The sequence below is a fragment of the Rhinichthys klamathensis genome, unplaced genomic scaffold, assembly GCF_029890125.1.
Source record: "Rhinichthys klamathensis goyatoka isolate OS25496 unplaced genomic scaffold, OSU_Roscu_1.1 h1tg000064l_1, whole genome shotgun sequence".
NCBI lineage: Eukaryota > Metazoa > Chordata > Actinopteri > Cypriniformes > Leuciscidae > Rhinichthys > Rhinichthys klamathensis.
Genome location: NW_026606607.1, coordinates 1,884,667 through 1,945,614, shown reverse-complemented (window position 1 = coordinate 1,945,614; position 60,948 = coordinate 1,884,667). Strand labels below are relative to the sequence as shown.

General features: G+C 39.1%; 4 protein-coding genes across 7 annotated transcripts in view; 1 reads left to right on the top strand and 3 right to left on the bottom strand.

The window, feature by feature from the left end:
* Window positions 1-373: 373 nt before the first annotated feature.
* On the bottom strand, window positions 374-18,873 carry prtfdc1a (phosphoribosyl transferase domain containing 1a). Its single transcript, XM_056249789.1, has 10 exons — window positions 18,846-18,873; window positions 18,668-18,768; window positions 18,396-18,502; window positions 17,517-17,700; window positions 11,659-11,724; window positions 9,162-9,179; window positions 7,939-8,021; window positions 7,061-7,107; window positions 6,861-6,937; window positions 374-887 (listed from the first exon to the last, which is right to left on the bottom strand). Exons 1-10 carry the CDS (start codon window positions 18,871-18,873, stop codon window positions 840-842), a joined length of 759 nt encoding a protein of 252 aa, XP_056105764.1. The 3' UTR covers window positions 374-839.
* Window positions 18,874-19,934: 1,061 nt separating this feature from the next.
* On the bottom strand, window positions 19,935-25,182 carry enkur (enkurin, TRPC channel interacting protein). Its single transcript, XM_056249845.1, has 5 exons — window positions 24,912-25,182; window positions 24,039-24,184; window positions 23,648-23,880; window positions 21,553-21,699; window positions 19,935-20,260 (listed from the first exon to the last, which is right to left on the bottom strand). Exons 1-5 carry the CDS (start codon window positions 24,989-24,991, stop codon window positions 20,087-20,089), a joined length of 780 nt encoding a protein of 259 aa, XP_056105820.1. The 5' UTR covers window positions 24,992-25,182; the 3' UTR covers window positions 19,935-20,086.
* Window positions 25,183-25,380: 198 nt separating this feature from the next.
* On the top strand, window positions 25,381-31,955 carry LOC130084423 (threonine synthase-like 1). The gene is made up of 2 exons (XM_056249843.1): window positions 25,381-25,439; window positions 29,524-31,955. The coding sequence occupies exon 2, from the start codon at window positions 29,546-29,548 to the stop codon at window positions 31,724-31,726; it is 2,181 nt and encodes a 726-aa protein (XP_056105818.1). The 5' UTR covers window positions 25,381-25,439; window positions 29,524-29,545; the 3' UTR covers window positions 31,727-31,955.
* A 3,001-nt stretch (window positions 31,956-34,956) lies between these two features.
* dpp6a (dipeptidyl-peptidase 6a) overlaps window positions 34,957-60,948 on the bottom strand; it is a 480,936-nt gene continuing 454,944 nt past the window's right edge. For all 4 annotated transcript variants that reach the window (XM_056249831.1, XM_056249832.1, XM_056249829.1 and 1 more), the window contains 10 exons: window positions 59,621-59,668; window positions 52,599-52,697; window positions 52,426-52,495; window positions 47,356-47,550; window positions 47,071-47,125; window positions 46,005-46,104; window positions 42,787-42,845; window positions 42,631-42,703; window positions 42,475-42,548; window positions 34,957-36,351 (listed from right to left, as the gene is read on the bottom strand). In XM_056249831.1, coding sequence (XP_056105806.1) covers window positions 36,202-36,351; window positions 42,475-42,548; window positions 42,631-42,703; window positions 42,787-42,845; window positions 46,005-46,104; window positions 47,071-47,125; window positions 47,356-47,550; window positions 52,426-52,495; window positions 52,599-52,697; window positions 59,621-59,668 — 923 coding nt within the window. In that variant the 3' untranslated portion in view covers window positions 34,957-36,201. The remainder of the gene's footprint in view (window positions 36,352-42,474; window positions 42,549-42,630; window positions 42,704-42,786; window positions 42,846-46,004; window positions 46,105-47,070; window positions 47,126-47,355; window positions 47,551-52,425; window positions 52,496-52,598; window positions 52,698-59,620; window positions 59,669-60,948) is intronic.

Genomic DNA, 60,948 nt, shown 5'->3' with positions numbered 1-60,948 from the left:
ATGTCCGAATATATAAAAACAGTCGGTAAAAAAGTACTCGGACGACCTACTACTTCCACGAGATTCTAAAGTGTCCATTCGATGAATGGACGTGAAGCGACGCAACTCTGGTAGGTCACATGAGAGTAACATGTCAGATGTAGTACGTCCACATTTCATTCATACTACCCATATTCATACTATATAGAATGTACTTTTTTAATGGTCGCAAAGTAAATTCAAATGTAGCACTAACTCTGACAGTATGCGATTTCAGACGCAGCACATATCTTTGTAATGTCTCACACACAAGAAATATACAACTTTTCATATGTTATTGTATGTCCTCTATAGTAGACATCAGGACTCTTCTACAGAGGCAAGACAATCAAGGCATTTTATTTCAGTAATATCATCTGTAACATATTTGAATTTTCACAATGCAAAAATAAAATTGCTATTCATTTTATATAGCTGTAACCTACTGTCCAATTTTGGGATTGGATAAAGCTCCTGCCTCCCTACAACCCTAGGAAAAGCGTAGAATGTCCTCAGTGGCATAGATGGTCTCACAAACAAATGTCTTCTAAAAAGAACAAAATGGGCAGCTGGGCTCTTAAACTGATACAGCATGCAAAATGGAATAGAGTAAGTCTGTTTTCCACATCATATCACGTTAGTATTGCGATGTGACTTTACTCAATTCATGCAAAACACATTATATAATACTTCAAACATAATTCAAAATGTCAGTGACAGATATCAGATCTCTGATTTGAGAACACAGTAATCTTGTGTCAGAATGAGTTTTTCATCCGTTATGGTAATATAAATGTCCATTCCTCTCGAAGGGAGTTTTGTCACACTTTATATTTCTGTTTCCCCGTCTCACTGATGACACAGATGTGCTGTGAAGGGGAAGACATTGCTTACGTGAGTCAAGAGATAAATAAAGCAGAAAATAGAGCTGTAAAAGTAACACAGCAAAAAGTTTGCTTCTGCTTTCTGCAGTGTGACAGATAGATGTTTTCCATCACATTTACAGCTTCAGGAGGGGCTTGAACACATGACGTGTGAGGCTGATTAGAGTTTTCTAGGAAAGATGAATGCTGTGCTGCATGCCAGATTTCATTTGGATGTTCACCAAGTCCTGCTCAACACTCAGTGATGACATTCATGCTGCAGGTTCAGAGATTCATCTCTTATATAACGCTCTATGATGAGCTTTGAGCTGGGGAGGCCTTTTTATGCAGCTTTAAAGAGTTAGCTCACCCAGAACTGAAAATCCTGTCATTAATTACTCACCCTCATGTCGTTCCAAACTCGTAAGACTTTCGTAAGTCTTCAGAACACAAATGATGATATTTTTGATTAAATCTGAGAGCTTTCAATCCCTCAATAGGCACCAACACAACTACCACTTTGACGCTTCAAAAAGTTCATAAAGAGATCATAAAAGTAATCTATATGAATTGAGAGGTTTAGTCCAAAGTTTCTGAAGAGATTTGTTCACTTTATATGATGAACAGATTGAATTTTGGCTTTTGTTTACTCAAATGAATGAAAGAATTTTCATTTTGGGGTGAACCACATCCATTTAACAACATCAAGAGGCCGTTCAAGAAGAACACGTTTTTCCATTTTGTGATCGCTTTAAATTATGAACAGATTTAATTGCTTTTGTTCACTTATGATCAGCAAACATGAACAGAAGCTCAACCGAACCTGCTTGACGCGTGAGAACAAGCCTCTTGCGGAACCTCAAACGTGCTGCGTAACACGAGAACGATCCTCATTGGTTCTTGTGGAAGCTCAAACGTGCTGCGTAACACGAGAACGATCCTCATTGGTTCTTGTGGAAGCTCAAACGTGCTGCGTAACACGAGAACGATCCTCATTGGTTCTTGTGGAAGCTCAAATTTGCTGCGTAACACGAGAATGATCCTCATTGGTTCTTGTGGAAGCTCAAACGTGCTGCGTAAAACGAGAATGATCCTCATTGGTTCTTGTGGAAGCTCAAACATGATGCGTAACACGAGAATGATCCTCATTGGTTCTTGTGGAAGCTCAAACGTGATGCGTAACACGAGAATGATCCTCATTGGTTCTTGTGGAAGCTCAAACGTGATGCGTAACACGAGAATGATCCTCATTGGTTCTTGTGGAAGCTCAAACGTGATGCGTAACACGAGAATGATCCTCATTGGTTCTTGTGGAAGCTCAAACGTGCTGCGTAACACGAGAATGATCCTCATTGGTTCTTGTGGAAGCTCAAACGTGATGCGTAACACGAGAATGATCCTCATTGGTTCTTGTGGAAGCTCAAACGTGCTGCGTAACACGAGAATGATCCTCAGTGGTTCTTGTGGAAGCTCAAACGTGATGCGTAACACGAGAATGATCCTCATTGGTTCTTGTGGAAGCTCAAACGTGCTGCGTAACACGAGAATGATCCTCAGTGGTTCTTGTGGAAGCTCAAACGTGATGCGTAACACGAGAATGATCCTCAGTGGTTCTTGTGGAAGCTCAAACGTGCTGCGTAACACGAGAATGATCCTCATTGGTTCTTGTGGAAGCTCAAACGTGATGCGTAACACGAGAATGATCCTCATTGGTTCTTGTGGAAGCTCAAACGTGCTGCGTAACAAGAGAATGATCCTCATTGGTTCTTGTGGAAGCTCAAATTTGCTGCGTAACACGAGAATGATCCTCATTGGTTCTTGTGGAAGCTCAAATTTGCTGCGTAACACGAGAATGATCCTCATTGGTTCTTGTGGAAGCTCAAACATGATGCGTAACACAAGAAGGATCCTCATTGGTTCTTGTGGAAGCTCAAACATGATGCGTAACACAAGAAGGATCCTCATTGGTTCTTGTGGAAGCTCAAACATGATGCGTAACACGAGAATGATCCTCATTGGTTCTTGTGGAAGCTCAAACATGATGCGTAACACAAGAAGGATCCTCATTGGTTCTTGTGGAAGCTCAAACATGATGCGTAACACGAGAATGATCCTCATTGGTTCTTGTGGAAGCTCAAACGTGCTGCGTAACACGAGAATGATCCTCATTGGTTCTTGTGGAAGCTCAAACGTGATGCGTAACACAAGAATGATCCTCAGTGGTTCTTGTGGAAGCTCAAACGTGCTGCGTAACAAGAGAATGATCCTCATTGGTTCTTGTGGAAGCTCAAACGTGCTGCGTAACACGAGAATGATCCTCATTGGTTCTTGTGGAAGCTCAAACGTGATGCGTAACACGAGAATGATCCTCAGTGTTTCTTGTGGAAGCTCAAACGTGATGCGTAACACGAGAATGATCCTCATTGGTTCTTGTGGAAGCTGAAACGTGATGCGTAACAAGAGAATGATCCTCATTGGTTCTTGTGGAAGCTCAACCGTGATGCGTAACACGAGAACGATCCTCATTGGTTCTTGTGGAAGCTCAAATTTGCTGCGTAACACGAGAATGATCCTTATTGGTTCTTGTGGAAGCTCAAACGTGATGTGTAACACAATAAGGATCCTCATTGGTTCTTGTGGAAGCTCAAACGTGCTGCGTAACACGAGAATGATCCTCATGGGTTCTTGTGGAAGCTCAAACATGATGCGTAACACAAGAAGGATCCTCATTGGTTCTTGTGGAAGCTCAAACGTGCTGCGTAACACGAGAATGATCCTCATTGGTTCTTGTGGAAGCTCAAACGTGATGCGTAACACAAGAATGATCCTCAGTGGTTCTTGTGGAAGCTCAAACGTGCTGCGTAACAAGAGAATGATCCTCATTGGTTCTTGTGGAAGCTCAAACGTGCTGCGTAACACGAGAATGATCCTCATTGGTTCTTGTGGAAGCTCAAACGTGATGCGTAACACGAGAATGATCCTCAGTGTTTCTTGTGGAAGCTCAAACGTGATGCGTAACACGAGAATGATCCTCATTGGTTCTTGTGGAAGCTCAAACGTGATGCGTAACAAGAGAATGATCCTCATTGGTTCTTGTGGAAGCTCAACCGTGATGCGTAACACGAGAACGATCCTCATTGGTTCTTGTGGAGGCTCAAATTTGCTGCGTAACACGAGAATGATCCTTATTGGTTCTTGTGGAAGCTCAAACGTGATGCGTAACACAAGAAGGATCCTCATTGGTTCTTGTGGAAGCTCAAACGTGCTGCGTAACACGAGAATGATCCTCAGTGTTTCTTGTGGAAGCTCAAACGTGATGCGTAACACGAGAATGATCCTCATTGGTTCTTGTGGAAGCTCAAACGTGATGCGTAACAAGAGAATGATCCTCATTGGTTCTTGTGGAAGCTCAACCGTGATGCGTAACACGAGAACGATCCTCATTGGTTCTTGTGGAAGCTCAAATTTGCTGCGTAACACGAGAATGATCCTTATTGGTTCTTGTGGAAGCTCAAACGTGATGCGTAACACAAGAAGGATCCTCATTGGTTCTTGTGGAAGCTCAAACGTGCAGCGTAACACGAGAATGATCCTCATTGGTTCTTGTGGAAGCTCAAACGTGATGCGTAACACGAGAATGATCCTCATTGGTTCTTGTGGAAGCTCAAACGTGCTGCGTAACACAAGAATGATCCTCATTGGTTCTTGTGGAAGCTCAAACATGATGCGTAACATGAGAATGATCCTCATTGGTTCTTGTGGAAGCTCAAACATGATGCGTAACATGAGAATGATCCTCATTGGTTCTTGTGGAAGCTCAAACATGATGCGTAACATGAGAATGATCCTCATTGGTTCTTGTGGAAGCTCAAACGTGATTCGTAACACAAGAAGAATCCTCATTGGTTCTTGTGGAAGCTCAAACGTACTGCGTAACAAGATAATGATCCTCATTGGTTCTTGTGGAAGCTCAAAAGTGCTACGTAACACAAGAATGATCCTCATTGGTTCTTGTGGAAGCTCAAACGTGCTGCGTAACACGAGAATGATCCTCATTGGTTCTTGTGGATGCTCAAACGTGATGCGTAACACGAGAATGATCCTCATTGGTTCTTGTGGAAGCTCAAACGTGATGCGTAACACAAGAAGAATCCTCATGGGTTCTTGTGGAAGCTCAAACGTGCTGCGTAACACAAGAATGATCCTCATTGGTTCTTGTGGAAGCTCAAACGTGCTGCGTAACACGAGAATGATCCTCATTGGTTCTTGTGGAAGCTCAAACGTGATGCGTAACACGAGAATGATCCTCATTGGTTCTTGTGGAAGCTCAAACGTGATGCGTAACACGAGAATGATCCTCATTGGTTCTTGTGGAAGCTCAAACGTGATGCGTAACACAAGAAGAATCCTCATTGGTTCTTGTGGAAGCTCAAACGTGCTGCGTAACACAAGAATGATCCTCATTGGTTCTTGTGGAAGCTCAAACGTGATGCGTAACACGAGAATGATCCTCACTGGTTCTTGTGGAAGCTCAAACGTGCTGCGTAACACAAGAATGATCCTCATTGGTTCTTGTGGAAGCTCAAACGTGCTGCGTAACACAAGAATGATCCTCATTGGTTCTTGTGGAAGCTCAAACGTGATGCGTAACAAGAGAATGATCCTCATTGGTTCTTGTGGAAGCTCAAACGTGATGCGTAACACGAGAACGATCCTCATTGGTTCTTGTGGAAGCTCAAACGTGCTGCGTAACACAAGAATGATCCTCATTGGTTCTTGTGGAAGCTCAAACGTGTTGCGTAACACAAGAAGAATCCTCATTGGTTCTTGTGGAAGCTCAAACGTGCTGCGTAACACGAGAATGATCCTCATTGGTTCTTGTGGAAGCTCAAACGTGATGCGTAACACAAGAAGAATCCTCATTGGTTCTTGTGGAAGCTCAAACGTGCTGCGTAACACGAGAACGATCCTCATTGGTTCTTGTGGAAGCTCAAACGTGCTGCGTAACACCAGAATGATCCTCATTGGTTCTTGTGGAAGCTCAAACGTGCTGCGTAACACCAGAATGATCCTCATTGGTTCTTGTGGAAGCTCAAACGTGATGCGTAACAAGAGAATGATCCTCATTGGTTCTTGTGGAAGCTCAAACGTGCTGCGTAACACCAGAATGATCCTCATTGGTTCTTGTGGAAGCTCAAACGTGCTGCGTAACACGAGAACGATCCTCATTGGTTCTTGTGGAAGCTCAAACGTGCTGCGTAACACCAGAATGATCCTCATTGGTTCTTGTGGAAGCTCAAACGTGCTGCGTAACACAAGAATGATCCTCATTGGTTCTTGTGGAAGCTCAAACGTGCTGCGTAACACGAGAACGATCCTCATTGGTTCTTGTGGAAGCTCAAACGTGATGCGTAAAATGAGAATGATCCTCATTGGTTCTTGTGGAAGCTCAAATGGTTCTTGTGGAAGCTCAAACGTGATGCGTAACACGAGAATGATCCTCAATGGTTCTTGCATGTCTATTGATGAATGTTTAAATGTGAATAAAAGCCTAAATTCAATCTGTTCATCATATGAAGTGATCAAGTCTTTTCAGAAAATTTGGACTAAACCGCTCAATTCATATGGATTAGTTTTATGATCTCTTAAAGAATTTTTTGAAGCGTCAAAGTGTCAGTCGCATAGCTGTCTATGGAGGGACAGAAAGCTCTCAGATTTCATAAAAAAAATCTTCATTTGTGTTCCAAAGATGAATGAAAGTCTTACAGGATTGGAACGGCATGAGATGACATGAAATTAATGACAGAATTTTCATTTTCCTGTTGCTCTAGAGATAAGTTGACTGGATCAAAAAAATTGGGCACCACCATAACATGCCTAATATTCGTACTTTTTAGTACTTTGGTTTCAAAGTCAAAGCCTCTCATCGATTCATCTTCAAAAGGTCATGGAATTTAACAAAAATGGACGTAATCTTACATTGAGGTCCCTGAAGTACTCATTGTAGTCCAGAGCGTAACCCACCACAAAACGATTGGGAATGACAAATCCAACATCTGCAGAGAAACACAAGTAATCAGTTCTCACGAATCACAGCCGTGTTCAGATGATCATATTGTGATTCATTAAGGCCCATTTCCGCAGGGCAGAAGTATGTTTGAGCACCCTTGAGCACTCACAGTCAGGGAGCTCTGCCGCCCCGTGAGGAACCCTCTTCACCAGCAGCCTGAGGGAAGAGACACAGGAACACATTAACACCCTTAACCTCCATTAGATCAAAACTATGAAAATGTCAGGCCTGCCCCTCTTCTTCAGCTTGATTTGATCTCAGGCCACGCATCCTCTTACATTAGCTATGTTTCCATCAGTGGTGTTTTAAAACGAGGCACATTTATGTCCCTGTTACACTTAATTTTTCTGGTTCAATAAACATTACATTAAAAAAGAGACCAAATACAATCTTTTTTTTTGTATTTTTACACACTTGTACACACATGGTCACAGATGTACCTTTAATTTCCCCAAGCTGAATGCTCACTAAAACCCCCACACAGTCATCATGTTTTCAGCTCATTTCAAGTTTAATTTTGGCGTGACATAAAGCGGTGATATCTAAGTGGCTGATTTATTTACTTATTTTTTAATTAGTCTTCCCATTAACACCATCATTGTCTGTATTCAGGCCGATTCCAGAATGTGCATGAAATCAAGAGGGATTTATCACACAAACCAATCATATCTAATCATAACTGATCATATCCAATCATCGCACGATGGAGGCATTGCCTCCTTTCACATGACTTTCCCCCATTCCTTCTCAATTACCTCCCACCAAACTCAGCGCACACTTTAGGGGGTCTGTTAAAAGTCAAAGGGCTCAAGGGCACGACTCCACCAATTTCCCAACAAGTGTCGATTTTGTTCTCTTGAACACATGGGATGGAAACTTTACTTTATTTGCAAATGTTTTATTTGATATTCCAATTTTGTGCATATGTTAAATTCACAACTTTAGATGGACACATAGCTATTGCCTTAATGTAGTTCCCCTTCTCACCCTGCAACTTTAACCATTTTGGGCTGGAAAGTCTCCACGTGCTGTAGAAGGGCTCTCATTGTCTTTCCTGTGTCCACTATTGCCTGTGAGGAAATGAGTACATATAAGATTACACTGTAATGGAGATATAGTGCTACATGCCTTGCTGTCTACAGTCATTCGGATTTTGTCTTCCCGTGGAGATTCGCAGGTGCAGATTCCATGTGGATTTGCTCATAAGTGTTTGACTTTGATCTGCTCTACATATAGAGCAATTTTGTCAAGCAAAAAAATATCATTCTTCATTTCTAGCAAACATTACTCCAGTCGTATCACATGATCCTTCAGAAATCATTATAATGTGTTGATTTGCTGCTCAAAAAACATTTCTTATTATTATCAATGTTGAAAACAGTTAAAATCTGATTAATATATATATATTTTTTTTTTACTTTTTTTTAGGATTCTTTGATGAACAGAAAGTTCAAGAGAACAGCATTTATTTGAAATAGAAATCTTTTGTGACATTAGAAAATCTTTACTGTCACCTTTGTTCGATTGAAAGCATCCTTGCTAAATAAAAGTAGCCTATTAATTTCTTTAAAAGGCTTTTTGAAGGGTAGTGTATAGCACACGTATGATAAAAAAAAACGTTAAACTATGTTTATAATACTTTAATTTTCATTAACTGAAATTCTTTTTTTAAGCATTTATCTTTACATTGTCCTCCATCTTTCACTGAGCTCATTGCAATGCATTCTGGGATTGCCTTGCATGCTGCTTTAGAATGTGGGAGCAGAGTTTTGCTGCTTGCTGTTTAGCACAGCCTTCACCCCCGGAGTGCAGCTATGATGCCTGAAATTCTGTCTAGGTAGCACAAGACTTCTAATGAGAGTTTAGTAACATAAAAAAACTTACCCAAAGTTATGGAAATAATGATCAACAGCACTGTTATTCAATGCAGCAGCACATGGAGTGATCTACATGGGTGATTTCCTTGGAAAACGTCTGATGTGAAATCTGATCTGAAAGGAAAATACCTTTCTACTCTATTGTTTTCCAGACAAATCCCAGACTACCCTGCACATGTGCCATGGGAATTGTTCATAACAAACTTTGTTTGCTTCTCTCTTGCATTTCATTTCAGTTAGTTTGTGTGATTTTGTTAATATATATATATATATTTATATATTTATATGTGTCTGCATACTTTGCTAAACCCACGGTGAAAAGCACAATCTTACCTCCACAATCAAGACATTCTGTGTGGCATGTGAGAGGAAAAAGAGAGAGAGAATTTAGAAAATCCAAAAGATTTAAAACAACATCCAAAAACAACAGAAACAACAAGAGAGGATCTGGATGTTATCACGTCAAGTCAAGTCACCTTTATTTATATAGCGCTTTTTATAATACAGATTGTATCAAAGCAGCTTCACAGTGATAACATGAAAATAATACAACAAAGTTTGTTTCTAGAAGAAAATTGTGTCAACGTCCACCTTAAGTAAGGCAGATCAATAATATTGTTGAATATTAAATGTCCCCAACTAATCAAGTCTAAAGCCAAGGCAACAGTGGCAAGGAACCAAAACTCCATCAGTGACAGAATGGAGAAAAAACCTTGGGAGAACCCAGACTCAGTCGGAGGGCCAGTTCTCCTCTGGCCAACGAAGGAACAGTGCATGATTCGGGCAGCATTACAAATCAGATTGGATCGGAACATTTAGAGTATTTATCCATTTCCATCTGGTTGGAAGTCAAAGTAATCACGCCGGTAAATAGTAAATCACCATAGAAAATACCAGCCCGTTCTCATCCTTTGGCGTCATACATGTGACGCTTTGTACATTTCGTCGAAATCTTACGCACATGGCATCCTTTAGCATCAATATGAGACGCAGATCCCAAGGCGTCATAACCGTAACCCTACCCCAGACCAAAACCTACCCATAACAGTGCGTGTTATATTGACGCTAAAGGATGCCATGTGCGTAAGATTTCCACGAAATGTCATATGGCGTCACCTATATGACGCCAAAGGATGAGAATGCGTTGGAAAATACACACTGTGATTGTTTGGTGGAATATTTTAAGTAGATCTGACCCCAAGCACAGCCACCTTATAATATGGCATTCTATTATATTATTAAATTGTCGTGTTTTCATGAGTAAAGATCATATAGAATGATCCATGATCCACCCATGGAATGCCACATTGACAGTTTAATTTAGTCCTATTTTGGGTCATTTTTTGAGTAATCTTTTTTCCTATCATAAGAACTTCACGGATCATGTAATTTCTTAGATGAACGTGCAATACACCACCGTTCAAAAGTTTGGGCTCGGTAAGATTGTTTTATGTTTTTGAAGAAGCCTCTTATTCTCACAAAGGCTGCCTTTATTTGATCAAAGAATGCAATATTGTGAAATATTATTCCAAATGAAAACATCTTTTTTTTTTTTTGAATATATTTAAAAATGTAACTTATTCCTGTGACTCATATTGTCACATGATCCTTCAAAAATCATTCTAATATGCTGATTTGCTGCTCAAGAAACATTTCTTATTGTCAATGTTGAAGACATTTGTGCTGCTTGATATTTTTGCGGAAACCATGCTATTTTGTTTCAGGATTATTTGATGAACAGAACCTTCAAAAGAACAGCATTCATTTGATATAGTTATCTTACTGACCCCAAACTTTTAATTGATAGTGTAAATGCATTCTAGACAAGCTAATGACAGATGACAGATTACTGCTAATGAATATAATCAATAGCAGTCATCTGCTCACTATAGAGCTGCCTGAAATCTCTATATCGGACACATCTGTAATAATAAAGCAACTCTGGATGCTGTACCATGACTATAGAGGGGAGTGAACAAAAGAACTGCAAACCTGACGATTATTCTTGTGGATTTGTCATAAGAAGTGACCCATTTGCCTTGAGAACAGCTTCAGTCCTGCTTTGGAGGGCTGGGCGATATTGCACCATTCATCAAGGATACAGCCTCTGGCTCTTTGCATGATAGAGGTGGGAATCTATTTGCAGTTTTGTGCACCAGAATGTCTCAATAATGGATCATGTGGAGGACTGATGAGGCCAAGAAAGGCACTTGATGCTTGTAAAAACATGTTTTTGAGTTTTTGAACAGTTGGACCAGTTTTATGGTGTCATGATTGTGCTAGAAATATGTGTTCGGCACAGGATGGAACTGCTCTCATATTTGTGGTCAAATTATGATTACCACAGTATACAGAGCATATATCCGATCTAAAGATCCAGTCGGATTCTCGTTCTAGATCTAGATTCACTGGATAGATCCTGTCAAGTCTCATATCAAACAATACCTAAAAATACAATTAAAACATGATTACAAAAGGATCTTGAATTTTAGCAGCCATTACTCCAGTCTTCAGTGTCACATGATCCTTCAGAAAACTGATTCATATTTTTGGCAACCATGATACTTTTTTTTTCAACAAACAAGTCCTGGTAGTTCAGAAATTTCTGAGTCGTATAAGGTCTCAGAACTCTGTATATAACGATGAGGTTTGTTGTTGAAAACCTCTGACAAATGAACACAAGCCTTAGAAGCTTTATGTACTTTCTCACTAAACTCGCTAAACCTAAATAGTCCTACTATATGAGAAATAGTGTCTCAGTCACTAATATGCTAATAAAGCCCATGTTCACGCATTCTTATGACTAATAATAAGCAAACATGCGCAATACCTTTCCTTTCAGCATGGAGAGGTCGTCTGGTCCAATAATGTGCAGATCTTCAGTGGACTGGTCATTCTGTAAAAGAAACAGAGACAGACGTTAAAAGCCCCCTTCTGTGGCCCTGTCAGCACATATGATCTTACAGTCTCCATAGACATGTCCCGACAGAAGCGGCTTTTGTCTGCTGAGACAATTGGGTTGCGTCCTCTTCTCAGGGTCAAGTTGAACCTTTGTGAAGGGGTGAAGTGGCTCTTCTGTGCTTGAGAAGAACGTTCTGGCTTGGTCATGTCCAGACAGGAAGCGGGACCACAGGATGATGGACTGGAGGCTCCTTAGGGGCCCATGAGTTACAGCAAAACACAGACTGTGAAGACCCACCCAACCATGACAGAACAACTTGGCCTTTACTGTATCCTTAGATTGGATTTTTTCTGTGTATTTCAATAACAGATAAACATATATTGTGATAAAATACTGGTAGTACTAAAAGACATATTTGATTACTGTAGTAGTACATTTGGATTTCTCTATCATGGTAGAAAAAAATTTCATTGTGTGGACATTTTTGTCAGTCCAATCAAATAATGAGTCAAGAAGTTGAAGTTAAAATGTCTGACACACACATACTCACACTCTCTCTCTCTCTCTCTCTCTCTCATACACACACACACAGCTAGCTATCTAAATGGGGGCATTCCATAGAGGTAATGGTTTTAATACTGTCCAAACTGTATATTCTCTCCTGTTACACTAACCCTACCCCTAAACCTACCCATCACACAAAACTTTATGCATTTTTATAAAAACTTTAATTACTTTATTTTTATACCAGATTTACAAATGAGGACGTCCCTAAAGGAAGCTTTTTGGAAATTTTGGTCACTTCTGGGTACAAATTTGTCCCCAAAAAATATAGCTAAGTAGACACACACACACACAGAGGGAGAGAAAGAAATCAAGAATTGGTCCCATCTCTGTGGTATAGGTCTAATGTACAGTTTGGCAAATGTAGTAATATCGTACATTGTTGTACATCATCCAGGTATTCAGGCAACTGCATTCGTCCAATGTCATCACACTATACAGTATTGCATACAGCAGAAATAGTAGAGTAGCATGGAAATATGCTATTCTGAGCACATGCACATAATATGAGCACATGTTATTCAGAAAGATATTATCTTTCTGAATAACATGTGCGCAGCATTAGAGCGCCCTCTGCTGACTACAGCTGATGACGGCCACTTTAACTCGGTTACAAAGCATTTAGACAAATGATTGGCAGAGATTATTTGAACTAGAAGGCTACACTAAGTGCAAACAGCAGTGTAAGTAATAGTTAGATGGTATTTGCACTAAGTGTAAATAGTGTTAGATGCTATATACTTAGCTAGTGCAAATAGTGGCAAATACTAACAAATACTTTGCACGTCAGTGTATTGTAGTACACTGTAAAACAGTATCTAACAACAGTTTATATGCTTATATTGATTAAAATCATAAAAGTTGGCTTATTAGGACCAAACTTGTTTCTGTCCCTATAAGGCTCTCCCCTACATCTACCCATAGCCATATTGACCCTGCTAATCAGTAAAGGTGTACTTTAAGGTCCAGGAAAGGATGGTTGTATATGATAATACTTTGAAAGGCTATGTGATCGACTGTATGCATAGTATTCGCATATTCTTCGGACTTAATAATATGAGCTGCACATGTCGCGTCCAATAAACGCTAGAACACCACATACAATTTCTCTTTATTTTCACTTTTCGAATATTTCCTCCATTTTTTTAAATGCACGCTTCTCTTTTACTTTTTTTTTAAATAAACGCCTGATTTGAACTCCTATCGGTCACTAAGTCACTATCCTTAATCGCCATGCCACGGTTACTGTGACTAGCCAGTTCCCTTTCGAAGCAACTCGAGCTGCGTCAACGATGCTTCGGGAAAGCCCCTGCGTGATTGCGTCTGAAGCACGTATGTCAACCGGTCCAATGGCGAGAGTAAACGTCATGGGCGGATGACGTCACATCCGGTCTGACCGGCGTTAGCTTCTGTGCCTCAGCAAGCAGCTGTGCCTCTATGTTGAAACTGTCTGTTATATTTATTGTTGTATTGTCTGTTCACTCAGTATTTCATGGCGAAACAAATGCAATCATTCAAATTGTGTGCTTCTCCCTGCCCGCGTTATTTAACGGGTGGGGATACACATGATTTGTGTGTTATGTGTTTGGGAGCGGAGCATGCTATGTCAGCCTTCGAGGGGGCTGACTGTAAGCATTGTGAGAGGCTTCTGCTTCGCACGCTCCGCTCTCACCTGTCACTTTTCGAGGAAAGTGGCCAGGCTTGCGATCCTCAGGGATCCGGACCCGCTGCTGCTGAGACAGCACGGAGAAGGCATTCTTGGGGATCACAAATGGATCTCTCAGCGGGGTTAGAGACGGGCTCCGTCCTTTCTCTTCCTTTACCCAAGGGATCCAGCGCTCTCTCACCGGTGTTGGAAGCCCGCCCAGCGGCTTCTTTCGCCCGGGGTGAGAGCTCAATGCTTCAGTGCTCTAGTTCCGAGGAATTAGAAGTGCTGAGCATTGAAAGTGAAATAAGGGGTAAGACTGTACACATATCGCATGGATTAGGACTACTTCTGGTAGCACCACGCTGGCCGAGCCGATTCTGGTTAACGGACCTGATCTCTCTCCTCGACGGCTTTCCCTGGGAGATTCCGATCAGGAGAGACCTTCTATCTCAGGCGGAGGGCACAATCCTTCACCCCCATCCAGAAATATGGAACTTGTGGGTTTGGCCTCTGAGGGGGCCCAACTCATAGACGCTGGTCTCTCAACCGAGGTTGTGGAGACCATGCTTCACTCTAGAGCTTCAGCCACAAGGAAATGATATGCCCTGAAATGGAAGGTTTTCGTTTCTTGGTGCTTAAAGTTTACGTGGTGGCCATTGCGGCTTACCACATCCCTGTGGGTAATGCATCTCTGGGGAGAGACCCTCTGATTATTTGTTTCCTCCGTGGAACTTTTAGGCTGAGGCCTGCAACCAGTGGCGTAACGAGCCAACACCGGGCCCTTATGCAGGATTATCAAGGCGGGCCCCCTACTACAACACGTGATGACGCAATGTCCACGAGTAGGCTTTTGCATGCAATACGCAAGGAACTGTTTACACCTGGCCACTTCATGCTTTTTCTGTGATCGTATAGCTATCCGATCGTGAAAAGACCAGGTGTAAATTCCCTTCGAAACGCATTCGAGACGGATTTGAATCCGGTCGCTCAAACCACTTCAGGGGGTGGTCTGGGCCGCATTCCAGACGACACTGGACAAGTGTAAATGCATCTGGTTGTTGAAACCACATATGTCAATTTTACTCCTTTAAAAATGCTAAAAAAATAAACGTGTGAGAGCGTGTTATAGGCTATATGTCATAGTCAGATATGACGACGCTTCTGCAACAACACGCATCACCGCAGATGAGCATCTATCAAGCCAATGCACAAACTATCGCAAATCAAAGTGAAAGTAAGTCGCAGACGCTCGCTTAACACACAATCATCTTCATTAAAAGTAAAGAAACGAAATGATCTTACCAGTACTGTTGCCGCTCTCTCTAATTAAGGTCTTCGATTTAGAAATTTTAGCTGATGATCAATAAAATGCAGCTTATCTGTTGCTTTCGGTGACGTGAACTCTATTAAATCTGCATATAGCGCGGAAATTGAAGATCGGATTTATATCTGTTTTGCAAAAACACATTTATGTGACCAGCTGTAAATGGAATCGTTTTGATAAATCAGTAGCTATCCGATCTGAGAAAACGCATGAAGTGGCGCGCGCGTGTAAACAGCCGACCCGGGGATTCCCCAGTCCCAGCTCAAAATAAATTACACCAAAATCCATGATTGTTCGTTTCACACATGTATTTAATGATCTGTAAAATATGTTGTTGTCATTATTTATTTAAAACAAAATCGTGATAAAGTCAAATGAGATCAAACTAAAAGTAGTAATAATGCGATAGGGGGCCCCGGCTGTCAATCAATATCTTCCAGTCAAGCGGGCCCCTGATTGGTCCGGGCCCGTAAGCAACCGCGTACCCTGCTTACCGATAGTTACGCCACTGCCTGCAACTCATACACGGGTTCCGACTTGGGACCTTGCTATAGTCCTAGAAGGCCTATCTGTGGCTCCCTTCGAGCCCCTGGAATCAGTTTCAGAAAAGTTTCTGACTTTTAAGACCATTTTTCTTCTGGCTATTTCGTCCCTAAAGAGAGTCGGAGACCTTCAGGCCCTTTCGGTTTGTCCCACCTGCCTTGAATTCGCACCTGGGATGGTCTAGGCATTTCTGTACCCTAAGCAGGGCTACGTCCCTAAAGTGCCGATCAATATTCCAAGGCCTATCGTGTTGCAAGCTTTCTGTCCTCCTCCTTTTACTACTCAGGACCAGGAAAAGCTGAATCTTCTATGTCCAGTGCGAGCACTTGACACATATGTCCACAAAGCTGCCTCGTGAAGAAAATCAGATCAGCTGTTTGTCTGCTTTGGGTCACCTAAGAAAGGTCTTCCAGCATCTAATCAGACAATCAGCAAATGGATAGTTGAGGCTATTTCTCTTGCTTATGAGTCTTCTGGCCAACCGTCACCCTTGGTGGTCAGAGCTCATTCTACTAGGAGTATGGCGGCCTCCAAAGCCTTACTCTCAGGGGTTTCTCTACAGGCGGTGTGTGATGCGGTGGGCTGGTCTTCCCCGCTCACATTTTTGAGGTTTTATAGCCTGGACCTGGAAGCTGCTCCAGGGTCTCTGGTGCTTATGACTTAAGGCCCGTTCACATCAAGCACGATAACTATAAAGATAACGATAAAGATAACTATATATGCGTCCACACCAACGACTGATAACGGTCTTTTTATTCTAAGCACGCGCGCGCCCGCGCTGCGGTTTCAAAGTAGACCTTTAAATAAGAATGGATTCTGATTGGCTGTCAGTGTTTTATCGTTCGACAGCTGGAAAAAAATCGTTCTGAAAGTGATCCCAACGATATCGTTCCTCATATCTTTATCGTTATAGTTGTGGTGTGAACTCTGTTATTCTTTAATATGGAGAACGATTTTTAGAATTATATCTTTATCGTTATCTTTATAGTTATCGTGCTTGGTGTGAACGGGCCTTTAGTGCCACAGTTTCCCATACAGGTATTTGTAAGTCTGGTGTTTGGCTATCGTCGTTCCCAAAGCGTTGTCGACGCAGCGTGAGTTCCCTCGAAAAGGAACGTCTCAGGTTACGACTGTAACCCTAGTTCCCTGAGAAGGCGATCGACTTGCTTCGGCTATATCGAAGCTGACGCCGGTCAGACCGGATGTGCTTTTATCCTTTCCTGGTCATGACGTCATCCACCCATGACGTTCACTCTCGCCATTGGACTAGTTGACATACGAGCTTCAGACGCAATCACGCAGGGGCGTTCCCAAAGCGCCGTCGACGCAGCGTCTCGTTCCCTTCTCAGGGAACTAGGGTTACAGTCGTAACCTGAGATGTTTTTTTTGTTACCGGATTCAACCAGTCAATGGTGGGCGGAGATAGTTTAAATAGCCTTTGCTAACAAGATGGGCTATTTGCTACTAATTTTTTAATAATTTTGCAGTGTAGGCCTATTATTTTTTTACAGTTTGGTAAGTTTGGTCATTTCTGGGTGTAAACATAAATTGATGTGGATTTAAGGGGTGTGTAAACTATGGTTTTTATCAGTAAAAAAAGTAAGGTAAACCAGGTAAGATGTGTTATAAAAGGTATGCACTGAAAAACATGATAGAGCACTCTGCTATAGTTTTAGCTATATGCATAAGATTTCTGCTTCTCCTCACCAGATAGCTCTTAAAGCGGATGAACTCTACTCTGGTGGTCAGTCTTCTGTTGGCGCTGCGACTCTGAGCTTTGATTGACTCCACCAGGTCAGAACAGAACTTGTATCCTCCCTTCAGAACACACAGAACCATCATGTCATGATGTCCGATGTCTTCAAGGATGTCCCTGGCCAGACACTCAATCCTACAAATCACATTAGATCACAATGTTAGGAACTGTGTATGTGAAGGTCATGTGATTCCATAAATTAGATTTAATGGTCACATGAAGTTAATGTGCAAAGTTGTAGATCAACCCAAATTACTTTGGAATGTGATTGTGGAGCAGAAAGCACAAGGCTAAACAATGATAAAAATTAATAGTTGAATGCAGAAACAGTATATTGCATGTTTTTACATAGATTCATACTCATTTACTCCAATCAAGAGGAAAACACAGATATTTAACAGCATTTAGCAATATTGTTTTTGGTTTTCAATACAAAATGCCAGACATAAATAAGTAACAAAAATTTATTAGTAGATAGAAGTAGTTTTAAATTACAATATCTCATTAATATCCAACTTGTTTCTCAAACATTTTGCTTAAGTTTTCAGCTCCTCAGATTTTTCTCCTGAGAAAAAGATCCTAGTGATTTCAGTTTCACAGATCTATACTAGAGTTTCAGAAAATGTCTCCACAAAGTCTCAAACTGAGCTCAGATTTGCCAAGATCTATTTGCAAAGTCAGAAATCTCAATATGAACTCAAATTTCTCATACAATTTGACCAAATGATCTGATTTGATCTAAAGTTGTGTAGTTTATCACTTAATGCACAGTGAACTAACATGGATTTTCACATTTTCACAGTTATGATATGTGTCAGCAGTGTGTTTACCTGTTCATAATGACTCCATGAGGGATGTACACACACTCCAGATCACCCTGGTAATGCTCAGGATAATTAAACAGCTCCAAACTGTAACCTGACCACCCGTCTTTAATCTATATCAACAGTCAATGAATAGGATATAAAACAGAATGGTAAGGTTTACTGTAAGTAGAAATTAAAAAAGAAGAAAGAAAACATACTATGCAAAATGAACAAGTTGTCTTGTCATTTCAGTTGCAATTGTAATAAATAAAATTCAATATGTCAGGAATATTTACCACAACGCCTGGTTCTTTTCTCTGGACATCTGCCATGTTCGTGGTGTGTAAGAGTGCATTAAACTGAAGCTTCCTGAGAGAGGACGAGATGTTTGTGCACACTGCACACACCCACTTTACATCACTAAACACAGTGGGATGCGTTTTACATGTTTTCATTATCAATATATGGCGATACTTTCCTTTTTGATAGACATGGATATCATAGTTTAGTTAAAAATATTTCTAATGGCTTTTATGAATGGAGATGTGTTCTTTCACATGAGTCACATAATTAGATGTTTTAACTCGTCATGTTGAACATAAAAGGAGAACTATAGCCTACATCAGCACAACAAAATCTCATTCACGAGCCTACTTTCTCCTCTGGACACAGATAATCTTAACAAAACTGTCAGCGAGTGTTATATTGTTTGTTTGTACTGAAAAGAATTTACCATAACATTGTAACAAAACAACATGACTATACCACACGAGGAGTGGTATTTTCTCGAATATCAGAAAATAACACTCCTATAGCCTCCTGTATTCATTTTATACAACAGTACAGTTTAAGTCGATTATATGAATTGAACATTTTTAGACACAACGTTGTCAATTTTGAATTTTTTTGCTCTATTTTGGCAACAAAAAATAGTTCCAAACAGCAGAATTGTTGCGTCTCCCAGCAACACACAGCGGTGTTTCGTTCTTGAATGATATGATTCACCGTTTTTGAGCGAATCAGGTGAGTCAATGATTCAATTAGCCTACCCAATCATAAATTCAATGTACACTTGACTCTTTCATGAACTTTCGTGAACTTGAAGTTGAATGAATATTCTATGATTCGTTTATTACGACTTGCCGCCACCTAGTGGCAGTTTTAGTTTCATAATAGCTAGTCTTATTTTCTTTCCCCCCAGAATTTCATATTTATATATTCAAAATGCTATATTAAGGATTCATTTTGTAAAATTATTTAGGCAATTGTAATTGCTGTGTAAATGAATTTTGATAAATGGTAAGATGGATTTTTTTTCTACTGATTTCATGTAATTGGTACAACAGCCCTATAGCGTTAAATAGTGTAACTAATCAAATGATGATCAACAATATGTACGGTAACTTTACTTTTTATAAATAATTATAAGAGGGATGCCCTTTTTTCGCTTCAGCACCTCCAAAATTTATGTGCACGGCCCTGATGTACAGTATGTTAAGAAAGTAAACAGAGATCATTTTCATTTCGCGTCAACTTTAAAGGGATGAAATTACTCAGAGACCATTCAGGTTATCTAAAATTATCTTTATTGCACTCAGATCTGTTGCTGTAGAACTTTACAGAAGCCTTTTAAACTAATCTTGAAGGACCAGAAGAGGATGAGTAGAGTTTCAAATGTTGTTTTTGCATATTTGCTGAAATGGCTAACATCCCGCTCAGTTATTAGCAATGTAGATGGTTTTGTGTCGTTCCACCAGGTCAATATCTCTCTCCAGCTGGTTCATCTCCTGCTCCAGACGCTCCTTCCTGTATTTTTTGGGTGCTGTGTCTGTGACAACAGAGAGGCCCTGGTACTGATGATGAAGGTCGTCCCAGTTCTTCTTCAGAGCCTGCCAAAAGTCATCAATTCATCAGACATATCTTGTAATATAAAAACCATTGTATAATTATTAAACACTACCGTTCAGCGATCAAGTAAAATGTTTTAAAGAAATTTCACACTTTCACTTTCATTCAGCAAGAACACATTGATCAAAAATGACAGCAAAACATTTATAATGTTACAAAAAAAATGGGTAACACTTTACCCTTTACCCATAAATTATGCCTTGTAATGCACCTTATAATATGGTCACATGAATGATTGTAACCACAGTTATAATACATGATACTATTCATTGTTACACCTTTAGAAAGTACAATGCATTAAAACAAATAATAAACGACCAACTGCAGATGTAACAAGGAATGTGCAAATATGTAATGTATTTTAACTTTGGTTACAACTATTTCAGAAAATGCATTATAACATACATTATGAATACCTTTATAAAGGATCTGTAAAGGCTTTAAGTAAATTGTTATCAAAAATAAGTTTTCAAAATAAATGCTGTTCTTCTGAACATTCCATTTTGATAAAAAGTATCACGGTTTCCACAAAATTATTAAGCAGCACATCTGTTCAACATTGAAAAAAAAAAAGAAATTTTAATTGAGCACCAAATCAGCGTATTATAATGATTTCTGAAGGGTCATGTGACAATGAAGACTGGAGTAATAATGTTGACAATTAATTAAATAAATAACATTTTAAAATATGGTAAAATATAAAGTCAATCAAAATGTTTTGTGCGTATTTTTGATCAAATAATTGCAGCCTTGGTGAGGAAAAGAGACTTCTTTCAAAAACATTTTAAATATCTTACCGACCCCAAACTTTTGAACGGTAGTGTACTGTACATGCAGTCTCTATGATCTCATATTAAGCGAGAGACTAACATGGAATATTTGTACTTTAAAGTATTCATTACACTTCAGGACGATTTAAGTAATCTGCAGAAGATTAAACATGATGTAAAATCTTAAAAAGACGGTGACCAGTCATAAAAAATATATGTTTTCCCTTATAAAATCATTTACATTTGTGCTTAAAATCTTAATATTTAAAAAAAGGTCATGTTCATTTTGTTTACATTTACCCATAAAGCAGATGCTTTTATCCAACACACAACTTACAAACTGAGGGACAACTACAGTACAAACACAAGCAATTGCTCACCAGGAGATTAATGCTGCTAGTTCAGCAAGTTCTCGAGGAAGATGACGTATGTTCCTTCCATCAGAACACAGGCTATAAACAGTTAGAGATTGTTTCATTCGGAGTACATTTGTATTTGTTTACCTGTAGGATATAGTGTCGTTCTTCACCAGAGAGCTGTTTCATGGCTCCTTCTCTCATCCGCTCCTTGACATAGTTGTCGTATTCCTCTTGTGCTTTCCTGACTTCCTGTCTGCGCTGAAGCAGGTACTCTGGAGTTTGGCCATAGTCCTGAGAACATGCATAAAAAAACAGGCCTGAGGCTTTTCTTACTGTTTTTGCAGTATGCAGTGCTGGGTAGATTACTTACAAATTGTAGTCGATTACTGATTTCGAATTATGACTTTTTTTAAATTAAGAGAGAAAAGATATTGATATAAAAATACAAAAAGAAAGAAAATATATTCCATTCTTTGTTATCAACAACATGAAGTGCATTAAAGAGATAGTTCACCCAAAAATGAAAATTCTGTCAGTAATTACTCACACTGATGTTGTTCCAAGCCCGTAAGACTTTCATTCATCTTCGGAACACAAATTAAGATATTTTTGATTAAATCTGAGAGCTGTCTCACTCCTCCATAGGCTTCTATGTTATTGAAACTTGCCGGCCCAGAAAAGTTAGTAAAAACAATGTTTAAAATAGTCCGAGTGACTACAGTGGCTCAACCATACGTCTATCAAGCGACGAGAATACTTTTTGTGCGCAAAAACCCCCCCCCAAAAACTTTATTCAACTATTCATTTTCTTCTCTGTGGGCCTCTGAGTGAGTTCACGTAGTGTAACAGCGCAGCGCTTCTGTGTTGTACATCACACGCATCACACACATGACCAGCATCGGCCAATAGCTTGTTTTCATATGACGTCACACCACTGCGTTGCCATGGCGCGAAATGCAAATGGAGGGCAGGAAGTGATTTGCTGTATTTAGAAAGCACTATAACAAACTCAAAGTGCCTATGTTTTGCGTCGTTTATGGTTACTTAAATCGATCAAACCACGAGGAGTTTTTATCGTGTACCAAAAGTTGTTGTTCATAAGAGGGGAAAATGCAAGAAATTGACCGAAAAACTCCGGAAAAACGGCTTGCAAACCTACGTCTGCGGTCGGGAGGAGCCGAATGGGAAAATGCCTGTGTGTGCAGAGATCACTTCGTCAAAGGTGAGTTAATACAACTTAAGTGGCTATGTTTGTGTAACGTGTAACGTTTCCGAACTTTGTAAAGTCAAAGTATGTGTGTAAGACGAGGTAGTTGCTGATATCTACCGCCTCGATGGCAGGAAAATCTTTCAATTCAGTTGAAAAATCGCTCCTCTTCATAATGTAAGGATCACGTCCAACATATGTTTGATTTTTTGTTTATATCTTTCTCTTGTAATAGCGTGTAAAGTAGTACAGTACGGACTTTCCTCCATCTCGTCCATTGCGCTCTTCACTCCCTGCCCTCCATCTGAATTCCGCGCGTCATCATAATCACGTGACTGAAACCCAGCAATAGTGAGCCTACGTTCTGACGTACAACCCAGAAGCGCTGTGCATATTACGGCAGGGTTTGTGATGGAACTGCAGGGGGTCTGTGAGTTTAATGAAGAGCTAATAATTAAATCATTAAAATGAAAATAAATCATTTAAAAATAATAAAAATTATAATAAAAAATGTGTCTGAAAGACAACAGGCTTCCAAAGACATAGCAATACACAGTAAAATTAGATTTGCAAAGTTGCAATGTAAAAAAAAAAAAAAACACTTCTAAAAAGTGAAATGATTTGTGATGAAATCCAGTACTTTGTGGCCTCTCAATTGTCCATGTAATTATAGTGGCTGGTCTGTGTGTGCAATTTCACAAAACTAGAAGTCTTTCTGAATGTATGTAGGCCTAAGTGATATGCTTTTTTAGAAAGGAAAATGTAAAACATTAAAAAAGAAGAATTAGTGAGCATCAATACATAATGAATGATTTACTAAAATATGTAGGCTAATCAATAAAAAGTTACATGTAGTCTGATTACGAGTATTTTAAAAGTCATTTTTGGAATCTGATATGTAATCCAGATTGAATGTAATCAGTTGCTACCCAGCACCGGCAGTGTGTATACTGTGCACAGTATGTTTTGTATGCATGATGAAATACAAGAGCAACTGAAACATGAAACTCACTTTCACATCACTCTCCTCACCTTCTTCTTTATGAATTTCGGGATGAGACCAGAGTTCTCCAGCGGCTGTTTGTCCCCCTTCTTGGTGTCAGCATACACTGGCTGCACTTTCTTTGGGAGTGCCATGATGTTCTCAACGGCGTTGGTCTTAATAAAGTTCTTGTTGGAGTAGAGACCCATGAGCGGCTTCTCTGTTCTTGCAGGTACTGGTGGTTTACCATGTAGCTCATCATCTTCATATTTAAATGGTTTCTCTGAAATAGTAAATAAATGATCCAAGCAAAGCTTTAGTGGTCTACACATGAAACTGGCATTTTATGATTGTAGTTAAAAGATATCTATCTGTATTTAAAAACAGACATAATATAACGAATGCTCAAAATGTCTTAAACAGCAAACGAAGGACATGTACTCTCAGGGAGTTTTGGTTCCTTGGAGTGTTTCTGTAGATAGTTTGTTGCCAACGGTACGTCCACTTTTGCTGGTCCCATTGTTTTATTGGGGGATTTGTTCACCTCTTTCTCCAGCTTCACCTGCTCTCTGAACTTTGACATGTACCTGGAAATTATATTAATGATATTAATGGATGAATCTCACAAAAAAAAAAATGTCTAGGTCTTTCAACCCGAAATCAATAGGAAATATAATATAATAATCAAACTTTAAATACATTTTTAAAATATATTTCACATGTTGACATCAATTTCAATTAAGTAAGTTATAGTTTTCCCATTAATTCTTTCTACACTAGCCTAATTCTATACACTGCAAAAATCATATGATCAACAAGTTATGACAACATGTTTTTACATTGCTTTTAACTCACAAAGTAAGTTAAGCAATCTTCTTTTTTTATAATTTATACAAGGTTCAACTTTTTTTAAATCAGTTTAAATAACTTAAACATCCAAGTTGATTGTACTTAAAAATGGAAGGCAGCTACTTTTTTTTTTTTTTTTTTTTTTTTTTTTACAGTGTATTGACAACCGTTCTTACAGGATTCACATTACATAACGTTAACTTAACTTACTCATTAAAAGAATTAATGCAAGAACAAGTAACTTTACAAATACTTTACCATTTAAATAGATCAGTTTTAATACGCTTCCCATTATGAGACCTGGTGGGAATTGTACTTAATTGTAACAATGTGAGAAAATGGTGTTACAATGTAAATAAATAAACAATTTTTTAAAATCAAAAGAGAAATAGAAAAAAGATAGAACACTTAGCTATAATATTAGCTTATTGTGGTATTAATTTGATCTTAAAGCTGAAACTCTACCTGGGCGCTTTCATGGCTTTTTCTTCCTCTCTGGGAATAAGGTTATAGATGCTCTCTGCAGGATAGATGATGTTGCTCATGATGTCTGATAATAGAGACAAAAATGAGAGGAAAAAGAAGGTCCCGCTGCACACTGTTTTATGAGCATAAAATGGCTGGTGTTATTTAACAAACGTCTCTATGACAACCACTGCCAAGCAACATTAAACAGTTTCCCCTTGTTTTATTTTCTCCCGCATTAGTCACAAAAGATTCTTATAGTTTCAGTTGTTTAAACGTCCAAGTTTAACAAACCTTACTAAAAAACATGTACATGCAAAAGATTTGTTTTAGTATTATGATTTGAAAAAGACGGTACTATTGAGAGCTGATTGAGAGCGTGTGACGAAGGCCATGTAGGGCTCAGAGCGTAAACGGAAAATGTCCTTTTGCTGTTGCCGTACTGACGTGATTTGTTTACATGTCCCACGCTATGCGCGCACGTGAAAGTGAGATTGGGCTGTTAGTCAGATAAACGTTGTGCTTTAGGTAAATCTTACTTTTTGTACTCTACATATTGCCTTAATATTTGTGTACATCTATTATACGTAATCATGTACTCCTATCAGAAAACATTAACTGCAAACCGAATATTCTGCGGATAGACAGACTGTCAGATAGACATAATAATAAGGACAGTTTGTTATTTTTTTTTCTCTCTGCATTTTAAGGTAACTTACATGTCATATTTTAAAATATATTCCAGATAAGTGCCATACATCGTCTTAATTAAAGTTATGTAATCGCTTGAAGTTGATAAAAACTAAATCCTTTTTTCCCCATGTTGCACTCGTTTCATGTTCATGTCCAGCCAAATAATGAAAACATAAAAAAAATTATTATTTGATTGCTAAAAGCTAAATGTTATGTGGACTTATGACTAAATAGATTTAAATTGCACACCACATCAGTGCTTGAAGTCGGCAGGAAAAAAATCATCCTATCTATTTTCTAAATGCATGTTTCTTATTCCATCCATGCATATATATATATTTTTTTTGACCTTTTAATATATTTTGATTATGCAGTGAAACGCCAGACTCTCTGGTGATGTACCTACTGCACGCCAGACTTCTCCAATCATTTAGTCTGATTAAACCACCCCCGCAAGCCCACATTTCAAAATTCAGCGAGTGGAACCAAGTCCCTGCCCTACTTTTATTCCTTTTCAATAATTTGTTACACTAAGATATCACAATGCAGAAGAAAACATATGTCGATACTTGCGTTTTAAGGCTTTTAAGACTTTTAAGGCCCTGTTCTAAACGGCACACTTCATGTGCATCTGCAGACTTTCACCCGACAGACAAAGCAGCGTTATGTCATGAAATTGTGGAACTGGAGAAAGACAGCGAAGGCTTAGGTTTCCATTGGGACAGGCTATGTGTTTATTAAAACAAATCTTTACATAGATTAAACCAACACAATATCCCTCAGTTTCACAGACGAGTCTTAAGATAGTCCCAGACTAAAATGTATGTTTGAGCTGTTTTAAATAAAAGCAACTTGCACTGACATATCTTAAAATATGTCAGTGCCATTGTTTTGTCTCAAGACGCACACCAGTAAGTTTTTTCTAAGACACTTTTATTAAAGCTACTCAAATGCTCTAATTGAACTAAGGCATAATCCTGGCTTAGTCTAAGCCAGACATGGGCAAACTACGGCCCGCGGGCCACATACGGCCCGTTAGGCTTTTTAATCCGGCCCGCCGAACTTGTCCAAATTATAGTAAAAACCTCCTTTTTTCCCCTTTCCCTGCAATGCCCACGTTTCCCCAATAGATGGCGCACTCAAAACACATTGACCGTTGTTGGAGTGGCGCGTATTTCTCTTTATTTCAATTTAATTTTCACTTCGTTTCACGTCACCATTAAGCCCTTCTGTAAAAATGAGCGGACCAAAGAGAAGGAAAGTGGACAGCGAATGCCGAGTGTTTAATAAAGAGTGGACAACAAAATACTTCTTCACTGAAGTCCGATCAACGGCTGTATGTCTGATATGCCAAGAAGCTGTAGCGGTTTTCAAAGAGTACAATATCAGCCGTCACTTTGCCACGAAGCATGCAAACTATGCTAGCAAGCAGTCAACACAAGAACGGGCGGCTACTGCTCAGAGGTTGGCAGCTAATTTACAGAGTCAACAGAACTTTTTTCACCGACAAACTGCAATTCAAGAGTCAAGTACCAAGGCAAGTTATTTGCTGGCATTCAAATTAGCAAAGGCTAGCAAGCCTTTCTCCGAAGGCGAGTTTTTGAAAGAGTGCATGGTAGAGACAGCAGGTCTCTTGTGTCCGGAGAGCAAAGCCAAGTTTGAAAAAATCAGTTTAGCACGCAGGACAGTGACTCGCCGCGTGGAACTGATTGACGAAGATATAGTCAGCGAGTTAAACAAAAAGGCGGAGTCCTTTAAGTTATATTCACTAGCACTGGATGAAAGTAACGACATAAAAGACACTGCTCAGCTCCTAATTTTTATCCGAGGGATTAACGACAGTTTTGAGATAACGGAGGAGCTTTTGAGCATGGAATCACTGAAAGGGAAAACGCGAGGAGAGGACTTATATGAACAGGTGTCTGCTGTCATCGAGAGAATGAAGCTACCTTGGAATAAACTTGCCAATGTCACCACGGATGGATCGCCAAATTTAACTGGAAAAAACATCGGGCTGCTGAAAAGAATCCAGGATAAAGTGAAAGAAGAAAACCCTGACCAGGATGTTATTTTACTTCACTGCATCATTCATCAGGAGTCTCTGTGTAAGTCTGTATTGCAGCTTAATCACGTCGTGGATCCAGTTGTAAAACTTGTTAACTTCATACGAGCAAGGGGACTTAATCATCGTCAGTTCATTACGTTCCTGGAAGAAACTAATGCGGATCACCAGGACCTACTTTACCACTCTCGCGTCCGCTGGTTAAGTTTGGGGAAAGTGTTTCAACGAGTCTGGGAGCTCAAAGACGAGATTCGCTCATTTTTTAATTTAATGGGGAAATCCGAAGAATTCCCCGAGCTGAGCGACACAAACTGGCTTTGTGACTTTGCGTTTGCTGTGGACATATTTTCACACATGAATGAGCTGAACGTGAAGCTACAGGGGAAAGATCAGTTTGCGCACGACATGTACACAAATGTGAAAGCCTTCAAATCCAAGCTGGTTTTATTCTCCAGGCAAATGTCAAACAAATCTTTCGCACATTTCCCCACACTAGCCGTGCAGAAAGAGGCCGCCCGAAATGCGAAGAAATACTGCAAATCACTGGACGATCTGCACAGAGAATTTTGCCGTCGGTTCTGTGATTTTGAAAAAATTGACAAGTCACTTCAACTGGTGTCCTGTCCCCTGTCACAAGACCCCGAATCAGCACCGCAGGAGCTGCAATTGGAACTGATCGATCTTCAGTCTGACTCCGTCTCAAAGGAGAAGTTCAAGTCTCTTAAACTGAATGACTTTTACGCTTCACTTAACGAGACCGCGTTTCCAAACCTCCGGAGGACGGCGCAGAAGATGCTGGTGTTGTTTGGCTCGACCTACGTGTGTGAGCAGACGTTTAGCGTCATGAAAATCAACAAAGCCCATCACAGATCCAAGTTAACTGACCAACACCTCAGATCTGTCCTGAGAATTGCCACAACAAAACTAACTCCAGACTTTGATGCACTGGCAAAAAAGGGAGACCAACAACACTGTTCCCACTGAAATGGTGATTTTTTCTGCTGTGTTATGAAAAAATGCATATGGAAAGTTTGGAAGTGCGTCTTTTAATTAAGAGCAATGCGCATTTACGCACAGCAGCGGTACAGTAGCTTAATTAACACGCCGCACATCGCTCTTAATTTAAATGTAAATTTTCAGCTGCAGGTAGGATATTTAATACAGCCTATGTCTGTGTGCTTGGCAACGATACACGTGTACTGTTTGCGCGTGAAGGCGAGGGCGTCCGTGGAGAGTTTGTAGAGCGCGCGGTCAGGACAATCCATCCATGATTTTGCGGAGTTTAACACAAGTAGATATTATTGAGCTTGAGTATTTCATTGTGTAATAATATGTTTTGAATGTTGAAAGTGATTCCATTTTTCAATAAATGTTGATTACTTTAACTTTGCACCTTCGATTGAAACTTATTAAAAACAGACGCAATCTTGATAAATCACAGTGCGTATGTTATTTTAATCTATTTACATTTCCTCCTCACAGTATCTGCGAAATAGTATGTAAATGCCATATCTTGCATATTCCTTGAGACAAATTTATTAACTGATAAGGGCTATTTTTCACATTTGAAAGACAGTTAATAAATTGGGTTGTAGTGTTCTTACTGTGCTATGAGGTTTGCACACACTACATTTAATGCTTTAGTATATCCGGCCCAAACACTCCCTCCAAATGCACCTGGCCCGGCCCCTCTGTCAAATTTTAAAACCCATTGTGGCCCGCGAGTCAAAAAGTTTGCCCACCCCTGGTCTAAGCCCTGTCTGTGAAACCAGGCCTAAACATTACATTTTGTATTTTAGCAAATGCTCTATAATCTTACAATCATATCTACTGACATGACATATTTCTGCTTCCTAGATTATATGATCTTTTTTCCAAGATGATCCCTGCAAGTTTCGGCCAGCTGTTGGCTAAAGGGATCAAGCTGAGGACCCACCTGCTATTTGCGCCTTCATACTTCGCTACAGCACGGCTATCAAATCAAAACTCTAAACCGCATGCAAGAAACATTCTCCTGATGGGTCCTCCTGGAGCAGGGAAGACCTGCGTAGGGCGGATTGTGGGACACAGACTAGGTATGCCCGTTATTGATATAGATGACGATGTTCTCGAAAGGACGTGGGGAATGAGTGTGGCGGACAAGCTCTCTGAAATCGGTGGTGATGGTTTTATCGAAGAAGAAGGTAAAGCAGTGTGCAGATTTGCAGCCACAGGAAGTGTCATCTCTCTGACCGGCTCCAATCCCCTGCATTCGGACGCCATGCGGCACCTGAAGCGCTCTGGACTGGCCGTGTACCTGGATGTGGACACAGAAGATATCATGCAGAGACTCTCTCGAATGAAGGTGAACAGGATTGTGGGTCAGGATGCTGGTGTTTCTATGAGAGAGATATTACATTACCGGAAGCAGTTTTATGAGAAATGGCTAGATGCGAGAGTCCTTTGTGGAACGGGAGACTCCGTGGAGGACGTGGCTGATAAAGTCCTGAGGACTCTGCTCAGATATGAGGATTCAGAATCAGAGATGTTTGTTTCAACGAGGAGCCAAATGTCAAGTGACCCCAAGTTCTTCAGTGATGTCGTCATAGAGGGTCTTGCACCAGATGGAGGGCTTTACGTACCAAAAAAAGGTTTCCCCAAACTGGGACCTTCAGAATGGTTGAGAATATCCAGCATGCCGTATGCCACGAGAGCTGTGGCCATACTGGAAAACTGTATCCATCCTTTGGACGTGTCCCCTGTAGAATTGAGCACAATGGTGTGTCGTGCTTACGGCCAGAACTTCGCCGATCAGTCGGTTGCGCCACTAAAGCACCTCACTGATCATCAGTATCTTCTAGAACTCTTTCACGGCCCAACTGCCTCTTTTAAAGACCTGGCACTGCAGTTGATGCCTCAGCTGTTTGCCCACTGCCTGCCACAGATGTGCAACTACCTGATTCTAGTGGCCACATCTGGAGATACCGGAAGCGCGGTGCTGAACGGCTTCAGAAATCTTAAAGACAGTGACCGGGAGAGGATCGGCGTGCTTGTGTTTTTCCCGGAGAACGGAGTGAGTGAGATTCAGAAGGTACAGATGACAGGATTTCAAGAGGGCAATGCCAAGTCCATCAGCGTCCTGTCCGATTTTGACTTCTGCCAGAGGAGCATTAAACGAATGTTTGGGGACTCGAGCTTGATCGGACATTTAGCTGTGGAATATGCCACGGTTCTCAGCACCGCAAACTCGATAAACTGGGCCCGACTGCTTCCTCAGGTGGTCTATCACTGCTCGGCGTACATGGACCTGCTTAGAAAGGGCACGCTGACTTTTGGAGACCCCATTGACGTGTGCATCCCTACCGGAAACTTTGGCAATGCCATGTCAGCCCTGTATGCCAAACAAATGGGAATCCCCATACGGAAGGTGATCTGTGCATCCAATCATAACTGCATCATATCCGACTTCGTCGCTAGCGGCAAGTATGATCTCCGCAACCGGAAACTGCAGGTTTCAAACTCCCCTGCTATTGATATCCTGAAGTCTTCCAACCTTGAGAGGTTCATCCATCACGCTTCCGGTGGTGATGGAAGTCTTGTCAGAGATCTGTTTTTGAATCTAGAAAGAGACCGCATCTTTAAAGTGTCGGAGACTTTACGGCAGAAGATAAATCTGGAAGTTCAAGCTGGTTGGTGCTCTGAGGAAGACTGTTTGAGGGCCATACGGGAGGTGCACGCGACAACAGGCTTCATAATGGACACTCACACAGCGGTGGGGAAAGTAGTCGCCGATCGTATACATGACGAAACCTGCCCGCTTGTCATATGCTCCACCGCACACCACGGGAAGTTTGCTCCGGCTGTCTTAAAAGCCCTTCAGTGTCAAGATATCCCACCGGATCCTGTTGAGCAGTTGGATGAACTCTGCAGGATTGGAGGCCGAGAGCAGATGCATGACGCTCTGCTGAAGTGCATGGGAAACAGCGGATATAATCCACATAAAGTATGTCAGGCTGACTATAACACGCTCACAGATGAAGTAGAAACTATGATACAAGACTCATTTCTGAGAGTCCAGTGAGACCTGCAATACCTGGACATGTCCACTTGATGGCAAAGTCTGTCAAGAAACCCCAAACATTATAATTCCATCAAATCTGAACACAAGGTGACAGTAATGTATAATCAAATGCTTAGATATAGCTCAAATGCTTTTCATGTAAGTCCATAATCTAGTCTTAATTGTACTTTATCATAACCTCTCAGATGTTTTATTAATTTAGTGTTGATAACTTTATTTAAAAAGCCTGTTTATACTGATAGTTGCTAAATTTCTGGCAACAGCAAACAGTCTACAGTTACATAATGAAATATTACTTGGTGGAATTAATCTTTTTGAATATTATTAATAAAAATAATTTATTGATCATTGTTTTTTTTTAATCCTATTGCTGTTGTTGCATAAATAAACTGACAAGGCAAACAAAATGTTTTTTCCCTCTTGAAGAGATTTCACTCAACATTCACTCAAGCTCATGTTGTTCCAGACCTCTATGACTTTCTTTATTCTGTCAAACACAAAAAAAGATATTTTGAGATATGTATCAGTTTTTCCCCTCCATGCAGTGGAAGTCAATGGTAACCAAAACAGTTTGCTTTATCAACATTCTTCCCAATACAACCCCATTTCCAGAATAGCTGGGACATTTTGTAAAATGCAATAAAATCAAGATTCTGTGATTTGTTAAATCTCTTGAACCTTTATTTAACTGACAAATGTACAAAGAAAATATGTCCAATGTTTTCACAGACCAACTTGATTTTATTTTGTAAATATAAACAAGTTTTGATTTTGATGGCTGCAACACACTCCACAAAAGTTAGGACAGAGGCATGTTTACCAGTGTGTCACATCACCTTTCCTTTTAAAGGTGAACTAAGTAACTTTTTTTACCTTAACCGAACAGCTTTGGAGTCATTGTAATGTTTATATTACTGATTTCGTGTTGAATGGTGGTCGTCTCGCACCCCCCTGGTGCCTGTGAGCCGCAAAACCACCCTTGCAACTTTGGGCCGGCGGGTGTTAGGAAGTATCGTGTGATATCAGGTCTCCCGAGGTAACGAATTGCTTTACGGCAAAAAAAAACAGATCTGATAAAATTCTGATAAAATGAGCATCAAACAGAAATAACCCGGCGCCGTATACATGTGGTGTTGGGCGCGCGCAGCTCCTAAAGGGGCCATACCTTATTTCCACTCGTTACAGCGTCCATCCTACTGAACAGGTACCGGTGTACAGGAGGAGGGGATCCGGCCGTGAGTGCGAGCCATCTCTGCGTGAGTGCTATTCACGTCAGTACAAGTACTCCACAGCGACTCTAGGGGTCGCTGTTTGACAAAAACGGAATTCCTACTGAGTGCTGCTTTAATTACACTTTTTAATCATTTGGGAGTCAAGTATACTAATTGTTGCAGTTTTGGAAATGGAATATTTGCCCAATCTTGTCTGATATAAGACAACTGCTCATGATGGGTCATACATTTTCAATAAGAGGCAGATCTGGATTGGAGGCAGGCACATCCCTTCTATGGTGCAGAGTGTCTAGAAACCACTCAGTTTTAGCATGTGCAGAATGAGGCATGGCATCGTCTTGCTTCCCAGGAAAGACGTCATCTTGATGGCAGTTTATGTCTCTGCAAAATCCCAATATATGCCTCCATGTCAGTGATGCCTTCAGACAAATGCAAGTCACTCATACCGCTTGCACTGATGCACCCCAATACCAGGACAGATGTTTGCTTTTGCACCTGTCGCTGATGAAAATCTGGTTGGTCCCTTTGGTCTTTGGGACTGAGAACTCAATGTCTGTTTTCCCCAAAAACAAGCTGAAACATGGACTCATCTGACCACAGCACACATTTCCACTGTCTGTTTTAGACCATCTGAGATTTCTCTGGATTCCCTGAATCTTTGCACAATATTACATGGTAGATGGTGAAAGACATACATTCTTTACAATCTTGCATTGAGAAATGTGCTTTTTGAATTGTTTGACAATTCTCTCATGATATTTGGCAGAGCCATGACCCATCTTTGCTTGCAAAGACTGAGAAGCTCCTTTTTCACCCAAACATGACACCCTCACCTATTACCAATTCACCTACTCATTGTGGACTGTTTCAAAAGAGTGAATAAGCGGACAGATCCGGTGATAAAGGTGTTTATATGCAACACTGAATCGATCACAGGCAAAAATGTGGATCTGCTGATTGAGTTTTATTTAAACCGTTTATGACATTTCCCAGATAAAAACAAAACAAACCAACACCTTCCAAGACATTTATTTACATAACCTTAGTGTTCGCTGTCTCAAGGTCATGTGTGTAAATGCACTCGTTCACTTAAATCACAAGAAAGCAGGACATCAACATTGAAGGCTTTCAGTTTATTTTGGTTACTTACATATTCATCCTCTTTTCTCCAAGTGAGGAAAACAAATCATAACAAAGGTGATGATAAAATAGTTTGTATTCTGAGAGGTGCCACAATATGACTGTTCTTGCTGAGTCAGAAACAGCAATCCCATCAAACTCTTGGTCCCATTTGATTTTTTTTTCTCATTGCGCATTTCAGTTCATAGTAACCGTGACCTCCGCCGCTCTGCTCGACACAGGAGAACAAAATACCTTCAAATGCTTTATGTACAAGAAACACTCAGATATTCAGAGACTTAAATGATATTTGAGTAACATTTATACATCAAGCAGACAAGACCGAGATCTCACTCACAAAACTACCGGAAATGAAATGCAAGTTTGAACATTCAAGCCGTCAAAAATACTATGCAGATATTTGACCGTTTTTAAAAAATACCTTTTGAGTTTCAAATAGTTTTTCGACATGCACTGTGAATGCATCAAGATTAAACATGAACATTTCATCCACACAAAATTAAATTCATCCTCAAGAGCTTTAATAGGAAAAAAGTTACAACCAATAACTGTTTATATACAGTACTGTGCAAAACATATAAACGTACCATACGTGAATCAAATAATATAAATGCCGACTGGAGTGAGTTGGCCTCTGCTGTAATGTGAAACATTTGCACAATGCTGTATTTAATGAGTTGAAGGGACAGATATTGTCATCATTTACTCAACCCTCATTGCAAACCTGTATGACCTGCTCCATGAAACGCTGAGGGCTTGTTTCCATTCAAGAAAGAATAGCATGAGCGTTCCGCTAAACATCTCTTGAAAGTAATACAGGTTTGGAACAACGTGAGGGTCGAGTCAATGTCAATCCCTTTAACACAAAAGTGTTTCCTACCCTACTTAATATACTTTCTATGTACAGATTTGTTTTGGCCATGAATCAGCAAATGTTCTACAAAGTGTCTGTAAACCCTCAGAGGGGCTTTAGTTTAATACTGAGGTAATGTTGAAATCATACATTTTAATTTCATGCTCCATTACTCGATTCTTAAAGTGGATGGAAAACCGCTGTTAGCAGGATGCGAGCGAGTTCGTACCGTTGACGGTAAAACAACATCAGCTCACACATGCGCAAGTAAAAATAACAGTGTTCTCCTGATGCTATTACAGGCAATAATAGATTTTGTGATGGCCACGTAATGCGAGCGTTTTAGACACAGGATTTTAGTTAATCAAACGTAAGCCTCGAATGACTGGTGATATTCACAAGGAGGCTCTTCGAACAGGATCGTTCGCCCCCGTAATAAGGCACAGTGACTAAATCAACATAGAGTGCTTTCTCCAGCACTGACAGACCATCACTTCAAGGAAACACACGCTGAGAAGTGGGATCAACAGTCTTGTACAACTGTCACGGTCTGTGAGAATAATGAGAGTCGTTTTCGCTCCCCTTCTGCTTGATGAAGTTTCTGCAATGAATAAAACACCATCTAAATACACACTTGAGGCTACAAGATTTCCAAGACTCGGACACGCTTGAAACACTGAAAACTAGTTTTATCGATATCCAAGTGAATGTTTTTCATGTGCGACTTTACATTGCAACACCAGACATGAGCACAATTGGACATGAGAAGACCTTTCGAACCACAAATGACACGTTCTCCCGACAACAACACCCCTTTTGCCCAAAACACCAAATATCTATTTGAATCAAACACCGAATGACCCCCCCTCAGTCTCGCTGTTTCAACTCCCGCGAGTCCCACAGCTCTCTGGGATTCAAATGCCAAACGTGCTTGGCGGTCAGTTCATATCGCAGCATCTCATCCGTCAACCTGATGGACAGACCAGAGACTCCTAACACCTTCAGAAGCTCATAACTGGCCTGCTGGGGAGAGCGGGACGATGTGGCGCCAGCCAGATGCCACGGTCGAGGGTCGATGATAGTGAGGAGCACCTGAAGGGGAGCGGAGGCAGGGACACGAGGCAGGGCGGTCTCAGACTCGGCATGCTACACTGGGAGGGAACTGAAAACTGGTGGCTTCAAATCTATGGGTTGCATATTATGTGGCAAAAGGAGCTGGCTTTGTGCTTGGACATCATGGAACAGGTGGACTAACCCTCCTCTTCGCTTTCCTCCTCCAGCGCCTCCTCGAACACTTGATCCGGGAGCCGGAAGCACTCCTCGAAGAAGTTGACCAGCGACTGGCTGAGGTGCTGCCGCGTTCCCTCGTTGTGAATGAAGTGTCCTTCGTCTGGGTAGATCTAACAAAGGACACAACGACAAGGGTTTGAGCTCAATATCACAACACTCTGAATACGGCTTTGTATCACACTTGGTGTGAGCACAAGTCAGTTTGACATCAGGGCTTGGTGAAATCAATAGTACACATTTAAAAAAAAAAAAACACATTTCTTTTCATATGAAGGTCTTGGATGAAATGGATGAAAACATATGAAATGTTTTTTGACCTTGCCTTTATGTTTTATTGCGGCTATTTTTTAAGCATGACATAGTCAGAAAACCCCTTTATTAATGGAATAGTTTACTTTACTTTTAATTTAAAACAGTTTAATGGAATAAGTTACTTTAGATCAAATCCATCAGGCTTTTATGGCTCATACAGTATGATGTAGTGAGAATATGGAGCTCATACTCGATGATACATACTAATGTGTTAATGTTAATTGAACAAAAATGCATTACATTTACTTTATAGTTCACTTGTCACACCATACTTAACGTATGGTATTGAAATATGGGGAAATACATACAAAACTAGAACCAATCCAATTTTACTATTACAAAAGAAGGTCATCAGATTAATTAACTAGGCACCTTACAATTCACCAAGTAATTTACAGTTTCATCAATCAAAAATTTTGAAGTTTTATGACTTAGTTGATTTGCACATGGTAAATAAACTTTACCGTGTGCAAATCAAGTAAGTCATAAAACTTCAACATTTTTAGTCAAACATAATAAAACTCCTAAATGCTTGCAATTATTATTTAATCAGCGAGAAAGTAAATATAATCTCAGAAGACTATGTATATTTAACCAACCACAAGTACATTCTACATTAAGAGAACACTGTTTATCAAATAAAGGAGTTAAATTGTGGAATAGTTGCTGTAATGAGTTAAAACAAGCCACGTCTATTTTTCAGTTTAAAAAAATTTACAAGAGATTAACATTGGAAAAATATTCAATAGAATGAAAAAAGAACCTTCTGGTGTGGACAATGGTCCACTAATGTGTTAATGTTAATTTTTATGAACAGATGTTGTCATTAATGAGTTGCATTTATGATTCTAAAGTTAAGGGCAGGCACAATAAGCTTTAGCTTCTGCCTGCACCTGGTCATCTATAGTGTTTATGTTTTGAATGAATTGATTGATTGAATGATCTGCAGGGTTCCTACACATTTTCCGTTTCAAAATTCCATACTTTTCCAGACTCAAATTTCCAAACCTCTCTGTAGATTTTCAGACCATATTTAAAGTGCCCCTATTATGCTTTTTCGGATATTCCCTATCATGCAGCGTGTAATGCAGCTATCTGCTAAGTTATGAAAACGAAAAAGCACACGTTAAAAAAAAAAAGATTGTTTCTCAAAAGAAAGAATCGACTCTGAACCGCCTAAACGAGTCGTCAGGAATTCGAAATCTTACTTCCGTGACGGCTACACGTCACTGGGTAACACATTTGCCTAATGCCCACATTGTGTAGTTCTCCGGCTAAGTCACGTTAATGTTACATCAGTCATTCGGCTAACGTATGCACTATTATTAATAAAGTTCACACGTGCACCTCAATAAATTAGAAATATCAGTTTGTTGATGGACATACATTTGTTAACGCTGATGGTGAGGAATTACAGCTGCAACATCTCATAATTCTTCCAATGTTTCATCATCGGACAAGCGCTCGGATTGATATGGTAAAATCGACGTCATAGTTACTGTCGTTACAGTGTGTAATCACTGAGGACTGAGGAAGCCTCCGGAGCTGAACTTTAGTTATGGTAATGGTGTTTAGCTTCCGACAAGCCCTGGAAGTAGTAGACCAATCACACCAGACTGGACCGTCTGGCCAATCAGAGCAGAGCAGGCTCGTGGAAAGGAGGGATTTGGAAAGAGACTGAATCATCGGACAATTCGTTTGAGAATCATTGAAAAATGTGGTGATGTACAATGTATATTATGAGAAAATGAAAGCGTTTGTTGTAGGAGATCTCCAAAGCAAAATTTGTATTTTCACCCCCAAAAAATGGCTTTAAGACAGTTATTTATATATTTTGCTGTAGTGTCAGTAGGAAATATCAGTTTACATTTCCGAACATTTATTTTGCCATTATAATAATCCAGTGAGATTTTTATATGCATAAGGAGTCTGACAACACCCAGTGTTCTCCACACGGAGATCTGATCTCACCATCATCGAGTCCATCTGGGATTACATGAAGAACTGCGGCAACGTCTCCAAGACTCTTGAAGAAATCTTCCTGAAAGCTATATGTGCAAGTGTACCTGGACAACAGCTGTTTTAAACACAAAGCGTGGTCACACCAAATATGGTGTGATTCAGTTTATAGAAGCTAATTGATAAATAAAATCTATTTATGACATTATTTTGGAAAGCATCCTCACTTTACAGTGCCTAAAACGTCTCGCAGGAGTGTAGCTTTGCAGGAAGGTTTCAAGCATCTTGGAGACGTTGCTGCAGTTCTTCTGGATTTAGTCTGTCTCAGTTTTTTTCTGTTTCTTCATGTAATCACAGACAGGCTCGATGATGGAGAGATCAGATCATATTCATACCGGCTCTTGTCACTCCTTGTGCATACAAAAAAATCTCACTGGATTATTACCATTAATGGCAAAATGAATGTTTGGAAATGCAAGCTGACACACTACAGCAAAATATATAAATAACTGGCTTAAAACTATTTTTTAGGGGTTTGAAAATACTAAAGTGCCAAAGACTTTTGCAGAGTAGTGTATATAGACTTTTGCATGCACACGAGAAACTTTATCGGGCCCTCGAGAAACTATTTACATGCGCACGGGATTTGTTTTTTTGCATGCTTACAATTACGCATTACAATTTTTTGTTTTATATACTATAACCTAATCTATGTAGAAAAAGAGCAAATGTGCACATGAATTAATAGAAATATAGGCCTATTTGCTCCAAATTTGGCTTTCCTTGGGGTAGTCCTCTAATATCAAGGCCTAATGACCAATTTAATGCATCCTTTGTGGCGGCAGAGAAACCATGACACGAAATGGGCTGATGGCACAATATGGCTGTGTGCATTGTCCTATTTGCCAAGTTCAAGGGTCTATAAAAACACTGGTGCTTAAAAAAAAAAAAGTAGTCAAAATTTGGCTTTCAATAGGGCAGTACATTATCCTATTTCAAGGCCTTAGGTCTGCTTTAACACATACTCTCTGGCGGCCAAGAAACCACACAGTGAAATGGGCTGATGGTGCAATAGGTGGCTCAGTGTGCATTGTCTATGCTAAGTTTAATGGTTTCTCATGCGCACACGAAAGTCTGCATATTTTTTTATTTTTGCAAAGATCCTTTTAGTGGCTCAAAACGCTTATAACCTGCATTTTTGCATAATGAATAAGTGCACCTTAAATTCATTCAGTCGTTTTTGACAATCGCTAAACAGCTACCATGAAAACACACTTGTATGATACATTTATTTTCATTAAATTCTTAATTTTCTATTATAGAAAACTAAATAGGGTCAATAGTCTGGAAATGCAAATATTTTTCCATACTCTGCTTTCTTTTTTCCATACTTTTCCAGACCTGGAAATTACTTAGATCAAATTCCATACTTTTCCATACTTTTCCAAACTGCGTAGGAACCCTGGATCTGTAAATGACCAAACCGAAATAAATGAAAAAAATTATTTAGAAGCCCAAACTGAGCAAAAACATGCGATTTGGTGCAGTTGCTGATATATTCAGAATATGTTAAAAAAGTACATCGAAATCCTCATAGCTTATAATCTAAAAATCAATGAGATTTATTAAAGGAATAAAGGCATGTAAAATATTAGCTGTTACTCTATATCTCCCAATAATAATCTTAGATGATATTTAAATGCAAAACGTATAACGCAATACAATGATTTAGAGATGCACAAATAAACAAGAGAAGAACTGTGGTACAAAATGCATACTGAACCGTGGATTTCAACCAAGTGTGAAAACAACTGAGCAACATCCAAAAACTTCCACTGCGATGATACAACCTTTATTATGAGTGTGTGTGGTGGCCCCGACCCTACATAATAGATCATAAATTGAGAAGAACAGCTTGATACAGTGACGATCACACATGTTCTGATGAATATCTGCCCTAATTAATTCCACAGTCATTCACCAGCCAGCAATTAATAGCAAATCTATTAGGGAGCAGAAAGCAAAGAGGAAATCTCCTAGTGTGGGAATATAATGGGATTATTCAGCATGTTAGCGCGTGGCTCATGAGAGTGGCCTGTATAATCTGTTTAAATGAGCTGCATGCGTTGAGTGCGTCTAATCCTTCTGCTGGCAGCAGTGCTGGATGATCACAGGGCTCAGTATCCAGTCACCACAGAACTCACACACCTTTGGTGAACATCGCCACAGATGATGCAACAGAGAAGCTGGCTTCCAGAAGCGAAAACCTCATTCATTTACCAGAAAAACAGATTTTTTAAAAATCGCGTATACATTTTTCATGACAGTCCTGTCATCGGCTCTGAGGATGTGTGTTTTCAACTTCATTGTAGAAAAAAAAGTTGAATTGCAGAATTTCCAGTGAAGAACTACAATACCCAATATCTTGAATAGAAATCCACCAATTACAGAAGTCGCTGAGCCACAAACTCCCTAAAGCACTGTGAGTGATTTGATTGACTGACTGACGATTTGCAAGTATATTGATTTTTTTATATACTTCTATCATTTTTTTTTTATGACATCATTCACAGTGCTTTATCGGATGACAACCTTGTCTTTTCATTCAATTTTTTTCTTTTTCTCTCAGAGCTGGTTGGTTTGGTTAATTTAAAACAGAACAAGAAGCATATTTGTAACTCTTTACAATATGGTCTCATGTGTTAACATTAGCAAATGCATTAGCTAGAGCTGCTTCATTAATCGTTAAAAGATCGCGATCTCGATTCAAACACCCATGCAATCCCATTCCTAAACGACAACGATTCGCCATTGTCTATTAAACCTTAGAAAGAGTCAGAGAAAGCAGATGTCGTCAAGCATGAAACTGTCTTTTCAGCCGCACAATATCATTATTTCTGTGTTACAAATATTCATATTATCACAGAACTGGGCAACATTTTTATAGTTCGGACATAAATAGTGATGTCTAAGAAAGTGATCAAAATACAGTAAATCCCATTAAGAAGGTAACATGGTGCTTCAAATAACGACTGTATCGATTACATCGTTACACCAGTAGGTGGCGACAAGTGACTGTTAAAAATGTATTGGTCATTGAATCATTCATTCAGGAGATAAGGAAAAAAACAAACGCTGATTCATCCAGTTATGAAAAAGTATTTAAAAGGGAGTCATTGAATTTTTATTTTTTATAATTCATTCAGATTAATTAAACACTTTAAATAGACTGCAGCAATTAACATTTTGTCAGAACCTCTACTTTAGTAAATTACATGTTATTTTGTTTCGTTGTCTGTTCAGAATTGTAGAAGAATCGATATCTCGGTTTGAAACAAAAGAATTGTGATTCTTAATTTATTCAGAATAGCTCTAGCATTAGCTGATGCTAGCTAACAATGGGCAATATATCTTTAAAGATTTTATTAATCTTGGTTAAATCCAATTGTTTATTATTATTTGTCCATGTTAGTTCAAAGTGCATTGACAAATGTTAACAAATATAACTTTGGATTTTAAAAATGTTTAGTAAATGTTGAAATTAACATTAACTAAGGTGAATAAATGCTGTAGAAGTAGGCCTATTGTTCATTGTTAGTTCATGTTAATCTAATATGTTAACTATTCTTTGCAAATGAAACCTTTAAAATATGTTTAAATGGAAAAATATAGTAGATCTTCTAGAGCTAATTACAAAATAATTATTCTGGACATTAATTATTCGTAACAATGCTCATTTTGCAGAAATAGTTTTTGGAGATTAAAACATTTTGGGAATTTTCACCTTGCCCTCATCTGGGTAGGGTGGTCGCGTACGGTCTAGTTGCAAAAGTCGAAATATTTCAACACACCCGAAGCTGAAATTGTATTCTGTACATGTATACCTCAGCCTGTGAAAATGTGGCTTTAACCCCTGGTGTGAACTTTATATCCCAAAAGTAAATCTGCACAATGACTCTTACCTGAAGAGTGTAATTTGCTCTCTCGCTGATTAGCCTGGAGATGAATTTGGCTGTGTGTTGAAAATGAACTTTTTCTAAAAGGTAAATGAAATGCGTGTCAGTTGACAGTATTCTATCCTTTACAAAGACATAGAAGAAGTGTAAAAGAAAATGCACCATCTGCTGTTGGGTGAATGATTAAAAACTTTTTATCGATGAACTGGGACGCTCTGTATGCAAGGTTGGCCATCTGTGGAAACATTAAGGAGCACACTATAAGTGTTGTCAGTAATGGTGAATACAAAATCCAGCTTATAATTCAAGGAAATGTACCTCGTATGCTCTCCGATCTGGCTTGGGAGGGCCGAGATATCTCTCTGAGAAAGCTGAAGCTGAAAGCAGGAAATAAGAACAGTATCAGTCAGCAGTGACATTTGTCACTGGCAGAGTTCATTTCCGAGCGTTTCCTTTGATAAAAATCACTGCACAGCCATTTCACAATACACGCTGATGCGCCTGGTGAGTTATGAGCCGATTCCTGTGCTGTTGCCGCTGTGAGATGTGAGGTATTGTTTATGATGAACACACACATGCTCCATTTTTCATCCCCCTGTTCCTCTAGAGTTCTTTGAGAGCTTCAGTCCTCCTACAGGCCCTGCTCTCAGAATACTGATGGGGTCCACTGACACGCGCAGACAGCGAGCTAAAGGAATGGATGATGAATTGGACACTCCTCCTTAGGAGACGTTCCAACAGGGTGCATTTATGCGCATGCACTTTTTTTTTTATTGTTGGTGATATCTTACATCACATCTCAATGTTTTTTTCAGCATCTTGGATCATTTTCAAGATATTGCATCAAGAGGTGAAAATAGTGCATCTGTTTCCACAGTGCATCAATGTCAGTTTTACAACAACAGACCAATCAGAAGAAGCTACGGCTGGGACAAGCGTTTTAATGATATTCCCCATTCCTGATATCACACGTACATCTATTTTGGATGACTAAGGGCCAGATGAGAGCGCAATCCCCAAAAAAGCGCCGATGGGAGTGGAAAGTTCTGCACGTGATCTCCTGATGACCAACGCAATCTAGTCAGACATAATAGTCAGAAAACACTTTTTTAATGGAATAGTTTATTAAACCTCTGGATAAAATCCATCAGGCTTTTAAAAGCATCATGCTTTTTTGGGGTGGTAAATAATGCACAAATACCAGTAAATGTACCATAGTACCCTAGTAAATCAACTTGCATGATTCATTTAAATACTCTCCTTCCATACATTTTGCGTCTGAAAGGGAAACTCCTCTAAATGCATATAAAATGTATAAAATCAGGCAAATTATATTTGAACAAACCCCTCAGTAAAAGCCTTCAGAATATAGATAGGAATAAAACTGTTATGTTAATGTTAGTGCTACTGAAGTGGAGATTTATGACTCAGTGCTTGAGAAAAAACTCATTTTGACAAAACAGCCTTTTAAGATATGTACTGTAATTGAAATCTACAGACGCAAATAGATAAAGTGCTATAAAAGATACACTTCACAGTGTATTTTAGATGTTTTATTTCCACTAGTCTGAAAAAATACTTGAAAAGCCCCAAATTTACAGATGCATGAAAAAACAATGTCTCGCCTTAAACAACCAACAGTAATATTCTGTTATGCAAAATACTAAGCTTTATGTGGCCATATTTCACAGTTTTGAATTGTTTCTTGTCTCGCCACATTCTGTTCAGAATTACATAAATCTGAATGTGACAAGACAAGAAACATTGTGCCATTTTGTGTTTTCAACATATTATGCACATTTTTACTTTAATTCATATACCTATGGAAGCTTGTTTCCGCCACAGAATGAAAAATAAAAAAGGTAATTGCGACTTTTTATCTCGCAATTCTGAGAAATAAAGTCAGAATTGCGAGATATAAAGTCAGAATTGCGTGATATAAAGTCGCAATTGCGTGTTATAAAGTCAGAATTGCGTGAAATAAAGTCGCAATTGCAGGTTATAAAGTTAGAATTGCGTGATATAAAGACAGAATTGCGTGAAATAAAGTCGCAATTGCGTGTTATAAAGTCAGAATTGCGAGATATAAAGTCAGAATTGCGTGATATAAAATCGCAATTGCAGGTTATAAAGTAAGAATTGCGTGATATAAAGTCGCAATTGCGTGTTGTAAAGTCAAAATTGCGTGAAATAAAGTCGCAATTGTGTGTTATAAAGTCAGAATTGCGTGATATAAAGTCGAAATTGCGTGTTGTAAAGTCAGAATTGTGAGATATAAACTATTCTGAGGGGAAAAAAGTTGGTCTTTTCCCCCCTTAGAATTGGCCTGATAACTCGCAATTGCGAGTTTATATCTCACAATTCTGAGAAAAGATGTCAGAATTTAGAGATATAACTCGCAATTATGTGTTATAAAGTCAGAATTGCAAGATGTAAACTCGCAATTGTGAGATAAAACAAATCGCAATTCTGTCTTTTTTTCTCGCAATTGCGACTTTATTTCTCAGAATTGCGACTTTGTATCTCGCAATTGCGTGTTTATTTCTCACAATTCTGACTTCATATCTCGCAATTGTGAGATAAAAAGTCGCAATAATTTTTTTTTTTTTTTTATTCAGTGGCGGAAACAAGCTTCCATATACCTATTTTACTATGAAAATATTATTTACAAATAGTTAAAATTGATTAAAAAATCATGTTCTTTTACTAGCCTTCGTTCTTTTTGCTCATTCGCTTAAATCCATTAAAATATTTAAATTATTTAATTTAGTAAATAAAAAGACCATTACCAATAAATAAATAAATCCACAATGTTCAAGTTATGGCCTATCTAGTTTAATGCTAGAGTCAACAACTACCCTATGTTATATATAACTGGGTATTTTCTGAGAACTCTGACTTGTACCATGTGACCGCTATCCCACCTGACCGCTGCAGATTCATTTAGGCGTTGATAGTGTTGCCGGTCCAAGGATGTGAACAGCTCCAAGTAGAATGTCACGTGTTGTCATCAGGAAATTACGGTAATTACAACATGGCGGAGAACGTAGCATTTAGCTCTAGCTTTAATTAAACACACCTAAACCAGCTAATCGAGGTCTTCAGCATCACTCGAAACTTCTAGACAGGTGCATTGAAGCTAAACTCTGCAGGAAAGTGGTCTTTCAGGAACATTATTGGACACCCGTCTTAAGACACACACACACACGTTGGTCACCTATCATAATGAGGACATTCCATTGGCATAATGGTTTTTATATAGTACAAACTGTATATTCTATCCCTCTACACTAACCCCACCACTAAACCTACCAATCACAGAAAATTTTCTACATTTTTACATTTTATTTTTTAATAAAACATTGTTTAGTATGCTTTTTAAGCCATTTTGATTACAAGGATTCATAAATGTCCTCATAAACCATGTTTACACAGTAATACCAGTATTTATACCATGTAACCATGTCATTATACAAATGTGTGTCCTCATGAGTCATATAAACAAGCACACACACACACACACACACAACCCCTACCATATAGCGCAAAGTCTGTGATGGGCGAGAGCACTGCAGCACACTTGAGCATGGAGTCCTCAGAGCTGAGCAGAAGGCTGGTGATGTAACCTCCATACACCTGAAACACAAGACACTCAACTCAAGAGCTCTGAGATCGCACTCTCATTACTAGTTAGAAGTTTCTGATACTGTCTGACTGTGCTCATTAAAGTAAGGCAGAAATCCAGCCTTTGAACATGCATTAATTAATCCTGCGAAAAAATTCAATCTTTCGAGGAAAGAAATAGGCATGGGAAAAAACGAAGATGTAGCCAGAAATGTAGATGGTCTCATTTAAGTTCTTCTTACTGCATGAAACCAATTTGTTCTGCTCTTCTTCAGGACTGAAGTTAGTGAGAGGAAGAGTTTATGTGACATGCTGAAAGAAAGACTGTAGACTCTCTCGTCATCACAACTGCTGTTGGATGAGTCACACTTTTAAGTGAACCCTCAATGGTCGCAGACCATGTAGCTCTGTTCCAAAACCTAGTGAGCTGCCTATGTAGATATTTTAAGTTGTCAATCAGGGCAGCAAAATGCTATCCAATCGTGAAAAGACCAGGTGTAAATGCCCTCTGAAACGCTTTAAATCCAATCACTTAAACCACTTCAGGAGGTGGCTTGAGACACATTCCAAATGAAACTGGACAAGTGTACAGTAAATGCATCTAGTTGTTGAAGCCACATATGTCAATTTTACTCCTCCCAAAATTATCAAAAATAATCATGTGAGAGCATGTTATACTGGCTCCCAGTAGCCAGATATGACAGCGCTACTGCAAAACACATTGCCACAGATATGACCCACCAGATCTGTGGCATTTATGTGGCCAAGTGTAAATGAAACAGTTTTAACAAATCAGACAGCTATCTGATCAGTAAAAGCATGTTGTGACAAGTGTAAATAGGCCCTTTCAGTTAGAATGCTGCCTTAAGAGACAGCGAAGCAGTTGCTTTGGAACAGATCTTCAATGTACTTTCTGTATGCATGTGCGTGTGAGAGAGGCTGGACAGATAATAACAGTAAAATACAGTATGTATTTACCTGCCCAAAAGCTCCAATTCTAGTCTTGTCAATGTATGGCTCCTGCATCATAACACTGCCAGACACAAAAGACAAAATGTTAAACGCTCTGCCACTGTAGGAGCTTCTCACATACTGAATACTCAGTGTCAATCATATCACTGAGTTTTTAAGTCAGGCCATGGTATACGTGTATATGACTGAAGATCTGGCGCGTGGTTAAGGAGATGCAGTGCATTCGTGCAGCTGTGTGTTGGCACTGATGGATGTTCACTGTGTGTAGGGCGCAGATGGCTGCTCAACTACCTGAGGACATCCAGCTGGTCTTTCTCCTCGAACATTCCCAGCCTGCGCTGCACCTTATGGAGCAAGTTAGTCCCCTGGAAGCCACTTCCACGACCATCAAAGCGCACCGCAACCACCCCAAAACTGCTGACCAGCACTGACGCCCAGTCAACGTGGAACTGCTCTGAGACCGACTGACTGCCTGGAGTCCCATCTCTGAGAGAGAGAGAAAAAAGACAAACCATTTAGGTTTTCTTAAGAAAAGAAGCATTTAATTTGTGCTTGATCAAACTGTCTGTTTCAATTTAGTAAGCTGCCTATCTAGGAAACATATGTATGGCAATGATAGCTATGTTCTGGAATGTTCCAAGTGAACAAATGAAAACTGGAAAAAAAACAATTTTTGCTACTTACTTTCATGAGTTATTTACTTGTTTTGATTATAATTTTAACGGTTTATTTTATATTATTATATACAATTTTATTTTATATTATAAAATATCATCCTGACAAATGTGCAATTACAACTATATTTAAATACATAACATACAAGTTTCAGTAGAAATGACTGTAAAGTATATTTTACGTTAGTTTGCCATAAAGAGTTTACCATAAATGCTTGTCAGTACATTCGACATGTAACAGTATATCGTGTCACAATATATCGCAATACAAAAATGCAACAATATGTATCGTGGATAGTGACAATGTGTATTGTGTATAGTTCACCCAAAATAAAAAATACTGTGTGAGATAGTGTCAATACTTCATTAAACTACTATACATAATGTTGAATATAATGTATAATTAATAATGCAATGGGGGAATATTTGTGGGTCCTGGTAATGCCAAATGTCTTATGTTACCAGTAAATAGTGGCCTACATTATTTTAAATATATGTGGTCAGTGACAGAGTGCAAAATCAGAATTTTCAGCTTCAGAATCATGCATATTTTTGATTATTATATGGTGTCACCGTTGTCCTGTGCATTGGGTCACCAGCACCAAGTCCAAGCCTATTCATTTACAGCCACAATGTAAAACCAAATTTAGCATTTGAATCAACAGAACATTTTTCGTTAACCTTTTACCATATGTTTTGGAGTATCGCAATAATATCGTATCATGAGTTCAGTATCGCGACATGTATCGAATCGTGACATGAGGGTATCGTTCCACCCCTATGGCATACACTTTAATCAATTATAGATAGATGTAATTATGAAATTACATAAAAGATGTACTTAAGTGTGTTAAAAAAGCACTATCAAGCGTAGCGTCAGTTCTGGCAGGTCACGTTAGTCAAGCTTGCATCAGCTGATCCATGTCTACCTATAGGGATACGACGCCTATCACTTTATACATATATAAGCTCCTTCAGTATTATCAGCAGCTATCGCGTTTCTCAGGAGCGAATTACCCTCCTCCATCCCCAGCTCCTCCTCTCATCAGTCAGGATTTGGCATTCAGATTCCCCTTGGATCAGAATAAATTCTCAAATTATGTTGTACTTTAAAATCTTGAATTAATGATATCTGCAATACATTCATGTTGGTTCTGTTGGTTGCTGCTCTCTCTGCTCTTATCAATGTTAGGCTGCATGGATGCGCAGGGAGTTCTCGCCCAGAACATAACCATACCGCCAATCCAATCGTATTTGACGATAATGGTCCTGACAGAACTAAAGTTTAGCTAATAATTACATTTAATATATATTTAAAGTATAACACATTTTCATTCGATTGCATTGAATATGCAATTAAGTGTCAGAAAACATTACATTCACTTCTATAATAATCAGTTTTTCACAAAGGCAGCTCACTGGGTTTTGAGACACAGTCACTATATTGACTATAGTCCTAACACACCATCTACAGTCCCTGCACTGGCGTCTCTGTAGAGAGCACAGGTGATTGTGTACCGCGGTATGCATGATGTGTGCGGCGGGTGGGTTAATTGAAGGCGGGCTTCAGGTGAACTCATTTGTGGTGTAATTACAGTGGCTGAAAGTGTACGGCTGAAAAGACAAGATTAATAGCACAGACAAGTCCATTTCAAAGTTGCACTCTTCCTCTTGATGAGACCTGAAGCGCAGTGCAGGAGAGGAACTGCTGTTTGTGTGTTAACAGGATGACCTGCAGCACACGCTTTAAAGGCCTCATATCATGGGAAACAGGATTTGCTCTGTGATATAATAGACCGTACTGTACTACAGGCAAATTATAAAGTTCAGGATTTAAAGCTTCTTCCCCGAACCATTTATTTAAACGTAATTGCTAAAAAAATGAAAGAGAGTAGAAATTGTCTTAATAATGAGCACTTTAACATTTGACTGCCCCATTTACATATTAATGACACCTATTTGGTATTCAGCACCTTGGCATGACGTTGTTATTCCTTTGATGCTAGTGGTTGAGCATTATTGATTGTATTGGCTTATTACAGTTTTTCTCGATTGCTTAAACACTATAACCAGGCTTTTGAACTAAAATTTCAAAACCATAATGCCATTTATCAAAAAGCACACCCATTTCACTGAACTATGAACACTATTCCCCTGTTTTGACACATTAGTCAGATTTGTTGAACTGTCACAGCAAAACTCTACACACAAATCCCTTCATTTCTCATTGCCTACACCACGTGGTCATTTAGAAAGCACTAGCATTCAAAATTGTTCACTCAAGTCAGCTCAGTTTCAGCTCAGTTAGCACACAATTACCCAGGTGAAAACACTAAGAGTCAAAATTGAACACACATCAGTCAGATCCTTCAATAGATAGATAAAAGGTTATACAATCTTTTATAAAAGATAAAAATCAGTTTACTGAGTTTTGGAACAATGGATCCACAGAGAAATTAAGCAATAGGTCGAGGAGGGGGAGGAAGAGGAGGAGGAGGAAGAGGAATAGGAGGAGGAAGAGGATGAGGAAGAGGTGGAGGAAGAGGAGGAGGAGGAGGAGGAAGAGGAATAGGAGGAGGAAGAGGAGGAGGAGGAGGAAGAGGAATAGGAGGAGGACGAAGAGGAATAGGTGGAGGAAGAGGAGGAAGAGGAGGAGGAAGAGGAAGAGGAGGAGGAGGAAGAGGAAGAGGAGGAGGAGGAAGAGGAATAGGAGGAGGAAGAGGATGAGGAAGAGGTGGAGGAAGAGGAGGAGGAGGAGGAGGAAGAGGAATAGGAGGAGGAAGAGGAGGAGGAGGAGGAGGAGGAATAGGAGGAGGACGAAGAGGAATAGGTGGAGGAAGAGGAGGAAGAGGAGGAGGAAGAGGAGGAGGAGGAAGAGGAGGAGGAGGAGGAGGAGGAAGAGGAATAGGTGGAGGAAGAGGAGGAGGAGGAGGAGGAAGGGCAAGGGCAAGAAGACAAGCAGTCTCGGATGAAATTGAAGCCACTTTAGTTGGCCATGTCCTTGTCCATGGTATGACTATGAGCGAGGCTGGGCAACGAGTACAGCCAAATTTGAGTCGCTTCACCGTCGCCTCCATCGTCAGAACCTTCAGGAAGGTGTGGTGGCAAACAGATTTCTATCACTGAATAAGAAAAAACATTTCCAATTGTCTTTGATGAGGTTTATGTTCTTGCAAGAAAAGGCCAGCAGTCGTACAGTCACACAGAGTGGCTGCAGAGTGTGACAGTGAAGGGAGGGCATCCTTTCTCCTTTATAGTCTTGACTCACAGAGTGTTATCTTTCTAGGCCAATGATGGTATTTCAACCAAATGTGGAACATTCTTAGACTTGTTCATCATATTGTATCCTTGAGTGGAGGCATGTACCAACACTCTTTACCATTCCAATACAATTCCATATTTGAATAAGGTTTGTGTGTGCTCTTTTACTGTCATATGATGCTCACACACATCTTGAGTAGAAGCGAGTAAAAAAAAAAGCTGGATGGACCACAAGCAACATGACTTACCAGTTTTGGAAATGTTGTTTTGAATTTATAGCACCAGTGTGTAAGACTATGTTGTAGTGTGTGTATTTTTGAGGGCTTGTGTGTCCTGTCTGAGGGCAAAGTTTGGTTTTTCAGCAAGAGTGAATGGTTTTGAGTGTAGAGCTTCATTTTGACCTGAAAATAGGATGTTTGGGGAATTGGGTGAGACGTTATGGATTTGTGTTTACTGTTTTGAGAATACGAGGCATAGTTTCAAGAAATGTGTTTAAGCAATCGAGAAAAACTGTAAGATGCAGATAAATACAATTTTATAAAATATTTCATAAAATCAGTAAAATACATAACATAACTTACGTTCTAATGCTGTTTTGGTTTCGTTTTCATTCTTTTCCTTGTTCTGAGTTCTGTTTGTTAGTAAGTTTCCGTGGTTATTCATAAGTTCCTCACCTGTTCTTAGTTCTGTTGATTACTCTTAGTTTCCTCTGTTCGTTGTTCGTTCTCGTTTGGGTTTATGCGGTAGTGTTTTTCTGTGATAGTTAGTATTGTTAAATAAAGTGTTTTTGTTCGATTTTTCTCATCATTGTGCACTTTATACAGCCACCCGTTTCAATGACATAATTTAAAATATTTTGTATAATTTTTGTTTTCCACTATTTTTTTAATAATTTTTTTTTAATAATTATTATTATTAAATCTTTATTTATCAATTTATTCATATTTATTCAAACATTTACAAGGCTGTTGGAAGAATTTGGAGCTGACATTTGGTGGACTCATCATTTCTCTTAACCAACCCTCCAAACGGGCATTATTGAAAATAGGCAAATATTGGCTTTTATATTGGTCACTATTTTTTAGCCAATCGTAAAAGAGGTCATTTACATACAGATATGTGAAGAAACAGTGGAAACCGGGTAAATGAATAACTAAATGAGGTTTTAGGTGCAAGAAACCTTGACTAACATTATAAGTGGGACTCAGGGGAAAAAAATAACATGCAAGAGAAGGGTGGATAATGACTTTTTTTAATGAGGGATTCAACTATGATGGAAGTTCGGGAGAGTTCAGAGAAACTGTTGGGACACTGACACATTTTACATATCAAATTGGTTTGTTGTTGAGTGTGTTGTTATGTAGAAAGACATAGGGCCTATAAAGAAAAGAAAAGAAAATATTTCATGAAATTGCCATTTACTCACATGAGGAGCAGAAGTGGGTAGTGTGAGGTTTCTATGAAGCCTGCAGGTTTCAGGATCTGCATGCTGAGTCCTGTGTATGACAATGAGAGACATCAATCTGCATCTATATTATATTAATATCCCTCTTAAATCATTTTGGAGCAGTTAAACACCAGCAGTTTTGGTTGACATACTGTAATCCTCTATGTTTATCTCTGTGTATTCCACTCTCGGCATCTGCAGCGAGTTCACCGTTCTATTCAAGCTCAGATTCAATTCGATGTCACGCACCTCTGCAGGGAGAAAAAAAACAATAATTTTATGATTAAAAAACAGCCCCCCCCCCTCCCCAAACCTTCTAAACCGGTATGGTTTTCTTTATTTAGCTAAATATTCATGCTTCTTCCACTCCACAATCTTGCCCTCTATCATAAATCCTAAAACGTATTCACACTTTGCACCAACAACCAACATTTTGCATCGCTCATATGACCCATGTCTATATATGAGAGCAAATTAGATATAAAAGGTATGGCAGAGGGAACGATTTTCTGTAAATAATGACTTTGAATTTTGGTCTGTTACTCTTAAGGAATATTCCAGGCTCCAGTATTATGTTGATTATCTCAAATACATTTAGACTTCTCTCCTTTTCTTAAAAAAATCTAAAATGATGCATGCATGGAGGCAGTTACAATTTAAGTAAATGGGGCTAATTTGAAAACAATTTGGTAAATACTCACTGTTAAAATAGAATTGCAACAGACTCTAATCAATGCAAGTGTTATCCTGATTTTAGTGTAAAACATTTTCTGTGCACAGTTATAGCTAATTACAACACTGTTGCCAAGACACCTAAAATCCTAAAATGTAAAAATGACAAATAATAGCTCAAATAATAAAAACTTTTAACACATACTAACCTTTACATTTCTTTACATTTACAAATCCACCAAAAAATTGTGTCATTTACTTCCATTGTAAGAGGCTCTGTAACCTCCATTTTTGTAAAGGAAAGGAGAGACAAGTTAAATTCTTCAAAATTATGCCACAATTGTTTTCCATTTAATTTAACTTGTATTGAAAATGTAATATTTCTTTAAAGTTAAAATATGACTGTATACTATACCCAACTGAAGTCGTATGGACAACTTTTATGGTGTTTTGTTTTAATATACGTCTTAAGAAAAAGCAGCGTGAACATTCTGCTAAACATCTCTTTACAGATACAGTACTTGTGTCGAATGCATTATATAATTATTGCATTATTGAATAAATGTAATTTTAGGGAGAACTATTCCTTTAAGAGCTTTTAAACAAATCAAGGAAAAATCTATTGTTTATCTCAAACTAAGTATCTGCAAGCACAAAACCTCCTCAAACATGCCCGAAACGAGCAGCTAATTGCTCCGGGACATAAAGGAGAAACAGTTGCAGGATTAACAGTTGTAGATGTTCAGAGGTTGTGAGAGGCCGTGAGCAGCTGGCTTTCCTGATAGAGAGGGACTAAAACGAGCAGATATCATGTGTGCTGCTGTAAACACAGAGACCTTCCATTCTGCGCAGCAGCGATAGAGCCTTGGAAGTGCACGGAACAATTAAGAGCACATTGTGGTGGAGGGTTTCATTCTAAGACAGGCTTATCAGCGCCTGCTCAGACTCAAGCCCAGCAAAGCACACTTGCTCCCATTGCACCAGTGCTATTGACATAGCTGCACATTTGGAAACAAAAAACAGCAATGATTTGTGCGAAAAACATGGAGAAGGATCCGTATGAGTTCTGTGTAAGTCATCTGACTTTGACCTTGGTGTCACATATCATTTACTGAAAGAATCCAGCAGTGAAGGGGATGGAGGGGAAAAAAATCAAAATGACAGGGCAAGAACTTTAGATGAACTTGCAAACAAACAGTGTTCATAAACATTCTACACACACACACACACACACAGATGTGAGCTCTGTGAAATGACTTCTGTGATGGACCGTCACACTGAATCACGCGCTCGTTGTGATATCGGTGGGCTTACAGGATATAATATACATAACACAATTACCAGCCTCTTACACAGAGAGGTCACAGTTTATAGAAGGAATGGCGTGTCTGGCAATAATCCAATCATCCGTGAGTGCTCTCTGTGTGCCAGCGCAGGCGTGTGTATGGAGACTCAATCACATCGTGGCATATGGTAAGCCTGGGAGGAGCTCTGCTCGTCAATTGACATGCTGTGGGAATATAATGCAATGAGATGAGTGTGTGTTTGTGAGAGAGAGAGAGTCTGGCTGTGCAGAGGTTGGTAATGAGAGCATTTTCCTGAACTTCTCACTCTTCTTTTGTGCGCTTAAAGGTGAAGTACGTGAGATTTAAAAAAAAAAAATGTTAAAGTACATTCTCTTAACCCATTTTATTGTTCATGGACTACTATTAGGATGACATTTATTGATTTATCTTCCCCAAAAATGTAAACACTGAGCCCCCAGGCACCATCAAAACATTGAAAGCGGTCTGCTTAGATTTGTCAAGAGTCTACCACAAAGGGATTTCAGCCATGACAACTCTCGGAGTGAATACATTTCAACCAGTATTTATAGAATAGGGCATGAAATATACACTCACCTAAAGGATTATTAGGAGCACCATACTAATACTGTGTTTGACCCCCTTTCGCCTTCAGAACTGCCTTAATTCTACGTGGCATTGATTCAACAAGGTGCTGAAAGGATTCTTTAGAAATGTTGGCCCATATTGATAGGATAGCATCTTGCAGTTGATGGAGATTTGTGGGATGCACATCCAGGGCACGAAGCTCCCGTTCCACCACATCCCAAAGATGCTCTATTGGGTTGAGATCTGGTGACTGTGGGGGCCATTTTAGTACAGTGAACTCATTGTCATGTTCAAGAAACCAATTTGAAATGATTCGAGCTTTGTGACATGGTGCATTATCCTGCTGGAAGTAGCCATCAGAGGATGGGTACATGGTGGCCATAAAGGGATGGACATGGTCAGAAACAATGCTCAGGTAGGCCGTGGCATTTAAACGATGCCCAATTGGCACTAAGAGGCCTAAAGTGTGCCAAGAAAACATCCCCCACACCATTACACCACCACCACCAGCCTGCACAGTGGTAACAAGGCATGATGGATCCATGTTCTCATTCTGTTTATGCCAAATTCTGACTCTACCATCTGAATGTCTCATCAGAATGACTCTACCATCTGAATGTCTCAACCCTAACCCTAACCCATCCGCCTCAAGGTTGTGCGTGTTGTGGCTTCACAAATGCTTTGCTGCATACCTCGGTTGTAACGAGTGGTTATTTCAGTCAAAGTTGCTCTTCTATCAGCTTGAATCAGTCGGCCCATTCTCCTCTGACCTCTAGCATCAACAAGGCATTTTCGCCCACAGGACTGCCGCATACTGGATGTTTTTCCTTTTTCACACCATTCTTTGTAAACCCTGAAATTGAACAGGTGTTCCTAATAATCCTTTAGGTGAGTGTATATAGGCTTGATGTTGGCAGCAGAAGCTTTCATATCGCACAGCGTGCCGATCACAGGCGAAGGTACGATATGTATGGCTACGTGGATTTAGAAGTACTTCTGATTGGCTGGTGCTGCGGCGTTGAAAGAACTAATCGGCGTCCGTTAGATTTTCATTCCTGAACTATGTGTTTATTCCATCTAACAGAGACCACTGCTCCACTGCCTAAAATGCCTCGATCGAAGTCCAGATATTACTTGTGATATTACAATGTGAAATGTTAGCATAATGAAGACATACACAAAGAAAGAAGGTGAGGCTTTAGTAAGTTGTAGTGTTGTCGCCATGTTGTGGAGCTCCAATGTTGGTTTAGAGTCCGATCGATCGGCTTGATCATCCGCACTTTCAGAATCTGATTCAAGCTTGAACTGATATGGTAAAGCCGAGAACATTATTAACTGTTTGTGTTTACAATTGCTTCAGAAGCATAGAAAGCTGAAACTCATGGTTATGGTAAGCAGCGTTACATTTCAGACTCACTGGCCAATCACAATGCACTGGGTCAGCCGACAAATCAGAGCGCTCTGGGCTTTTGGAGGAGGAGCTTTGTAGAAACTGGAACTCAATCAGGGGTGCATTTCCCACACAACGACGTAACTCACTATTTAACTACCATGGTACGATGCATCATTGAATAAATCAACTAGCTAGTCACGACTATTTCCCGAAACCGTACTGTCGTAACTTTGATGTTCAAACACGTTGGTTAATGATGTCACAAAGGTGGTGGAGTAATAACTTATTTTAATTAATCTGTTTGAGATCGAATTAATACTAGATTTTTTGTTATAGACTACATTTAAACATTTTCAGATATTGTATTTTATAAATGATTTGTTGTTTGTACTTTATTTATTTATTAATAATAATTAACAATAAACATGTAAGCTCAAAGGTCTGACCTTATGGGTTTACCATATTTTATGCTAAATTAAATCTATATAAACTTTAATTTTGCGCAAACTATGCATGATACATACTGTCACGTTTTTGTACTGTGATATATTGTGACACAATATATTGTTACACCCCTAAAACTAACTGTTTTACTAACTGAAATATGACACCATTACTGTATAAAATGGACAGTGGTGGAGTATATTTATTTTGTTACTCTACTTAAGTACATTTTTCAAGTATCTGTACGTTATCTGAGTATTTTTATTTTGGGAAACTTCTACTTTTACTTCACTACATTCCAAAGCATAATCTCATACTTTTTCCTCCACAACATTTCATAAAAACATGTCTTTCCACGTTATTTTGAACTGAAGAAATCGCCATTCGCTCCGAGACGCAATAGCGCTCTTCATAAAATGTTAACATATTTTTCCCTATGTGATGTCTGTTTTTATATTGTATGTTTATATTCGTCAACATATATACAAACATTTAGTTTTTCCTAATTTCCTACAGGTGAACACGGAATATTCTGGCAGTTTTGCAGGACTGCAGCCACTATTCGTTCTGTTTGACCTTCTCACCGAAAATGAAAAGTGGGAAACTTTCTCTGAGCAGTTTCCTATGATTTGCTGCCCTTTATCACTTTCGGCTGCTATCGGACTGCACCACATAAATAGGACAAATGGTCCACTCATAAAAAGAGTTTCTTTACCTGAAGCCAAAATGTGGGAGGGATGATAATGGCACAGATGAGAGCCACAAAATAAAATGTTAACTGCATGTATTATACATCCACTGAAATGCACTACAGTGCTATTGTACTTTCTTTCTATTAACAGCCTAATAAATTAGAGTGTAGATTTACATAGCTTATATATCTATAGCGTATATAAAAAGCTTTAAAAAAATTTTTTATTCCTGTGGTAACAAAGCTGAATTTTTAGTATCATTGCTCCAGTCTTCAGTGTCACATGATCCTTCAAAAATCATTCTAATATGCTGATTTGGTGCTCAGGAAACATTTATTATGATTATCAATGTTGAAAACAATTGTGCTGCTTAATATTTTTGTTGAAACCATGATAATTTTTTTTTTCAATATCTTTTTAAATGAATAAATTAATGCATCCTTGCTGAATAAAAGTATTAACAACTTTTGAATGGTAGTCTAGGTCTATAATGCCTCTTATTACTAATTCATCCAGACACTGACACTGATACCTGTAGAAATGAATGGATCTCAATAGCACTTGCTCAGATGGCTCGTCATGACCCCAAGAAGAATGCAATTTGAAATCTACCATCTTCGCTTATGTACGTTCAACTTTGAAACTATTTCTCTCAACCATAGTTGCTCTCAGCAGCCCGGTGGTCTCAGGGTCACCCATACATTACGGTACAGAGAGAGCATGCATTTTAAAATCAGAAGCTTCAATACATTTTGTTTTTAATGTATGATGTTGCTGTTTGAGCATGAAAAAGGTCTGCGAAGTTACAAACTCCACTCCAAAGGGGGTTATTCTCTATATCAGTGCGCCCTGAAACGCCTCGATTGTAGTCTTGAGTTTTTCTCCGGAAACAAACTCGTCACAATATTCCTCATTTAAATAATAATAAAAAAAGGTGGCGAGACCTGCGTTAATAGTGTGTTGAAACTCGTGGTTATGGTAAGTGGCATGACATTTCCAAAACAAGCTTTAAGCTTTAACTAATCACAACACACTGGTCCAGCCGACCAATCAGATCAACTTGTGCTTTTCAGAAGGAGGGGCTTCATAGAGACAGGAACTAAACAGAGCGTTACAGACTGACTGGGGCTGCGTTTAACTTTTAGAAATGCACTCATAAACTTCCCTAAGCACTTGTGGAAATGTCATTTTGAAGTGCATTAAACTTCATCAAGTGGGCAGGGGAAGTTTATTTTGGACAGACCCTCGGCCCTTTGGTTTTGACTGAGGGAGCGAATCTACTCAACACTTCAGGAAGATCCATAGGCCACAATGCAACATGATTGTGACGTCACAGCAGATCGTGCCTAATTTACCCCACCCTACACAATGTAGTATATGATATTGGAGTTGTTTTGACATTTAACCACATAATACTTGTAGCTACCTGACTGTTTTTTACAGTTATGTTTATTGTATTGTTATCATTTTCGTGTGTGTAATTTAAAAAAAATATTTTCTCCAACAGCCCAAGCACACATACAGCCCTGTAGAATGGTGGGTAAAACAAATTAATAATTAAAAAAGAAAATAATAAATCTGCCCCATTGCAGATTCCAAGTGATCAAGGGCTTAGGTTGTTCCATTTAAACACATTGCAAGGGTTCCGCCAGCAGTGGACACTCATGCAACATAAACAATGAAGTACATCCGAGTGAATGAGATGGAGGGAAGTTAGCGAGGGAAGGGCGTAAAAAAATGGATGCAGACTGGGAGAAGAGATGCTGCAATAATGTAAAATATGTGTATAATAATGTGTTTTTTGAACCTTCAAGCATGAAAATCTATTCTAGTAGTTCCCAAAACAAAATCAAGACTTTGAAAAAGGGCATAATAGGTCCCATATTTAAAAACAATGTGTTGACGACATTCAATCAAGTCAAATGACAGGAGCATGACCCTACAGATAAGATCACACACACATCAGATCACACACACACACACACACACACACACACACACACACACACACACACACACACACACACACACACACACACACACACACACACACACACACACACACACTGCTGGATACTCACTCTGTCTGTCGTAGGTGCTGTAAACTGCCACATACGGAACTCCAGGACCTGACACCACACAAACACAATCAATAAATAATGATACAAGACAATCATTGCTTTTTATCATTCTAACAAATGCTTTTTCCAAGTTTGCTTGAGATTTTTTTTTTTTTTTTTTTTAAATCAGTAATTCTCCAGTAGGGTGCTGTAGCCATTGTGTTGTCTAGTGTTATTTATTTTTATGTATTTTTGTTGTATGTTGTTTTGTTTTTTTGACATTTTATTTTGGTTTTTAAAAACACAAATTCTCTATATTTTTTGTTTGTTTTTGTTGTTATTGCTTATTAGGTTTAGTTATTTCAGTATTTTAACTAAAACTCTATGGATATGAGAAATGTTGCCTTGACAACTAGCTAAATAAAAAAAGTTTAAGTTTTTATCTATTTTATTTTATTTCATATACTTACAAAGTTTTTCAATGGCTTTAGTTAATGGCGATAATAACCCTGGTTGTGTCTCACAGAATAATTCTTTCATATCTGAATACAGTAGGCATATACTTGTATCACAACTGTTGACTTTGATGACCAATTTGAAATTATTATCAGTGGGGTTTATTTGAACAAACCCTAACCTATAAAGTATTAAACTTCAGCACGTAACGCATTCAGCATTTGTGCAGTTTTACTGGAAAAAAGCAAAAGAAGGTGTAATTTAATTAATATGCATTTTTATATTGGTCTAATCGAAATCGTTTTGTTCAGTTTGGCTACAAGCTAATTACATTCCACATAGAAAATACTTGACACCAGATTTAAAATTTGAAAAATACATACTAACTTTTATGCTTTACTACTACATAACAGAAAAGATGATGCATTTTCTAAATTAAATCACAATAAACTTTAAGGTCTTTTTAAAAGAGAATATTCCCATATGTATTTATAGTAAAATAATAATAATAATAACAACAAATTAAACATTATAAAATTAAAAAAAATTAGTTAATGTTTAATTTGTTGTTATTATTATTATTATTTTACTATAAATACATATGGGAATATTCTCTTTTAAAAAGAGAGGAGGTTTTTATAATAAATAAACATTTTAATATGAATGTATATTTTTATTTTTGGGAAAATATGGAAATATTGGGAAATCAAGCTTAGCATCAGTTCTGGCAGGTCACGTTAGTCAACTCGCATCAGCTGATCCACGTCTACCAATAGGGATACGACGCCTATCACTGTATACATATATAAGCTCCTTCAGTATTATCAGCAGCTATCGCGTTTCTCAGGAGCTAAATACCCTCCTCCATCCCCAGCTCCTCCTCTCGTCAGTCA

Bases quoted from the DNA above. Each gene is read 5' to 3' on its own strand.
- enkur (XM_056249845.1), bottom strand. From the start codon at position 24,991: ATGAGCAACATCATCTATCCTGCAGAGAGCATCTATAACCTTATTCCC. The intron at 23,881-24,038 runs GTACATGTCCTT...TTACTATTTCAG, and splicing joins GGAACCAAAACTCCCTGAGA to AGAAACCATTTAAATATGAA. The intron at 21,700-23,647 runs GTGAGGAGAGTG...GCATGTTCTCAG, and splicing joins CGAAATTCATAAAGAAGAAG to GACTATGGCCAAACTCCAGA.
- LOC130084423 (XM_056249843.1), top strand. From the start codon at position 29,546: ATGATCCCTGCAAGTTTCGGCCAGCTGTTGGCTAAAGGGATCAAGCTG.
- prtfdc1a (XM_056249789.1), bottom strand. From the start codon at position 18,873: ATGATATCCATGTCTATCAAAAAGGAAA. The intron at 18,769-18,845 runs GTATCGCCATAT...GGGTGTGTGCAG, and splicing joins CATGTCTATCAAAAAGGAAA to TGTGCACAAACATCTCGTCC. The intron at 7,108-7,938 runs GTGAGAAGGGGA...CTCTTCCCTCAG, and splicing joins AAAATGGTTAAAGTTGCAGG to GCTGCTGGTGAAGAGGGTTC.